This window comes from Salvia hispanica, chromosome 3 (assembly GCF_029641045.1).
Source record: "Salvia hispanica isolate PSC_SH4W2 chromosome 3, Shi_PSC_v1, whole genome shotgun sequence".
In the NCBI taxonomy this organism is placed as follows: Eukaryota; Viridiplantae; Streptophyta; class Magnoliopsida; order Lamiales; family Lamiaceae; genus Salvia; species Salvia hispanica.
The window spans coordinates 18,247,369-18,317,531 of NC_142694.1; the positions used below are offsets into that span (position 1 = coordinate 18,247,369).

General features: G+C 35.4%; 9 protein-coding genes and 6 non-coding genes across 15 annotated transcripts; 10 read left to right on the forward strand and 5 right to left on the reverse strand.

The window, feature by feature from the left end:
• Positions 1-6,177: 6,177 nt before the first annotated feature.
• On the forward strand, positions 6,178-8,280 carry LOC125209426 (uncharacterized). The gene is made up of 3 exons (XM_048109024.2): positions 6,178-6,719; positions 7,093-7,726; positions 7,846-8,280. Exons 1-3 carry the CDS (start codon positions 6,178-6,180, stop codon positions 8,107-8,109), a joined length of 1,440 nt encoding a protein of 479 aa, XP_047964981.1. The 3' UTR covers positions 8,110-8,280.
• A 1,548-nt stretch (positions 8,281-9,828) lies between these two features.
• Positions 9,829-9,974, forward strand: LOC125217265 (small nucleolar RNA snoR134). Its single transcript, XR_007175682.1, has one exon. It is a non-coding gene; the product is annotated as a small nucleolar RNA snoR134 (small nucleolar RNA).
• A 40-nt stretch (positions 9,975-10,014) lies between these two features.
• Positions 10,015-10,104, forward strand: LOC125217254 (small nucleolar RNA U36a). The gene has a single exon (XR_007175671.1). It is a non-coding gene; the product is annotated as a small nucleolar RNA U36a (small nucleolar RNA).
• A 32-nt stretch (positions 10,105-10,136) lies between these two features.
• On the forward strand, positions 10,137-10,227 carry LOC125217179 (small nucleolar RNA Z223). Its single transcript, XR_007175598.1, has one exon. It is a non-coding gene; the product is annotated as a small nucleolar RNA Z223 (small nucleolar RNA).
• Positions 10,228-10,631: 404 nt separating this feature from the next.
• LOC125217241 (small nucleolar RNA snoR97) lies at positions 10,632-10,740 on the forward strand. The gene has a single exon (XR_007175658.1). It is a non-coding gene; the product is annotated as a small nucleolar RNA snoR97 (small nucleolar RNA).
• Positions 10,741-11,059: 319 nt separating this feature from the next.
• Positions 11,060-15,263, reverse strand: LOC125209429 (uncharacterized). The gene is made up of 4 exons (XM_048109026.2): positions 14,316-15,263; positions 13,993-14,211; positions 11,817-13,814; positions 11,060-11,744 (listed from the first exon to the last, which is right to left on the reverse strand). The coding sequence occupies exons 1-4, from the start codon at positions 15,235-15,237 to the stop codon at positions 11,389-11,391; spliced, it is 3,495 nt and encodes a 1,164-aa protein (XP_047964983.2). The 5' UTR covers positions 15,238-15,263; the 3' UTR covers positions 11,060-11,388.
• Positions 15,264-19,592: 4,329 nt separating this feature from the next.
• LOC125209430 (protein S40-7-like) lies at positions 19,593-20,076 on the reverse strand. The gene has a single exon (XM_048109027.2). It carries the CDS (start codon positions 20,049-20,051, stop codon positions 19,593-19,595), a length of 459 nt encoding a protein of 152 aa, XP_047964984.1. The 5' UTR covers positions 20,052-20,076.
• A 4,335-nt stretch (positions 20,077-24,411) lies between these two features.
• LOC125213946 (calcium-dependent protein kinase 2-like) lies at positions 24,412-29,651 on the reverse strand. The gene is made up of 8 exons (XM_048114760.2): positions 28,741-29,651; positions 26,866-27,009; positions 26,631-26,783; positions 25,988-26,097; positions 25,411-25,578; positions 25,191-25,318; positions 24,926-25,025; positions 24,412-24,848 (listed from the first exon to the last, which is right to left on the reverse strand). Exons 1-8 carry the CDS (start codon positions 29,468-29,470, stop codon positions 24,774-24,776), a joined length of 1,608 nt encoding a protein of 535 aa, XP_047970717.1. The 5' UTR covers positions 29,471-29,651; the 3' UTR covers positions 24,412-24,773.
• Positions 29,652-33,207: 3,556 nt separating this feature from the next.
• TRNAD-GUC (transfer RNA aspartic acid (anticodon GUC)) lies at positions 33,208-33,279 on the forward strand. The gene has a single exon. It is a non-coding gene; the product is annotated as a tRNA-Asp (tRNA).
• Positions 33,280-39,553: 6,274 nt separating this feature from the next.
• On the forward strand, positions 39,554-40,473 carry LOC125212383 (protein S40-6-like). The gene has a single exon (XM_048112544.2). The coding sequence runs from the start codon at positions 39,751-39,753 to the stop codon at positions 40,363-40,365; it is 615 nt and encodes a 204-aa protein (XP_047968501.1). The 5' UTR covers positions 39,554-39,750; the 3' UTR covers positions 40,366-40,473.
• Positions 40,474-42,311: 1,838 nt separating this feature from the next.
• Positions 42,312-47,636, reverse strand: LOC125214237 (tobamovirus multiplication protein 1-like). Its single transcript, XM_048115174.2, has 11 exons — positions 47,263-47,636; positions 46,218-46,308; positions 46,085-46,137; positions 45,304-45,396; positions 45,075-45,146; positions 44,842-44,914; positions 44,672-44,717; positions 44,471-44,534; positions 43,317-43,370; positions 42,799-42,876; positions 42,312-42,717 (listed from the first exon to the last, which is right to left on the reverse strand). Exons 1-11 carry the CDS (start codon positions 47,419-47,421, stop codon positions 42,625-42,627), a joined length of 876 nt encoding a protein of 291 aa, XP_047971131.1. The 5' UTR covers positions 47,422-47,636; the 3' UTR covers positions 42,312-42,624.
• Positions 47,637-48,055: 419 nt separating this feature from the next.
• On the forward strand, positions 48,056-48,127 carry TRNAW-CCA (transfer RNA tryptophan (anticodon CCA)). The gene has a single exon. It is a non-coding gene; the product is annotated as a tRNA-Trp (tRNA).
• A 60-nt stretch (positions 48,128-48,187) lies between these two features.
• Positions 48,188-49,485, forward strand: PPR336 (pentatricopeptide repeat 336). Its single transcript, XM_048115171.2, has one exon. The coding sequence runs from the start codon at positions 48,289-48,291 to the stop codon at positions 49,483-49,485; it is 1,197 nt and encodes a 398-aa protein (XP_047971128.1). The 5' UTR covers positions 48,188-48,288.
• A 1,320-nt stretch (positions 49,486-50,805) lies between these two features.
• LOC125214236 (putative serine/threonine-protein kinase PBL23) lies at positions 50,806-52,630 on the forward strand. Its single transcript, XM_048115172.2, has 5 exons — positions 50,806-50,933; positions 51,127-51,305; positions 51,374-51,563; positions 51,647-52,020; positions 52,222-52,630. The coding sequence occupies exons 1-5, from the start codon at positions 50,819-50,821 to the stop codon at positions 52,447-52,449; spliced, it is 1,086 nt and encodes a 361-aa protein (XP_047971129.1). The 5' UTR covers positions 50,806-50,818; the 3' UTR covers positions 52,450-52,630.
• A 3,967-nt stretch (positions 52,631-56,597) lies between these two features.
• CYP77B1 (cytochrome P450, family 77, subfamily B, polypeptide 1) lies at positions 56,598-58,777 on the reverse strand. The gene is made up of 2 exons (XM_048112856.2): positions 57,573-58,777; positions 56,598-57,170 (listed from the first exon to the last, which is right to left on the reverse strand). The coding sequence occupies exons 1-2, from the start codon at positions 58,711-58,713 to the stop codon at positions 56,785-56,787; spliced, it is 1,527 nt and encodes a 508-aa protein (XP_047968813.1). The 5' UTR covers positions 58,714-58,777; the 3' UTR covers positions 56,598-56,784.
• Between the last annotated feature and the right edge of the window lie 11,386 nt (positions 58,778-70,163).

Genomic DNA, 70,163 nt, shown 5'->3' on the forward strand with positions numbered 1-70,163 from the left:
TTCCATTCTCGAAAAGCGCGTGTGAAGACGCCCATTGATTTAATATACTTAGTCCCAATTTTCCATTTTATTAATTTGGCCCAAAGACCAAATTAAGTCCAATCTACACGCCCAAACTTTAAATTAATTCATTTGGCCCAACATTAAATAAAACAAAACTAAATCCTCAATTTTTTTTCTACTTTACGTGAACTCCCATCTCTCAAAAGCTTTTTTCTCCAACACTCACGGTCAGCACCCGTCAAATTCTCTCTCACAAATCCGCCTCCTCCTCATTCTCAAATCAGCGGAGCTCTCGGAGCAATTACCGCCACCCCCTTCTCGCCGTCGTCGGTGAGCGCCGGCCACCTTCCTTCTCTTTTTCTCGGCAACTCAGAGCCGCCGAGTTCGCGATCACCAGCCACAGTCACCGCTGCTGCTATTGAGTTCAGCCCAGTGCTATTCGCCGCCGCCCTGGCAGTACAGCCACCACTGCTGTCCGGTAGATACAGCGCATCGCGCCGTCTCTGTCTGCTCGAGGTTACGCTACCACCGCTACCTTACTCCATCTCAAAATACGCTGCCTCGAGACTCCATCGCTGATCGGATCGTTGCCGCCCCGCTGCAGCCGCTGTTGAACGGACGTTGCTGCTCTGACGGGACAGCCTGCCACTACGTCTCCGATTTCTCTCCTCTCCGTCTCCTATTTGATTCCATTTAAATTGCAGGATATGGATTCCACTACTTTCTCTCAAATTCTCACTCCTCTTTGCTCTCGGTTTCAAACTGAAGAAAGTGGTACAGGATTGTGTGAACGTGGGGAAGATGTGAATATATAGATGTAAAATCTGCGTTGAGAGAAACTAATTAGTTGAAATTTTTGTGGTGATGGAGATATAGTGAAGACTGTGGAGTTGGGAGTGGAAAAAGTTTGAATAAGGTTAGGGCTGCAGATTAATGGGTGAATTTATTTTGGGCTTCTCAAAAACTCTAATATAAAAGAACAATTAAACTAGAAAAGAATAATTGTTTTGGCCCAAATAATATATATTCATTTTTTTCCACAAACAAACAAAGACGGAAAAAAATTTCAAGTGCTCAAACATTGTCCTTTCAAGAACATATGAAAATGTAGAAAAAGTCGGGGTGTTACACTCATACTTATGGAGTTGATTATGCTGAAACATTCTCCCCGGTGGCAAAGATGAGTACTATTCGAGTGCTCTTCTCAATAGTGGCAGTCAGGGAATGACCACTACATCAGTTCGACGTGACAAACGCGTTCTTACATGGGGAACTGAAGAAGCCCATTTACATGGAGCCACCACCTGGATTTGCTGGAGAATTCGAAGGAGGAAAGATCTGCAAACTAAAACGAACACTATATGGGCTAAAGCAGTCACCTAGAGCTTGGTTTGAAAGATTCTCTGTGGTAATGAAAGAAGTACGGGTATGAACAAAACAATTCTGATCATACATTATTCTTGAAGAAAAGAGAAGGAAAGATCACATGCCTCATCATCTATATAGATGACATGATTCTCACGGGGGATTATGAAGAGGAAATAAGCAAGCCGAGGAAGAATTTGTTTGCAGAGTTTGGAATGAAAGACTTGGGATTACTAAAGTACTTTTTGGGTATAGAAGTGCTAAGGTCAAAAAAGAAGATCTTCATCAGTTAGAGAGAATATGTACTTGACTCGTTAACCGATACAAGACTACTGGACTGTAAGCCAGCAGATATTCATATGGTTCACAATCATGGTATGCAGATAGTTGAAGGGGCGGAAGCCACTCACCGCACGAGATATCAGCGTTTAGTTGGGAAATTGATATACTTATCCCACACTAGACTCGATATAGCTTATGCAGTTGGAGTAGTTAGTCAGTTCATTCATGCACCTCAAGTAGCTCACTGGGAAGCAGCACTGAGGATTGTTCGATATCTGAAAGGGACGGTGGGCCATGGGATTCTATTCAAGAATCATGGACATTTAGAGATTCATGGATTCACAGATGCTGATTGGGCAGGGAACCCAAATGACAGAAAATCGAGTGCTAGATATTTTACATTTATGGGAGGAAATCTTGTCATATGGAGAAGCAAAAAAAACAGAAAGTGGTAGCCTTGTCAAGTGCAGAAGCTAAATTTCGAGGAAGTCATGTAAGTTGTTATGTGATAATAAGGCGGCAATCAGTATATCTGAAAATCCAGTTCAACATGATCGGACAAAACATGTCGAGGTGGATCGACATTTCATCAAAGACAATATAGAGGCCTTGACAGTAGAACTTCCCTTTGAAAGATCTGGAGATCAATTGGCTGGTATACTCACGAAAGTTGTCGATGCAAGAAGCTTCCATGAGTATTGGGCAAGTTAAGTATGGGTAATCCTATTACTTAACTTGAGGGGAGTGTTAGAAAGGAAAATTTGTAAGTAAGGAAAAATCAATTAGGGGTGAAGAGATTGTGTAGAATCACGTTAATTAGGGAATGAGTATTAGGGCAAATCTTGCCAATATTTATGTAATCCTTAGCCTATTTAACAGAGGCCAGCGGCGGAACTACATGGGGACAAGCCCCCGCGCCAGCGTGGGCTTGGCCGGCCCCAGACCTTGAATCCCCGTTACATAGCCTGGTAGCCGACCTCCGACCCAAGAGCGAGCGAATCCTGCCACTTGATTTTCTAAAATTGGAAATTTAATTAGGAAAGAGAACACAAGATTTGGGCAACGGAAGAGGAGAAGAGGAGAAGAGAAATAGTTGTAAATGTGTATTCAAATAGATAGAGGAATTATGGAAAGAAGAAAAGGGGATGGCGTGGAGAAGAAAGATGAACAGTGAAGTAGACAAGATCTGTTTTTTAATTCAATATATCTCTATAGATAGTAGTACTACACATTGAAACACGGTAAAACATTTGACGTGTCAAATGGTAGAAATTAGAAAAAATAGAGATAAATATCTATATTTACCCAATTTTTATAGTCCTCTAGTTGAGCTAATCGCAGGAGTATTTAATTTATTTTGTTCTCCCTAATCTATCTGTAGTCCAATTCAGAAAAATCTCTAATAAGTTTAATTTATTAATTTAACAATGTATCTCTAATTTGTTTAAATTATTCTTATAAAATACTTTCATCATAATTTAATTCCACCATTAATCATTAAAATCAAATCATCACAAAATCCAAATAATGAAAACTAGCTTAGTTCCAAACATTCTTAAATTTACTAAGTATTTGTTAAACTTATTAAAATAGATTTGTGATTGGTCAATTGAGTACATGAAATTGATAGCGAAAATAATTTTCTACAATTTCAAGAGATGACATATTTGTCTGTAAAAATCATTATCTAATGCTTTTTAAAATTGTAACGTTTGTTATATGTAATATTTTACTATTATTAGTATTCCATCCGCCCCGACTAAGATGATACATTTTTTTATCGGTACTAAATTTTAGGAGTTGTTGCTTAATGTGTTTAATTGGATAGAGAAAATGTGACCGTAGGTATTAATGTAGAGAGAAAGAGAATTGAATATTTAATTGAGGAGAGAAAAAATGGTCGAGTGTATTACTTGGAGAAAGAAAGATCCAAAAATAGAAATGTGTCATCTTATTTGAGACAAACTAAAAAGAAAAGTGTGTCATTTTAAGTGGGATGGATGGAGTAAATTTTAAAATTTTCAGCCCCGGCTTATTAAACTTCCTGGTTCCGCCACTGGGCGTGTATATTGTTATTCTAAAACAAGTTGAATGAACACAATACCAATCTTCAACACTTTCTCATCCCTCTCTAAATGTGTGTATGAGTATTCTGTTGTGTAACTGAATGACAACAGTAATGAGCTTATATACTTGCTCATAACTGCATGCATCCTGGGGGCAAATCATATGCACTTGGATCACCTAGACTCCTTTTCACTTAACCAACTTAACCGCCACCTGAGTAAGTCAGTGATGTCAAACAAGGGAACCACGAAGGGACAAAGCGGGGGCTTTGCCGCCACCAGACCCCAACCCCCCCTTATATGGCCCGGAGTGAGCCCTGCACTCCAAGTCTCCAACTCCAACCATGCAGCGACACCACTGTTCTCTAAAATTGAAATTTGAATTAAGAAGGAGAAGAAGACAAAGATGAAGCCTTATTAGTCTTGGACCTTTAGTTATTTTGTTGGGCTGCTTTTTATTTTGGACCATTTAACATTATTAACCACTGATGCACTTGATAGAAAAGTCTAACAGAAATAACTCCAATCATGGGTTGGACCAGTTGAGAGTGATGAAGATTATCTCACTCAAATTATTCCCACCATTCTCTCTCTACAAATATACAATATACGCGTGAATATGAGAGTGGGAACATCCAAATACACGGGCAGTTTATTCGTCAATCTCGGGCACTCTATTATATGGATTTCTTTGTTGGAATTGTACACATCACAAATTGAGCTTGTAAAATATCTCAAGGAGTAAAGCTAACGAATTGACTCTGGCAAATTGGCAATATACTACATTTTCTAATACAGTATTAGTGAATTGATAAAGTGGATCTCATCTTATGGAAATAAAAGTTACTTCCAATTTAACATATTTCCTGCACTTTCTTTCCATATTATATTTAATTGAAATAATTATGTTAACTTTTGTTAACAAAAAATATAATACGTCAAATTTTACATATTTCAAAAAACTGAATTTTTCTATTATTTTTAAATTTTAATGAAATAATTTAGATTTTAACATCATTAAACGAGATCGATCTTAAATAGTGGAGTACAAAATTGAATAACTAAAATTTAACTAAATTTCATGATTAAATTCCTATACTTTTTTTCTTCCTTTCTCTCTATTCATCACCTTTGCTCTCTCCACTATTTTTAATCTAAATAATTATGTCAACGTCATTCAACGGAAAAAAAATATGTACTAGAGTTACCTAATTATGTCAACATTATTTTACCAAATTAAATATTTTGCAATTATTTTGTTGGTAATAATATACAAATTTATTTTATTTTATATTGAGACAATAGCTATTCATGATGTTTGGTTATAGTTAAGTTATATTTTTATATACTATCGTTAGTGATATTAAAAACCAAATTATTTCAATAAAATAATAAAAGATAAAGAAAATTTTGACATTTTTCCTGATTTCTGAACTGTAAAGATTGACCCTTTTTATATAACTTTTGAAATAAATACAATTTGACCTATTACAATTTTTTGTTAACAAAAGTAAACATATACTAGTATATAGTTCGATTAAATAGTAGTAGAGAGAAATGGCAGAAAATAACTTTTGGAAATAATTTTTCTTTCCTATTTAAACATAATAGAGATTAGAGAGAGTGCACAAAATCACTTTGGAAATAACTTTTATTTTCATAAAATAAAATCCATTTGTCAATTTTTAATTAATGTATTAAGAAATGTAGTAGTTGTATGTAATGTATGAGGTTATCACTTCGCATTACGGAGGGTTTTGCTCAAATCAAGAGTCCATAGCCCTTGCATTTTACAGAACAATGAATTTGAGATCAACTCCATTAATTGTTTTCCTCATAAGAGAGCAAAGTTGAAAGATTACAAGAATTAGGGGTGAGTCCACCTATTATTGTCATCATCATGTTCATGCCATTCACTATTGTTATTGTGCATTTGCTCCTAATAAAAAGTAGTTTAGTACTACCTCCGTCCCATAATAGATGTCACACTATTCTTTTTTAGTTTCTTCAAAGATGTCACATTTTTTTTGAAAAATGTTGTATCTTAAATGAATATAAAAATTATATTTTCTCTCTCCATTTAACACAAAACAAAACCTACTAAAATCTCGTACCATCTCATAAATGTGACATCTTTTATTAAACGGACGGAGTACCGTGTAAAAGTAATGGCATAGTCAGCCTCTCATAGCCATGATATGTAATCCTTGACATGGTATATACATCATTCTATTTTGTGCAATTTCTATAGTTTCATCGGCTGTCCTTTTTTAATATGCTACGGTCAAAATCCAACTTATCCGCCTCTTGTATTTTGGATCCAAGAAAATCGTAACAAACTTTTTCTGTCCAATTTCCTTTCTTCTCACATTTCTCTTAGCCACTGCACAAATCCATTTCCACACGACGAAAAATTTGAAAATTTTCAATAAATCTACATTGAAGAAAAAAAATCATCAAAATGTCCAAGCCATCAACCAAGCCCCCCACATTCGTGACCGCCCCCGTGGAGCCACAAGACTACGCCAACAGCCCGGCCCACTACGCCGTGGCCACCCGAGACCACGCGGCCCTCGCCAAAATCGTCTCCACCCTTCCCAAGCTCGCCGATGCCAACACCATCAACACCGAGGCCGAATCCATAGCCGAGGAGCACCTCGCGGAGAAAATCTCGGCCGTCCTCGACCGCCGCGACAACCCCCTCAAGGAGTCGCCCCTCCACATCGCCGTCCGCCTCAACGACGTTGAATCCGCCCGCATCATGGCCGCCGCGGGGGCCAACATCTACCTCCAGAACTCGGTCGGGTGGCATGTCCTCCAGGAGGCCCTCCTCCGCCGCTGCAAGGAGATCGCGCCCATCCTCGTCTACCACGGCCACCTTAACAACTGGTCCAAGTGGCGCCGCCGCCTGCCGCGCCTTGTCGCCGCCCTGCGCCGCATGCGGGACTTCTACATGGAAATCTCCTTTCACTTCGAGAGCTCCATCATACCCTTCATCGACCGGTAAAGTTACCTCCGTCCCTTAAAAATACTAACAACTACTTTCATTTTGGTTCGTGCCTTAAAATTATCACACATCATTTTTATTGAAGAATATTGGTTTTTTTAAATCAAAAACTTAGGTCTTAAAATTTTGGTTTTTTATTGAAGAGTATTTTCTACCAACTTTAAAATTGGTCTTAAAAATCATCAATTGTTGAAATTGTACAATATTTTTCTCGATAGCTTTTGATCTTAAGTGGCTAGCCGTGAAGTACATGTGGCTTAGTTTGAATTATATAAAATACAGTGTCAACTCAACGTCCCAATTCTTAAATTCGATATTGAATAATATGAGCCTAATATGATAAAAGTATGCCTCGTAAATATGCACCAGGGTGGCGCCCTCAGACACGTACAAGATCTGGAAGCGCGCCGGGAACCTCCGCGCGGACACGACCCTGGCCGGGTTCGACGGCCTGAACTTCAAGCGGCGCAACCACAGTTTCCTCTTCATCAACGACGTGGACCGGCCGGACGTGCCCCAAGGGTCCCTCCTGGTGGTGAAGCACGACAAGAAGCAAGTCCACGTGGCGGAATACCAGAGGATGGGGACGCCGCTGACGGAGGCGCAGATCGCCAAGGACTGCAACCCCAAGAGCGTCACCCGGCCGGGCATGGACGTGTCGAAAGCCGAGCTCGTCAGCTGCAAGAACTGGAGGCGCCAGGACAGGACCGAGCACGTCGGGAAGTGGAAGTCAAGGGTCTACGAGATGCACAACGTCGTGCTCACCTTCCGCGAGTGCAAGCTGCCGGCGGTGGAAGCGCTGCCCTCGACCGAGCCGCAGAAGGCCGCCGAGGCCGCGTTTAAGAAGAATCTGAGACCCATGCTTTGGCTGACGGAGAAGTTCCCGTTGGAGACGGATGAGCTCCACCGCTTGTTGGATATTCTGTCAAAGAAGCTCACCGCCGTTAAACGGATGAGGGAGGTGCTCAAAACCACCTTCCCACCTAGAACTTTTCCGGTCAAGGTGAGTAGTTCCATACATCCACATGTAAAATATACTAATACAAATATTTTTAAATTGACGTAACGAGAGAACTGAAATCACTATATGTTTGTGGGTGTCAAATTTGACTGACCTAGCAGATATCGATACCTGTGGTTCCAACAGTAAGAGTGGTAATAACATTTACAAAATTTGTGGAGCTACTATCGGAGGAAGATGATTTCCACACTCCACCTTCAAGTCCAGGGCGTGAAGAAGAGAGCAGTGCCACGTTCTCATCGCCACCGTCGAAGACCGACATGGATCCGTTTGAGATTCCGAGTGGGTATACTTGGATCCGTCATGATTCTAATTCTAAAAAGGCTAGGAAAGTTGAGAGCTCTGCGTCAAAGAAGAAAAAATGATCGTCAAATGTATATAGTGTTTGGATCATTCTATTACTCCGTCCAATACATATGCATATCAATGGTTTTGAATCATTGAATGAAATAGCATATCACTGCTGGCTCTCAAATTAGAATTGTATAAAAAAGCTTTAGATTGATATGTAAAATGTAACAGATGATTTTTTAATAAGAAACAAAATTATAATTATATCAAATGTCGACACTAATTACTAAAGCTAAACAAATCCATTATGTGCAGAAGACCAAAGACTGGAATGGTGGTAACTGCTAGGGGTGCTTAAACGGTTCTCCGGTTCTCGGTTAACCTGAATCGGAACCGGAACCGACCGGTTAATTGAGGAACCGGAATCGGATTTTTCGGTTCCGGTACCGGTTTCAACTTTTTAAATAACACCGGTTCCGGTTCGGAACCGGAACCGACCGGTTCCTAACCTGGAACCAGATTATAATTCAATTTTATTTTTTTATAATTTAATATACTAAAAAATCTAATTTATTGAATTAATTTTGAATTAAAGTAAAATAGTTTGAAACACTGAGTGATTTTTAGATTTAAAATTTTAAATGTTTAATCTGTGATACTTTGAATCTACAATTATTTCCCTAATCCATTTTTTATGAACTAACTACAATGAATAGAACATCATAAGTTTGTTTTTAGTTTTCAAAAGAACTTATACAAATACAATATCATTTCATATGATATATTTATTACAAATTTATGTAACAATTCATTTAATATACTATTTTAACATATTTGTGAATAATTTATTAAGTGTTCCGGTATAAACCAAATAGTCACAACAATATCAATTAGTATTGGAAATTCCAATGAATACTATGTTTAACCAAAAAAGGGAAAATGAAATTCAATTTTAAAACTCATTTTTTTAAAAATATTTGCTAAAGTTTAGAACTCCTATTTTTGTATTAGTAAAAAATTGCTAACATAAACTAGTTCGACCCGACCTACTACACTTGGCATCACTCTTATCCATATATGAATATTATTGTATCGTTGGTTTGTATTTTGTGTATTTATTTTAATTTTTAGGTATTATTTGTTATAATTCTAGATGTTGGATTATTATTTTTTTAGTATTGAACTATTTAAAATTATAAATAAATTCGGATTAAAATTATATATCGGTTCCGGTTCGGAACCGGAATCGACCGGTTCTTAACCGGCCGGTTCCAAACCGGAACCGATCGGTTCCGGTTCTTGAATTTATGAAAATTTAAAACCAGTTAACCAGTCAACCGGTCCGGTTAGAATCGGAACCGGCCGAATAAGCAGGCCTAGTAACTTCAACACATTACCAATTTTGCAAATTAAAAAATAGTTCTTGCAAATTAAAAAAAGTTTCATTTTAGGAATTTTTAATGTAGATTGACTCTAAAATTGGATTACTTACTTCCATAAAAAATAGTCTCATAAGCATATAATAAAAATATAATCACATTTCACAAATAAAAATTTCTTCCATATTTATTCACTTTTTTTTTTTTTTTACTTTTTCTCTTACTTTCTCTTCTATATTATTTTAGAATTTTCTTTTTTCTATAAAACCTTTGCTGTGCTTCTCTTCAAAATCTACACAACACAGTGGAACTCCTGCGCCCTAATCTCAATTTGTGAAATCCCTCAAATTTTACTTTGTGTTTCTATTGATTTATGCGATTCAGATAAGAAACTGGGTTTCCATTGCCTAATTAATGCATGTAGCAACCCGGGCTCCTCTGAAATTTCTCATATGAAGAGAGAAGTCCCAAAGCTCGTGCCATAACGACGCCGTTTAGTGTTGCAGATTTGCCGATGTACCTTCTCACGGCCTATTTGTGTCAAAACAACGTCCACATTCATTCTCTGCGCTCGTAATTTCTGTCTTTGTTTTTCTTTTGTGGCAATGATTAAAAGATTATCCGCGCTTCTGAGATTTCCAATCGATGAAGTAGATTGATAATAATGGTTGAATTTCTTAATATGAGCCAATTTATTACTCTGCTTTTTTATTTATATTACAATGTGGTTGTGATGATTAATAATCAGCTTAACGCCAGTTCTGCTTCAGAAAATTCTTGATCGATAGAGCTGTATAATTATCTGAACCTTATTTGATTCTCCAATTTATTTATTTTCACATTAATCGATTTTTTGATACAGTGATGAAATTTCCAATTTTGAGGTGTAGTGATGTTGAGACCCTGTTTACAGGGAGAACCCCTTGATGTTGCTCCATCTTTTCATGAAAATTTGGAAATATCTGAGATTTAACAAAATTTCCCCAATTTATTTTGAAGAAATTATGCCTGTGATGGTTGTTGGATAGTATATGAAGTGTAGTGAATCCGAGTACTGCTTATGCAGTTGAACCTCTCGGTGGATCTATGTTGCTATTGATTATAATTAACATACTGAGGCTGTGAGGCATCTATGTTTTGCTAATGTAAATTCTATATTTCTGAGTTGAAAAGATTGGCTTTAATTTGTTTAGATACTTGAGTTTTACTATTCCCCTTCCTTCTTATGGGTTGAGGGTCTGAAAAACTCATACATCAAAGGTGTTGTCATCAGCTTCATCTCTCGAATTTGCAACAAGACTGGAGTTATATAACAGCACTAGGTTAATCTATAATCTTGCCATTTTCATTATGAAAGATATTAGATTTAGTTCTGTTTCTATTGTTCTTGGATTATGTTTTTGCTTCCAAATTAGACCGTTGGATTTGCAGGAGAGGTAAAATACCTTTTTGACTTTGGTTAAAACGTATTAGTGTGTTTATTTGCTGATTTGTATCTTGTTGTGATTGGATAGTGAATTTATGTTTTTGGAACTAGTAGTGATTGTATCGATTCTCAGCCACTCGTTGGAGAATGAAAGCCTAACTTGTGCCACCTTGCACTGCCGTTGAAGGCCTGCTCTGAGCCGAAGATTGCTGTAGTTTTCACAGGGTAATGCACCCCGACTCCCATCCCACACAAAATTACTGCTATTTCCACATAACTTTGTTTATTGATTGATTCCAATGGGAATTTGTGAATAATCTACATTCTGTGAAATTGCTGAAACTAGTTACACAAAATCAGCTAGATATATCTTAGCAATTACTATTTGGTTGATGATATCATGATAATGGTGAAAGAATGCAGTCATTGGCATGATTATGCTGAATTCTTCCTAACAGTAATGGAACAATATTAGTATCTTACTATCTTGTAAAAGCAGAGAGAGCTTTGAGGAGCTTACTTCGATCTCATTGGCACATTGAGACAGCTTACTTCGATCTCATTGGTGAAATCGAAATTCTGATTTTCTGCAATTGTGCATTTGCTTCTTTCATGTTGATTCTATCCATAGGAGAGTCGGCAGTGCATTTCAAAGCCAATTCAAGTATAGCTGATACACACTGCACATTGTTGTCAATCTGTTCTTCCTCCAAATTCATTACTAAGTTAGCATCTATCACTTCATCTGGCTTCTGTGGAATCGAGAGTTCGACCCATCTCTTTAAGCTTAAATTTCCACCAAACATATCATCACTAGGCCTTTTTCTAGTGAAAGTTTCCATCATCATAATACCGAAGCTATACACATCTCCCATTGTCGAAATTAGCCCTTCCGAGCCATATTCTGGAACAACAAAATCAAGATGTTAGTAGAAATTAAGTGAAACACATTCAATATCTGTAGAGTTAACTTTACCTGGAGCTATGTAACCTAAGGTTGCTAGGGTGTTGGTTATGACAAAGCTATTCTCATCTCCCAACAACTTTGCTATCCCAAAATCGCTTACATGAGCAACCATGTCGTCATCTAACAACACATTACTGGGCTTCAAGTCATTGTGGACAATGGCTGTTGTATAGCCATAGTGAAGATACTCAAAAGCAGATGCTACATCAATCATTATATTCAATCTTTCCATCACATTCAGGCAATAGTTCTGGGAATATAACCATTTCTCAAGATTTCCCTTCGGCATATATTCAAGAATTAATGCCTTGAACTCTTCATTGGAGCAACTGCTTATGACGCTTGCCAGGTTCCTGTGCCGAATGCTACTTAGTATTTCACATTCAATATCAAATCTTCTTGAAATTCCATCCAGTTGCATCTTAAACACCTTGACAGCAACAACCTTACCATTATTAAGAATTCCTTTGTAAACTGAACAATAACTTCCGGTGCCAATCAAGTTTCTCTCATTGAACTGTTCAGTTCCTCGCAGTAATTCGTAATAAGAAACTCTTTCTGGCACTCCTGACATCAACTCATCAGCTCTACTAGTTATCTCATCTTTCCTTCTATATCTAACAAAGATTAAGGCTAGAGAAACAACTGAAATGAAGCCCACAACACCTAAAATAATAAATAAAGCTAGTTCTACTCTCTTCCTTTTTGATCCAGGATTAGAAACTGCTGAGCAAATCCGGACATGGTACCTTGGAATTCCACACAATGCCTCATTACCTCTGAAAGAATCAATAGTGAAGTTTCTAAAAGAACCACCACTAGGAATTTCTTCGCTTAGAGTATTGAAAGAGACATTGAAGTAGCTGAGGTGTTGAAGTGCTTCCAGAGACTTTGGAATTGAACCTGAGAGGTTGTTGTAGGACAAATTAAGAGTTACCAAGCTAATCATGTTTCCCACAGACACAGGAATTGAACCTTGTAGCCTATTATTTGACAAAGATAGACTAACCAAACTCTGTAACTTCCCAATACTACTTGGAATAGACCCTGTCAAGTGATTCATTGATAGATCTATAGAGATTGCTGCTCCTAAGTTACTTATCTCTTTAGGTAAAAACCCTCTGAATGAGTTTGAGGACAAGTCAAGACTCATCAGATCTGTAAGGCCCCATAAGGTTGACGGTATGCTTGAATTCAACATGTTGGAGTCTAGAAAAATATGTCTCAAAGAAGACACATTTCCCAAACATTTAGGAATTGGACCTGAAAATTGGTTATGGCTAATGTTTACAGAATTCAAAGTGTGCAAGTCACATATAGCCTCTCCAATGGAGCCTCCCAACATGTTATCATTGAGCGATAATCCTTGAAGCTGGAGCAGATGTTTGATAGTAGGTGGAATATTACCAGATAACTCATTGTTAGCTAGTTCCAATACCACCAAACCACTCAAATTACCTATTTCGACAGGAATGTTGCCACTGAATTTGCAGCTGCCAGCATAGAATCCTTGGAGCGAGGAAGATAAATTCCCTACAGCAGCTGGAATGACACCGTACAGAGGATTATCAGTAATCAACAAACGAGTAAGTAGCATGCAATTTGCCAATGAAGTAATGAAGCCCGATAGTAAAGAAGCTGGTGCATGAAGGTTGTTGCTGAACAATTCAAGACTTTGGAGAAGTCTTAGGTTGCCGAGATCATTGGGTATATAACCACTGAATTTGTTTGTAGCAAGTGCGAGGATTGTGAGTTTAGAACAGTTAGAGATAGAGTTGGGTATCGATCCAGCGATGAGATTCATGCTAAGATGAAGTTGTTCGAGAATGGGAGAAGCATGACACAGATGGGTCGGAAGAACGCCTGATAGAGCATTGAAAGAAAGTGCAAGATTTCGAAGAGTTGAAATGTTAAAAATCTCATGTGGAATCGAACCACTCAAGTTGTTTAACTCTAATAGCAATTCCTCCAGTTGGTAAAGTTTGCCAAGTTCAGGGGGAATAAGACCTGCAAGAGTAACAAATTTAATGAATCTGTTACCAAATTAGCTTATCATGATACAGGTCAGCTTCGGTTCTTGACTCGAACTATAAAGTGAACAGGAGATATGTATAGACAAGTATATATAGATGATTAAATATGAAAATGTCTTGGCTTGTATAGCATGAAAATTACTCGGTCTGACCTGTCAAGTAGTTCTCATGGAGTTGTAGGCTTGTAAGCATTGTGAGATTTCCAACATCCCTTGATAAGTTTCCTATGAATTTGTTGCGCCATAGTAGTAATGTTTGCAGAGAAGACATATTCATGAAGACATTAAAATCAACTGAGCCCCCAATCTGATTGCTTTCAGCACCAAAAACAACTAGGCTCTCAAGATTGCCAATCTCATGTGGTAGTGTACCTGTAAAAGAATTATTGTATGATTTTGGGACATCAATCTAATCTTGATAGAACATCAATCATCTACAATTGCAGAGTTTATGTCGATAAGAACATGAACCTTACCGTTCAAATTGTTGCCACCGATATATAAATGCTGAAGAGACGTTAGAGAGCCGATTTCTGCAGGTATCTGCCCACTAAAAGAGTTGTAAGAGATGGACAAGCTCCTTAGTTGTGAGCATCTGGAAAAATTTGTTGGAATCGGACCGGTCAAATGGTTTTGAGAAAGAAGAATCCGGTCAAGATTGCGAAGATTATGGCACATATCTGTTGGAAGACTTCCACTCAGTTCGTTGCTCGTCAATGCTATAGACACAAGGGTCGATATGTTGAAGATGGCTAATGGTATAGCACCGGAGAGACGATTAAATTGTACCCTCAAAAACTGCAGACTTTGAAGTCTCCCCAACTCTTGTGGAATTTCACCATTAAGAAAATTGTAAGTCAAGTCAAGAAATTGTAGGTTTGTTAGATTCGAGAGGCATTTCGGAATGGATCCTGTGAAACTGTTGTTCCGTAAGTTCAAGTACTCTAGTTTTGGTAGTTGGCCAAACAATGCGGGGATGTCTCCGGTGAAGTTGTTGAGTAGGAGAGATATGAACTTCAAACGGTGAAGGAGAGAAAGCTCCGGAGGCAAAGCGCCAACGAAGAGGTTGCTGGTGAGGTCGAGGGAGACGAGGAAGGAGAGGTGGCCGAGCTGTGGTGGGATGGTGCCGGAGAGAGACATGTATGAGAGATTCAAGGCGGCTACTCTTTGGTGACGCAAGCTGCAAGCGACGCCAATCCAGCTGCATACGGAGCTCGAGTTGGTCCAGTTTCTTGCAAGAACACGAGAAGGGTCTGCGGTTATGCGTGTTTTTAAGGCAAGAAGGGCAGTTTGATCAGTGGCAAGGCTCATATGTGGTTTAGCTAGACATGATGAAGGCATTTCAAAGGTTACGATGAGGAATGAACATGCAAAGAACCAATAAAATATTCTGTTCATGGCTGCAAATTGATGTGGTTGATGAGCCTCTAATAAATGGGGATAAATTGATGGAGGGTGTGTGAATATATTGCGAAAAGAAAGAGGAAATAGGCAATAATTTAGATAGTCGGTCGTCCACTAGGAAGGATGCATCTATTCATAAGTCTTTCCTTCACAAAAGTCTGAAGAGAGAAGAGAAGTAGTGGTGGGTCTAGTTGCTAGGTGGGCTGGTTGTGTACAAGTTTGAAAGTTGGTTTCACACGGAAAAGGAGCAGAAAAGAAGAAGAAACTATTAATGCCATGGAATTAATCTATGAAGTTCCAAATCGTAAAACATTTTGTGATCATATTATAAGATTATTTTATTTTTCCTCATTTACACTTTAAATAATTTTTCGCAACATAGTTTTTCTCTGCTTTTTTAGCAGATAATTAATGGTTTAAACTAAGAACTAATTGAACTTGAGCTTAGACTTATTTATTAAAACTCTCTTTTAGTTATACTAAGGGTTAATAGTCATTTAAATTACTCCCTCCGTCCCACTTTAGGAGTCCCGGTTGAGTTCGGCACGAGTTTTAAGAAATACAAAGGAAAGTTGGTGAAAAAAGACAGTGGAATGTGGGTCCTACTTTTATATATTAGTTTTATAATAAAATGTGAGTGGAAAAAGGTGAGTGGAATGTGGGGCCTATTACCAATTATGGAATATTCCAACCGGGACTCATAAAGTGGGACACCCAAAAGTAGTAAACCGGGACTCCTAAAGTGGGACGGAGGGAGTATAAATTTTGGTCAAATTCAGTATGTTCAATGAACTTTCTAATTATAATATTAAATCATAAAGTCTCAAATTTTCTCAATTGTTCCATTCGTGCATAGAATATCGTCTTTTAATGATATTCAAAACAATATATTTAAAATAAGTACCCCCTCCGTCCCATAGTAGATGTCACATTTTCCTTTTTAGTTCATTCAACAAAAGATGTCACATTTTCTTTTTTAGAAAAAACTCTCTGTCACATTAATATAAATATACTATTTTCTCTCTCCTTCTAACACACAAAATAACACCTCATAAAATCTCGTGTCAATTCTCAAGTGTGACATTTACTTTGGGACGGAGGGAGTAGTATTTTTTTCTACTATATTCCTTTGTATCTCATTTATCTTCTTGTTTTATTGAATATCGTTTTCCACATCACTAAAAGATGTCGATTTTTGCATGGATGAGACAATTAAGAAAATTAATTTTGAATTCTTTATTCGGATTATATTAATTCTCAAAAAGGCTACACATACAAGAACTCCGAAGCATCTTTCTTGTATAATGAGCTATAAACCTCGCATATAATTCTTAGATAATTAAAACATGTGAAAAATGAGGTATCATGAGAAAAAGAATAATGGATCAGATGAAATCAATATACAACAAACATTGGAACAAACAGAGATATTGATTCATTTGAATTTGCATTCACTTTTTACTTAATTATATATATACAGCGGAAAGGATCAATGAGAATGGTAGTAAAAGTTAAAATTAACGAGTCCTTAATTTTGACCAATTCTATCTTTCACTCAATTTTTTTTTTTTATTGATCTCTTATTAAGTCAATCGATTTTCAATTCAATTTTATAATTAATTTGATAATCTTGAAATTTAATAAATTTTATATTTAACATTTTATATTTAACTGAATAATGGTAGATGCATACATAGTTGAAATAATTGGATGGTTTATTGCTTTTATATTTAATTAGAAATTTTAATTAACCTTAAATTTGTTTGAAAAAGTACAATATTTAAAAAATAAAAATTAAAAAAACTATTTTAAAGTTGAGTAGCAAATTACGTCTCAAAAAAGATGGAATATGAATTAAATAGAAGTTACAATTAAAGAGAAAGGGTAATATTGTCAATTGAATTAAGCATTAAATGTAGGGGTGACAAATCATGTCTGTTGTGTCCAGTGACGAGTGATGGATCCAAGATTTAATTCAAGCTGGTGCTGAAATTTAATAAAAATAATAAAAAGTACTTCATTCTTTCCATAGTAATAGAGTCATTTTGCCATTTTGTTACGCTCCATAGTAACTGAGTCATTTCTTTTTGGGTTATTGGCATCTAATATCACGAAACTTTCAAAAAGTTGGATTCTTCCCATGAACTTTAAAATAGGCAAATAATATCACGAACTTTACCTTGGGTATGTTTTTTCACACGAATGAAAAAATTCATGTTATTTTAATAGATTGAAGAACAATTTTTTAGGGTGTGCTTCAAGAAAAACTATCTTCAAATATTGAAAACTTGAAACTTTCGAAATTGTTGTCGAGAAATTACGAAAAAAAATCAGTATCATAGTATTATTTGTGAGAATTTTTTCATTCGTGGAAAAAACAAACACGTGGTAAAGTTCGTGATATTATTTGCCAATTTTAAAGTTCGTGGGAAAAACCCAACTATTTGAAAGTTTCGTGATATTAGATGTCAATATCCCTTTCTTTTTTTAGTAAGAGTCAACACATTTATCCACACCTACTTTATTCTCTCTTCGTCTCTCTACCTTTTTCATTTTCCACTTTATTCTCACTTTGCTTAACTCACCTAACACAATTTTCTTAATTTCCGTGCCGAAAAGAAACGCGTCCATGGCTATGGAACGGAGGGAGTACTAACATAATAATAATAGTACTAATAATGTAATAAAAAATATTTTATGTTACATGTAACGTCAGTACAGGTTTTACGAGACACTAGATAACTTTTTTTCCGATGAGTCGTTATGTTTGTACAATTTGAAGAATAGTCTCATTTTAAAAAAAAAATGAATTTTTCTTGCAACACTTGTAACATTAATTCTTTGGTGGTTCACTGTTGCATTTAGAATTTTAATACTAGTACTATTATTTGGAGCATTTGAAATTGAATATTCTTTTAAATTTTTGAGAAAATATCAAATACATAAAGGTAATCAATAATTATAAGATTTTTCTGTAAATAATTTGAAACTAATATGTGTTCTCAAATTGTTAATTTGCCAAGAAAGTAAGAAAATAATTTTATAATCAATTTTATTATTAAGTTATTATATTTTGATTAGATTTATGCATTATACGATTATGCCAATTAAATTTAGAAATCTGAAATTGATAATTTGGACTTTCAAGGGCTTCATTATACATATACCAAAAAACTAAAAATATATAAAAGCCCAATCACTCAAACAACTAATGGCCCAAAATGAAATAGCCATAATTGATTCTCCTTCCTCCAATCTTCAAATTTGACGGGGGAGTATAGTCTGCGCAGAGCTCAAGCTATCCGGGCAGGGGCGGAGACCGGCCGGAGGATGGCCAGAGCAGGAGTATTCCGGGTCTAGCGCCGGCCAAGCCCCCACTGGAGTGGGTGGCTTGGCCCTATGTAGATCTGTCGCTGGTTGTGTCGTTATCATGTCGACACGATAACGACACGACACGATAACAACAAATACGAACACGACCCGTTAAGGAAACTCCGAACACGAACACGATCCGCTACCCTCAGACACGAACACGACACGAACCCATTAACAACACGAACCACTTCGGGTCAACACGACAAGATAACAACACATATATGACACGACACAATAATAATAATATTATAATATATTAATATTATTTCTAATATTAAATTTTAAATTTTAATTTTAAAATTTTAAAATAAATAAAAAATAATAATATTATAAGTAATATATTAATATTATTTCTTAACGTGTAACACGAACACGACACGACACGACACAAACATGACACGAACACGACATGAAGTTTTCGTGTCGTTATCGTGTCGACACGATAAGGACACGAACCCAATAATCCTTGACATACCCATTAATTTCGTGCGGGTTCGTGTCGTGTTATTGTGTCGTGCCAAAAATTGTCAGCCGTAACTAAATGAGATAATTATTTTATTAATATCTATATACACCTATATTTACTGAAATGCTACACTTACCCAAAAGTTTATTGCCACCTTCTTTTAATTGTGGTTAACATAAAATTTTAGTTTTCTATCTTTATTCATTAAATTCTCGAATTAAATAGTGAATCCTTGATTGTACCTGACGAGACAGAGTAGACCTCCATGTAGACTACTAATTCGAGGTAGTGTATCTATACTTGAAAAACTAGCTGATTCACCTACTTCAACTCATAAATAAAATCTAAATCTTCCCTTCATTAAAATGCTTGGAACATGCCAAGAATACAAAATCTCTTCCGAAATGACAAAAATAACCTTGGACCAAATCCATTAAGATAGTTGGATTAGGAATGCATTTAAGCCCCTAAATACATATTATGATCACGATACATATGTTTTTGTAATCTATTCAATAAAACCAGTCTTGGTTAAAATAGCATTCCTGGTTTTGCTGAGGTCTCTTCCTTTGAGAGTCCTCCCAACTCCTTCACACATTGAATGTGAAGCAATAATCCTTGTTCTCTCAAGCCTTTTTGCCAACACTTCATGCGGTGGGCCCACCTCCCCCTCCTCGTCCTCCTCGTCCTCGTCCTCATCAACCCGAGTGTCAAAATCACTTCGCTTAGACCTTTTCTTAATCTTTGACAAGCCGGGAATGTCCACGGGGGCTGAGCGGTGGTGGCGAGACACCCTCGGAGCGCCGCCACCAACGTGCCATGCAAAAGAAGATGATGAGAGATTGCATTGGTTGAAGTTTCCCATTGTTTTTGAGCTTGAGTTTGAACCTTCTCTTGCATTGATCATTTCCCACACTTCCTCTTCTTGAAGATCCTCCTCTTCCACCGCCTTCTTCCCGCCTTCCATTTCTGCAGCTAAATTTAGGAACTTGTATGGAGATTTTTGTGGATGAGGATAAAAGAATACAACTAGAGCACACCTTTTTGTATTCCTCAAATCAACTCTTTTGAGACTCTGAGAAATAGGGTGTAAAAATTTTAAATACCATAAATTAAAAAATAATAGAAAAGAAAAAAAGTAGATTGAAAACGACAAAAATTAGGGGGGATGTAGTCATGTAGATAATGAGTTGGGCTATACTAATTCATTTGGCCCTAAAAATAGTAAAAATGGCAGAGACGAATCAAATGATTTAACGATGCAGTAAACAGCTGTGTGTACTAAAAACGCCTTATCTGAAAAAAAATAATTTATGGGGTTACAGTTCGGTACGGAAAATAATCCAAAACAACATCAACAATTTGATTTTTTTTTTAGGAGATAACGTTGTTAGTAATTTATTAGATTAGATAGGACAGCTAGCTACTCTTTTGGAACAAACAATGCAAATGTCAAATTTACCCGTTTTGGTAAAGCAGCACACATCATATCTACTTTTAGTGAGCATGGGGTTTACAGTCATTTTTCAGGTTATTAATTGTAATCGTTGTGTAACTTTAATATTGTTACAGTAGATTGAAACTATTTTCTTATTATCGAAATCAATGTTAGGGTTTGCATATAAATTTGTGGTCAAGTCAAATATAGAGTATGATCCAAATCACGTTATTAGATTTCAATGCAAATAAAAGTCACCTAAAAAGTGTACTTGATTGATGGATATAGGTACATAAATTATGATACTGATCAGTAGCACATGCAGCTAAATTACTGTGTATTAAAACTTTGTACAATGTACATTGTCCTATTCCGTATCAAATTATATCGTTCTTTCCAAAAAATATACTCCACCTTTCAGCTAAATTTACTGAGTTTTTTTTATTGTAAGTGAGTAATAATTGAAAATGATATGATACAGTAGTAATTTATTTTAGGAGAACGATAAATAATTGTATTTTAAGTAGTGGGTCATAGCGGTTTGATCCATTGTTATTTTTTCTTAAGTTGCTAATTCTGCTAACTCATTAATATAGTGTATTAAAAATATAAACACAATGATACTAAAATGTCAACATAAAATTAGTTAATATTTTAATACACTGTGTTGACATTAATATTAAAAATGTCAACACAATCACATTAAAATGTCAACACGATGATACTGAAATGTCAATTAATTGATATTTTAATACAATGTGTCGACATTAATATTAAAAATGTCAACACGATCACATTAAAATGTCAACACAAATTTGTGTCGACATTTTAATATGATCATATTGATATCTAGTTAGCAGTATATATATATTAAATAAGTTGATAAATTAGCTTGCTATGCATTGATTTGTTGTGAAATATCCCTTGCGTGATGCGGCAACACTAAATAATAAAGATGTAAGTATAAAATACTAACTATAATAAAAAATACTCAATTTACAACCATAAAAATTTAATTGTGATTCAGCATCTAATTTTATAGGTATCATGTAGACGAAAGGGTGGCCTTGTGTGCATGGTACCCAATTCCCGCGACCAAATTGAGTTGGTCTGGACTAGCCCGATCCACATTCTATCTCTAGTCGGAATAGTAAATACTAATATTATATATAAAAGAAAAAGGTGAATCATAATTAAATGGATGTACCGTGTGTGCGTTCAGACCCGTATAAATTTTCTCAAAAATAACATAGGTATATGAGTTACTCACAAATGTCCGCACCCACGTTTTAGTCCTCTTAAAAAAAGAGACACTTGAATACAAAAGTTTAAAACTTCAATTGTGTTATTATCTAAAATGACTAAAACCTTAATTAATTTTCTCTATTAATAAAAGCCTCAAGTCACAAGAGTGGACCAATAGTCCAAATATAACAGTTATAAAAAGCAAAATAGTAGTAGTAACAAATAAACCATCAAACTCTATAAAAGCTTCACGCATCACCATAAATCACTTCTATGACTCAATTATATTCACTAAATGTGACTTTTCCTTTAATACAAAAATATTCGCCTAATCTAAAATTTGGTCCACTTGAAACACCCGTTGACATGCAATGGGCAGAGAGTGCATAAATTTTGGGAGACACTTGCCTTCATATACAACAGTAATAAAAAATTAAAAACCAAGTTGGGAATGAGAGTGCAATTGAGGCCACATCGCAAGCATCATCACAATATACAGAAATTGTTGGAGAGTTGAGGCAGTTAGGATGATACTTTTATAGGTTTGAGTGGTTATTGAATGTGCATAATGTCAAGTTTTGTGAATTCAAATCCTTAATTTCCAATTAATTGCATTATCTGAATAATTTTGTATGGGCAACATGAAAAACGATCCGGGCAGCCCATCTAGTCAAGGCCCAGCCGAGTCAAAAGCTGACGTCAGCAAGTCGCAACTACCATTTTCCCGCCTAGTATTTAAAGCCCATGCCTCTCTCTCCCGCTCTTCTCAACCCAATCGCTCATTTCACTGCTTTCTCTCTCTAGGGTTTCTCTCTAAACCAACGCCATGAAAACGAGGACTGGAAGCTGCGCCACAACGTCATTTTACACGTACCTGAAGCCCGGCGCCCTTGCTTCATTGAGATACTCCAAAATCTCCGCTAGATCCAGAGAAAACGGAGCGCGAGCTCTTCGTGCTCTGTCTCAGCTCGATTTGAGCTCGCAATCCGCGATTCCGCCGCTGCATTCCTCGGATTTAGCTGGAGAGGGAGTTCCTTGTTTCAGTCCGCGGGTTGCGAGGTTTCCGCGATGCCTGCGTCGCAGGAAACACATTGCTGTGAAGCCGTATTTTTCTCAGGTTTAGTCCTGATTTTTCTCGATTTGTTTCTTTATTTACTTTGTTTTTTCGATTTGTCATTGTAGTTTCTGGAGTTTAGGTGTGTAATCTATACAAAAAGGAGATGAAGAAACACCTGAGATGAATAAAATGAGTGATTGTTGATTTGTAGCATAAATTTGCTGATCTAGCACTTGGTAGATACATTGATGATTGAAAGCTGATTTTGTTATTTTATTGAAGATCTGATTTTGGTTGCAAAATGAAACCTAACTTCTATTTTAACTTATCTTCATGAATGGAAGATGGATATATGAATTTGATTAAATTTCAAAACAGTCATGAATTCTACCTCTGAATATAAAGTTATCCCCTCCAGTGACCCACCCATTCAATCCCAAGTTTACAACTAATCTACATTCCAGACAATACATCATTCATAGAAAATTAATTTTCTGTAGTTAAGATTTTAATATCTATTCGTTAATCTCAGCTATTGGCTCATAATTTGAACAAGAGTGCTCTAGTCCATACACCTATTTATTATTAATGGAATTCAATTTCAATCGGCCCAACTATTATGAACTCCTCTGGTGGATATTATCAAAATGATGTAATGATAGTTGTAGCATTGTTGAGGTTTCAATTACCATTGTCCAAGATATCAAGATTAATTTGGGCGATGAAAACTTGCATCTTTCAGTAATTTAAAACAATGTACAATCAATATTATATGTTAAATATTATCTACAAAGATTGAGAAATATAATTTTTATCGTTTCTATCGTTTGATCATTTTAGTGTTATATCACCTCAATCCTTGTTAGTTTCCTAAGGTAGGAAATCTTAGGACCCTTATGTGTATACGTAGCAATATTGCTATGAAATGTCTTTTGCACAATGTTGCGAAATACTATTACTATTTTTCTTCAGCAAGGGCCCGAATGGGACTTGTTCCACAACTAGTCTAGTATGCATAAATCTAAATGCATGTACTCTAAAACTTGAATACTAAATATTTAATGAATACGCAATGACAATACAATAAATAATATCTAAAGTAGGAGTGGAGTTTGTCGTATACAAGCACCCGGTCGACTCGAAAACATATCTCTTTATTACTTTTATACAAATGAACTAAAATAAACAGTGAATTTGCTTGAATCAATCAATCATATCATTCAATAATCAACCCCTTTAAAATAGTCACCCCCTTAAAAGCTTTTGTTTATTTTGAATGTCCTCGTAATGCATATCACACCTTACTTACATCCTTTGGTAATTTGGTTTGCATAAGTTAATATTATAAAGTTCATTGTAGCATACATATATTTTAATGCTATAAAACTTTTAATGTAGTAGCGATGTAGCTATATAAAAGAATATGATTTCACCCTAATCTACAAACTTAACCAGAGAGTAATTGATTAATAAAATCACACTACCGAGTTTCAAGCACCCAAAATGTTGTTTTTGTTGTTCCAAAACATTTTTCACTTTCATACTGCAGTTCACCAAATACAGCATTTGTAAATCATAGATGCAAAGTTGAGGCACCAGAAGTCTCTTTTCAACAAAAAAACCAACGGCGCTGAAACAAGTTGGTCAACAAGTCTCCAACCAAACAATAAAAGATCACACCACGAAGATGAGAGCACAACACTATCCGAAGATTCAACTTAATCGAACACATAATTATTCACACGAACAACATACAAAGAGTGAACAACATAAATTATCGCTCATCTGGAAAAAACAAGTTTCATTTCGAACTAAAATGCCTCATAAATCTCACCACTCCCTGTCAGGGAAATGTTGTCCCGCAAACCTTATCAAACACTCTCATATCCTCAGCAGAAATATTTCTGAGTTCGAAAACGACTTGCACAACAAACATCCATTTCGTTCCTCTAGAAGAGCTTTACTGGTTGTGTCGTTCCACTTCTCATCATTGCACAGAATTCCTCGTAGTTAATTTTCCCATCCTGTACGTACCAACGTATGTAACATCGATATATATTTTGAAATCAAATGAAATGAACCAAACACATTGCTAACTTACATTGTCGGTATCCACCTCAGAAATGATTTCTTTGATGGTAGCTCCATCCCCCATACCATAGTCTTTCATAGCAGTTTCTAGTTCGTCCATTGTGATATAACTGAGATGCAATTTTAAGTAGAATGACGAGTTAGTTAATGATAATGCATGTAACTTGTAAGGTCTACATAGCCCAATTATTGAGATAAGAAATTCGAGAGGAGTTTCTGGAATAGAAAGTTCAGTCTTAAAGCATAGAAATAAAGAGAACGGAATCAGATCTTACCCACTGTTATCCTTATCAAAGAACTGAAATGCTTTGAACAGGTGCTCATCTCGTTCGAGCTTATGCCTGTGCATTGTAGCAGTGATAAATTCAATGTAGTCGATAGTCCCATTACCATCTACATCCGCCTGGCATTACCAGTATCAATTGTTAAATGTACCACACAAGTCGAACCTGATGTTAGATGAAATTGTCCCAAATGAGATGTGGTTATACTTACAGCTTCCATTAGTTGTTGCACTTCTGTTTCCGACAGTTTAGAACCAAGACGAGCCAAACCAGTTTTAAGTTCTTCATAGGTGATTGTGCCGCTATTATCTGTGTCCATATTCGCGAACATTGCTTTCAGACCTTTAATTTCTTCTTCTGATAAACTTTGTGCTATGACCTAGGAAGGTTTCAGATCCGGTAGACGATGGTAAGAGAATAGCCATAAAGAAAGTTTTACATGCAATTATATGCATGACCAGAAAATCTCATTAAAATATTCCACAGGTGGAAATATAATAAATACATTCCTCCCAAGAGAGTCGCAAATAAAAAGCCCTGTGATCAAATCTCATCACTAGACAATGGTTTGCGGCTAACCAACTAGGCTAAAATGGCAATAGCTTCATAGCTATTTTTCATTCAGAATCTTATTTATGGCCATTTAAACAAAATTAGTTGCTCAATACTTTTTTATTTTTAAAACCTTTTTTACGAGTGTACTAATAAGATTCTTGATAAAAACCACTAAACTGCTCATCCAACAATTGTATGATTCATACCAAATATAAAGACACGAAGGAAATTACCTTTAGCGCAAGTTTCTTCAGCTTATTCATGGCCCTAAATTGCTTCATCCTAGAGAGCACCGCACTATCTATTGGCTTGTCAGATGCTTGTCCCTTAATCCAAGGGTGCTCTTTAAACACAGACAAAAAAGACAATAGAGGTTCAGAATAAATTAAAAACGCATCACTACCAACTTGTAACAGAAAATACCAAAATTGTAGATTCTTTTTAACTATGCAAAACTCTGAAAAAAGAAAACTGACTAAAACTAGCACAAACGTGCAATAATAACATTAAAGTCATTTGAGTCTAATGTTACTATGTTACTATGTTAGTAAAGGTATTGGCCCAAGATAGACTCCAATTATTTTACACTTATACATGAGTTTTTTAATGAGGGCCTTTTCATATTTACTGCTGTTGATTCCAAAGCCATGTTCTAGCTGACTATACTATTAATGAGCGGCTGGTTTGTTTGAATTGCAATAAAATCAAAAAATGTGGGAAATCTAGCTTTTGATCGGCAAAGAAAGTAGCAATTAGTAAAACCAAAAATGAAAAGATACTGTGAGAGTTCATTTCAAAGATGATTAAAGTACATATAAGATATTCAGAAAATATACAAACATACATCAATAACTAGAAAGGGAAGGAGATGATTACCAAGTACTTGTGCAGAAGTTATTCTTCTATGGGGGTCTTTGTTCAGCATTTTTCGAACAAGATCTTTGGCACTGCTTGAAATTGAAGGCCAAGGTTGGCTGTCAAAATCAACTTCTTCATTTAGTATAGCATCAAAAATGCCTTTTTCAGTCTCTGCAGCAGATGATCATAACACTAAGAAATCTGGCAGATAGGACTTAGGAGTACTTCATGGAGAAAGTTAATTTAGCCTAACCTGCCCAAAATGGAGGTACACCACTAAGGAGAATGTACAAAATTACACCAGCGCTCCATACATCTATCTCCTTCCCATAACTTCGCCGCAGAACTTCTGGGGCAACATAGTACGCACTACCAACAATATCACGATACACCTTGCCTGAAATTTAGCCATCAAGTTGACAATTATTAGTTCTCAAAATATAAGATATCGACATGAGTAAATAAAACACAAGGAAGGAAATACTTAAATGTCAGGTAGATGGCTTCGATAAAAGGAATAAATCATATACGTGCACTCAAATGATGCTTACAAGAAATCCTTAAATAATTTCCAATAGATTTTGGCAACACTGATTATTTTTTAAGTCAGTTCGAATTGAATTTTTAAGTCATTGTTTCTTAAGTTGTCATTTGTCCTTCGTGTTAGCTTTCATGGTATCCAGAACCTGGTTATAAGGCAAAAGCAAAACTTTGGTCAAGATGGACATGACAAGAGTAATTCACAAGAGTAGGAAGTACATCAATTTAATGTAAAAATTGTGTTTTTAAACGCGATGGTGTCCTGGCTCAGAGCAGTTCACAAGTCGAATTGAAGTCAGTAGCACATGGAGTGTGACGTTATATTGTTTAAGTTGTTGCTAGAAGAACTAACTTAAAGATTCTTTTGAAAGTGTATCAGTGTTGTGATAACAAAGTGGCCATTTCACAATCCAGTGCATGACAACTGCCATTTTACAAAAGTAAAAAATGAAAATGGGACTATTTGTGTTGTCTACGTGTCAGTTGAACATGCTGATGGTATGTTAAACTAAAGGCCTGCACAAACCACTTTTTGGGGAATATGTAGAGAAGCTGAGCTCATACGATGTACAGTCAAGCTCGAGGGGGGTTGTAGGATTTCGATTTTAGTTAAAAGTCATTTTTAACAAATAGAGGATATTTATCATTTACGAATATGTTGGGTGCATTTGGTTATTTGTTTTTGGCTTTTTAAGGCTGAAAACTTATTCAGTATAGAGTAATTAATGCAGATCATCGATTCTTGACACGTCAGCTAAGCTTACAAAACCACTATTTTAATCCATGTGTCTTCAAGAGGACTTCTGAAAGAGTTATAAAAGCTTCACAGCTCACCATCAAATCATTTGCATTAGTTATATTACTGAACAAAAGTTGATTTTCCCATTAACTACCACGGACTGGACTCGTATTGATATGCTATGTGAGATTCTATAAGTTTTGTTTTGATCTAAAATTTTCAATAGCTAAAAGATCTACCTTAAGCTTCTATGATGATAGTGCTGTTAAGATGAAACAGCATGAAAGTTCCTACAACGTTACCACTCATCAGCAGGTGTGAACAATCTCTGTAACCATCTACACACAGACTCAAACCCAACTTAAACATTTAACAGGTCAACCGGAGTATCATTTCTATCAAGTCAACCTGGTCAGCTTCGAAACCATTTGCCATCTAAGGTGAAAGTGAAATAGGAAACTTTACTATTTCAAGAACTACTAATATCAATTAGACCATCACCTAAATGCCCCTTTCCATTAATGTCCTATCATCAACATTTCTCATACTACAAACAACAAACTATATGAGCATAACGACCATGTAAAACTCATCGAGCATACAAGGGTGGGGACTCATATCACTACAAAGACACCACTATCAAATACTTAGAATCTGTACCAGTATGGTTAACCGTTAACCCAAATTGAAAGACGAGTCCTTTTTGAACCTATGCATATACTCTTAAACATTCATTACTTAACCGATATGGAACATCAAAAACCCAAAGAAACATACTAAAAGCAAACATATTATCATCATTAAGGCAGTAATTGTTCAATTGCAAAACCAAAAACACTACAAACTAACCCTCCTCAATGAAGACAGAGAGTCCAAAATCAGTGGCCTTGAGCGTTGCCTTGTCATCCTTGCTCGAAAGCAAGAAATTCTCGGGCTTGAGATCCCTATGCATCACCCCCATAAAATGACAGTTCTGCACCACATTCACAATCTGCCTGCAGAGATCGGAGGCAGCCTTCTCTGAGTAGTGCCCCTGCGCGATAATGCTGTCGAAAAGCTCCCCCCCACGGCACACCTCCATGATGAGATGCACTGTCTGCCTATCCTCAAAAGCACCCTTGAACTCCACAATGTTGTGCTGCCCACTCAAATGCTGCATAATGTGCACCTCCCTCTTCATATCCTCCTTGTCACTCTTGCTCACCAATTTCCTCTTCAGAATCGACTTGCAGGCGTAGCTATGCCCCGTCGCTATCTCAGTGCACATGTAAGTCACCCCAAATTGGCCCCTCCCCAATTCCTTCCCAATCGAGTATTTCGACTTCACATCCTCGAATGGCTTACCGAGAATGTTGTTCGGCTCCAATCTCTGAGCTGCTACGGGCTCGGGCTGCGGCGCGGGTTTATGTGGAGCTGGAGGCGGCGGCGCGTGATGCGTCTGCGGCGGAGGATTGTGGTGCGCCGCCGGTTTTTGGTAATCGTGGTTGATTTGCTGGTACCCTGCGTTGGCTCCCGCAGTGGATCTGTAGCCATTGGTGTCGGGGCTCGAGTGGTTTTTCTTGCTGAAACAACCGCCCATTTTGGGGGGTTTTGCTTTTTGTTATTGATTGAGACAAGATTGCAACTTTATGAGTTGAATTTCAAGGGAAGTAGTGAGAATTGGTATCAATCGATTCGGAGGTGGGGAAGCAAATTTGAATGGGTTTGATTGGGGAAAGAGGGAATGCTGTTTGCAGATGAGAAAGTTCAGAGACTACTAGTTGACTTCTCGCTAGCTGTTGGCCAAGTGTTTAATACACGGTTTACTTTTTTTGTTTATTTCAATTACTTTTCAAATTTTAATTTCTTTTTCTTATAAAATGAGAGAAAACCAATGAGCTTTTGTTTTTTTTATCTAAATGGGATAGAGCAAATAAACTTGGGTACTTCTAATATTTGATTTCTTGAACAACGTCTATGTGATGTACGTCTTGATGATCTCTTGAATTGACTTTTTGAAAAACATTTTAATTATCTTCCAATATTTGTTATGATGCTCGGTTCAAATGAATTTGTGCAAAAATATTTTGTCTTAAATATTATTTGAGGTTTTGATTTTATTTTATTTGTTAAGAACAGTTGATGGTCTTTAAACTTATATTGAGATGCTTTGATTGGACAATATTATGAAGACAACCTTTTGTCATATCTCTAAACGTTGAATTTGATTTAATATCAAGAAAATATTATGATTTTCGAGCTTTGAACGCCAATATAGATGAAGATGTCTTATTTCTACATTGATCATTGGATTTGTTTGTATCTTATGTCTTAGTGATTATTTAAGATTGAATCACAATATAGAAGGTTTCCACTTTCCATCTTACTTTTGGTTTGAATGTCACTCTTTTATAATTTTTTTGAAAGATTTTGGAAAAAAAAAAAAAAAAAAGTGATTTGCATTTCAATCACTATATCATTGGCTTTTCACAATATTTACTTCTCGAAAGTATCATGGAAACATATCTCTCTTCCCTCGATCAATCAATCTTTTATTGATAAATTAAAAATTAAAATCAATTTTTATCTCAATATAGACATGTCTATATGATCATACGGTTTGATCATTTGCTAAGAACTTACATTTCTCTACAAAATAGAGATTTTAATGTATTGGAACTTTCGCATAATTAATTGAAGAAAAACCAAAATACGGAGTATATATATGATGCTCAAATGCTCAAATTCTTAGTAATTAGGATTTTCATTTAAACTTGCACCAAACAGTTATATTTTGAAGAAAATTAAGTCCATGTCAGTAAATACAAATAGGAATGCATTAGACGTATGAAATTAAACTTATCTAATTGAGCAATTGGACAATGAAATATTTATCTCATCTTATCGTGTCGTAATACCCAAATAATTTTAAATGGCGTCTACCTATATTCTAATTATGGCTCTTTATTTTCTCTTATTAGAGAATTAAGAGTAATACCATTCAATCTCTCTCTCTCTCTCTCTTGTATCTTGTTCCGAAAAAAAGCTATGAAATTTTTATATTTTGGGACTCTTTAATTTGATGCGTGAGGGGCACTACATGGATAATTGCTTCATGAATCTCATGGATCTCTCGTGTTTATACCCTAACATGTACTACTTGGCTGACAATTTGTTGTAGGAAATCAATTTTCGATTCTTGATATTTTGAACCAATTGCTACCAAATCATCCACTCCAATTTAAAACTTTTTTTAATGTGATTAATACTGGTTCTTCATTTATCCCATGATGACCCGAGCGAATAAAAGTTCAGTAGTTCGGACATATTGTCGCGTGATGTGTCAAGTCAATCATAATCGCATAAAAAGTGAAAAAAGAAAGAGAGATAATATTTTCGCAATAATGATTAGTTGACCACACCATGTGGTAATATGTTCGAACCACTAAATTTTTACTCAACTCGAACCCCCAATATCTTACTAATTGAGATGCACTTAACCGTCCGCTCTAATATAAAATATTATCTCAAAAAAGATACATGTATTTTAAGAGAAAGCTGAAAAGAAAAAAAAAAAAAAAAAAAAAAACTAAGCTAAGGCCATCTCCAACCATTTAGACCAAACTCAAACCCATTTTTGAGTATGGATCATACCAAAAAGTACTTTTACTCCAATCACTTACTCCAAACTCAAACCCAAAAGAATATTCCATATTTATATACTTTTTACACCTTTTCAATTGTACCTACATATTTATTTTAAATTACATATTAGTCCCGCAATATTTTTAATTATGTAAATTAAATAAATATAGAAAATTTTCTTATTAATATATTTATATATTAAATGTACTTTATATATTCAAGATGAACCAGATGACTATGCAACTAGAGCATATTCTTCGTACTTCGACAATATTGGAGGATCCGGTTCTGATTTACCAAATTATTAGATGACGTTTTTCATTTTATTATAATAATTTGTTGTTCGTGTTTTATTTTATTTTAATGCATTGTGTTTAACTTGCTTTCTTAATAAAGACTTGCTCTATAGTTGTGCGACATCCATCCATAACTCTTTAGTAAAAATGAATCTCAGCTAAACAACTTCTAAACTATTGACACATAATTGAAACTTTTAAACTATTAATACGATAAGCAATAATAACAAGATTTTTTAGCAATATTCATTCATATATTTGTAAATTTATTAGTTATTATTTGCTAAAAAAAACATAATTTATTATAATATGGTCAGCTTTCTGATTCCTTTTTAATTTTCTTATGGAAAAATATTTGCAAAATTAAATAGAGAGTGTGTGTGTGTGATCAGATTTTCTAGACACTAGTAAAACACACGCCAACATATCTCAACTCAACATCCATAGCTCTACTCAATATTTGCAAGGAGTGTCGGCTGATTCAAACTATCAAGTACTCCAATAAACAAATTATGGCCGGTTGATTCATGAACCTCCAAATAATATAAAGGACTATTATGCAATATTTAAGACTTTTTTGCAGTAGATACTCAATTTTGGTGTTCACTTCAAATTTGGTGTTGTTTGATTAAAAAACCCAAAAATGGGTATGGGTATGGAGTATGGTTGGAGCATATTTTTACACCAAAAATGGAATTTGGTGTATGGTTGGAGGTGGTCTAAAAGGACACTAAATAATCCAATTGTGGGGTATCCACGTCTGCAACACCTTAAAGTCTCAAACATAAATAATTAAACCTCATAACTTATGCTCACCAACTACACCAGAGAGCATAGATTAATTACTAGGATCTGAATTAGTGGTTGATTGTTGGAGTTAATTAATCCAATGTTAGCGTGGATAGATTTTTAATGAAAATTTTAGTAATATATAATTAATTTTTATTATATAAGGAGTAGTACATTTTAGTAAAATTAAGAAAAGATCATGATTCAGCTATGTATGGAATCACGGCAATACACAACAAATATAATTTTCGATGCATCATGATTCGAATTTAATGGCATGATGAGAGATCGGAAATATTTTTTTTGTGGGCTTAAAATGGATTACTTTCGGCCCAAAAAGCAGGATGCTTTTTCAATTTATTGGACCATTTCCATCGTTACAAACACACCCTAGTAGCCCAACACAAAACTTTAAATAAATCAACTTAAATATTTGCATTTAACTTGTGGAGAATTCTCCTTGGATCGGAAAAAACCCATACTTTTATGGGAAATCGATGCATTAATCAATTTTTTTATGCATAAGGGAAAAAAGAGAGAAAAATAACAAACAAATTTTGTTACTTAGTAGTATTATATTTAGCAATTCAATCTGAGGTAACATCAAGTCGTTGTAGTATAGTGGTAAGTATTCCCGCCTGTCACGCGGGTGACCCGGGTTCGATCCCCGGCAACGGCGTTTCTTTTTTATTTTTCTACATTTTTAATTCCAGACATGACAAAGGTTAGGGTGTAATTATTGCAAATCATCCAATAATGGTAGTTTCCACTTACTATAATATAATTATACATTGTAACAAAATCAATAATGATAACCAGTTGTAAGAATCTTGGCCTTTCAAAACATAAAAAAGGACTGTTTGACCATAAATCTACTAAACTTTTAAGCTCCTCCATCGAAATTGCTTGCTAACTAATTCACCTAATTATTCTTCACCGGCCTCTCTGTTGAAATAAAACAAATACAGTATGTTTTGTTTTCATGAATAAGAAATTCATCTACGACTATCTAGTGTCATGATATTTATAATATTATAATTATATAGAAAATGTTATTGTGAATATTATGTAAATGACATTAAAAGTTCTTGATTTAAATGACATTTAGTTGTTTTATTTTATTCTAGAAATTCACAAGTATTTAAAGTGCCTAGTAGTTAAAAAAACGACAGATTGATTAAATTATGTTGAAATTATACAAACAAGGGAACGAAATAATGAAGACATTCAGGAAATAAAACTTACATTAAAAAAGAATCTCAAGTCAAATTTGCTTTGTACAAAAGAAGATAAAGAACTTTGATACAAAACATAAAATTATATAAGTTCAAATTCCATTTGAGATATATATAGGTTAAAAAATAGCTGGCAAAAAGTTGAGCCAGAAAGTGGTGAGAAAGGAAGGGGAATTTAGAAATGTATTTAACAAAAATCAAGCATTGCTATAACAACAAACTTATTAGTGTGTTGTTCTGGCACTGATAGATTTAATAAAATCAAATACAAAATCGTACGATCTGCATGATAAAAATTGAACCATGATTCACAAGGTGGGACAAAAAGATGATGATTTTGGTTGTAAAATATTAAAATGATAAGCACCCAGTCTGTAACTCAATTTCAAAATTTGATTGGTATTTACAAAATAACTAAATTCGTAGACTACATTTACGGGTATTTATTTATCAATAAGCCGGCGGCGGATCGAATTAGAACGCCTGGATCTGTCGGCTCATTTTAATTTATTTTTAGATGCTCGGCACACCGCTCACACACACATACAATATATTAGTGTGTGTGGAATATTCTCAATCTCATGTAGTGAATTTTATTTCTCTGTGTAGCGTAATTATACGAGTATTAAATACTACTATTACTGTCTTCACTCTGGATCATTTAAAAATAACAACTATTTTCATTTTAATATATTTTTTAAACTAGAAATTTTTTTCTTTAATAAAATGAGACTCAAGTTTCCACTAATATTACTCTAATTATTTATTTTCTATTTTTTTTTTATTTTTATCAATTATAAGTTAAAACTCGTGTTATTTTAAAAGATTCTATATCTAAAAAATAATATAAGAGTATGGAGTAATAAATTAAAGAACATCAAATTTTTCATTCATAGCATGACAATGGGCTTGTATCTCACATCTGGTCTCAATCGTCATCAGAGCCATTCGATTGTCAAGTTTACTTGTGACTAAAGATAATGTCTAATATCAATTCTCGTTTGGTTATCTTTTTCTTAAAACCTCTGCAGACTTCAATTTTACAAAAACAAAATGCCGGAAGAGATGTAAACTTACACCATTCAATGCTTATAAACAAAGAAATGCAAATTGCAAATATTATTAACTAATTAAGAGTAAAAAATTGAAAATCTTGGTTAGAGTTGGATCACCAAACCAGTTGTGCAAAGACAGAAACCAGTTAGTACGTCTGCTAAAAATGAGATCACATGGGAATCAATCGATGCACAGCAGGTAAGATCCTGATTCTAATCCTGATTCTAAGTACAATTATTAAATTTCATGTAAATATAAAATAAAATAAAATAAAATAAAACAAAATAGGACATGGAAATATTACTATAAAATGGCTATTTGTTTTCAACAAGCGGCTGTTTAGGCTGTCATGTTTCTCGTGTGTGGGGCACGAATGGTAGGACCCATGCATGGAATTAGACATTAGATTCCACTTCTCTTTGATAGTTTCATATTTTAATTTATTACTCCCTCCGTCTCGACTAAGATGACACATATCTTAGTCTGCACGGAATTTTAGGAGTTGTTGATTAATGTGTTTAATTAGAGAGAGAAAATATAGATGAAAGTATTAAATAGAAAGAGAAAGATAGTAGAATATTTAAATAAGAAAGAGAAAAATTGGTTGAGTGTATAAATTGGAGAGAGAGAGTTTCCAAAAATAGAAATGTGTCATCTTATTTGGGACAAATTAAAAAGGAAAGTGTGTCATCTTAAATGGGACGGATGGAGTAGTATTAAGTACTTTATTAATATTTAAAAAAAATATGTATGATTCGTTATTTTTTGAAGTAATGAATTGACCATAAATTGACAAAATTCGGTGATTTTTCTAATAATTTGCATAATAGTAGTATATAAATATGTATGATTGCAAATTACATGAAATAAAAAAAATAATTTAAAATTAAGAAATATGGCTTCATGAAAAGCTTTAAGTGAAATGCGATTTTAGTACTATAAGACTAAGTTATGAGTGTAAGGTGTAAGTCTCTAAGAACTTTGATAGAGACTATTACTAAACTTATAAACTAAACTCAACTTGTGTGTTAAAAGCAACAATAACACAATAAAGTGAGACATATTTTTGATCTTATATCATGTAAAAAGCCATACTTATCGTTAAATACGTACTTAATATTGTGTCGCAAGTTTTGTTCACAATCTTATAAATATAAAACAGACAACAATTACAAAAGTTTTACAACTTCGGCAATTTCACACGTTTTATTTCTTAATAAAGTAATACCGATATGGTAATTAATTTGGTCCTTTTTATTTTATACATGAACTTTTTGTCCGTGTAATATTTTGTTCATAAAATTGGAAAAATGACACTAATATATTGACTGTATACTGTTTACATCTATGTAATTTTCACATGATTACAATTTATGCCAAATTGATAAAACAAATACTTGCAACCAACTGACAGCAGTATAGCCAAAAATAGAAACCAATAAAACCATCACATTTTAAACTCGTGCCAAAATTAAAACGATCAAAATTTTATAATGTGTATTTTACTGCAAATATATTCGATCAGAACAAGCAATACTTGACTCAGAAATCATTAGCATTAGTTGGCGCATTGTGCACATTTAAATTATGTTATTTATATATAAATAAAAAATATCTTTTTTGATGGGACAAAGGGATATGCGAAGTGAAAATGGTATTAATGATTCAAAAAATAGATGTAATTGGACAACCACGATGAGAGATTAGCTCAATTCATGAAACCTATGCATATGATTTGAGAAAGTCGCCAAAATAAGAGGAGTTTTTATCTATACTGTTTATAGGATTTATGTACTTCTATTAGTATTTTGTTAGTGGATGTGGGTTTTTTTCTACTCAAGGATGGTTTTATGTATTGGATTGAAAGGTGGATGTGGGTTTTTTTCTACTCAAGGATGGTTTTATGTATTGGATTGAAAGGTTAGTGGAAGATGGGGTATATGTTTATAATGAAATATGAGTGATAAAGTTGATGGAGTGTAGGGTTCATTATTAAAAGAGATTAAAAAAGATAAGAATTTTATTGGTGGACAGTGGCAAAATGAGAAGTTTTTTTTTTTGAAACGAGAGAGTATTAGTTGTAAGATTAATTACCAAAAATTCACTAATTTAAACCTAGTTTTATTTTGGACACGATTTACTATACATATTAGTAACGGACTTACCTTTGTAGCAATAAGAAAATGTAGGGTGTTTTTTTTTCCTATGATGACGTGACATTTAGAGGAAACAATTTTGTTGTCACCGATAATATTTGAGCCTTGGACAATAGGAGATTTCCATTTTTAACATTCGGAAGAATTAAATTTTCTAAGAATTGAGCCACATATATAATTTTTTTCGCCATTATTTAGTATTCTAGAATTGGCTCAATAATTGGTCCAAATATTATCCAAAATAAAGATTTTAACCTAATAGAATTATGAATTGATAAATTTATCCTTTTAAGTGGAAAGGTGAAAAGGTGGAAAGATGAGGCAAATGTGTAAAACTAAGTCCATTTTTTGGTGCACTTTTCAATGCACAAACAAATCTTACCTATTCCATCCGTTCCCAAAGGATATGCACTTTGGAGTGAACACGAGTTTTAATGTAAAATTGGTAAAGTAAGAGAGAGATAGAGAGAACAAATAATTAAAGTATTTTTAGTGGAGAATGAATCTCACCTTATTAGAGAGAAAAGACTCTTCAAAATTTAAAAATGCATATTCTTGTGGGACGAACTAAAAAGGAAATAGTGCATATTCTTGTGGGACGGGGGGAGTATTAGGCAAAATTTCAATTCTTCCTCAATTGGCATGAATAGGGTGGATCTCCCCCCAATTGTAAGGCCCCCAACAATTAATTAGTGGAAGGTGAACAAGCATTGCAGCAAAAAAGGCGATTATGTCGTCTTGGTTGTCCCCATACTCCGGTCCGACATCATATGAGGGGGTTAAATCAAGATAAGCAGTAACCCATTAAGGCGAAGGTGAACAACCTTTAGTCCCCCAATTGAGCTAAGAATTGCCCCATTCTTACATAGTGAACATGCCCCTTTTTTTATACAAATCAAAATGAATGTAGACGTTCATAAATCGTTTCAAAAACTAAAATCAAATGTATTTTGTTTTAGGAGTGTAGTGATGATGGGGCCTCTGGATTTGATAGGTAGCTGCTCCTTAGCTTGACATGATAAGCTCTTTCGATTATTTCATTTAAGAAGGGTTGTTTTCAAGGCCATCCAATTTTCAATCATGATAATTATATGATATGTTCATCTAGAACAATCTATTTTGTTTTGGCCAGCACTCACCATAATGTATAAGAGTGTGACATGCTTCCTATCTCCATTTGACAACCATTTCAAAAATTTTATAAAATGATGTGAATCTCTATATATGTTATATATCACCTCGTTGTCGATTTGAAATGATGTTCAAATTATTTGAATCTGAATTTGAAGCTTCAAAAGAAAGGCTCAAAACATGGATTAGAAGCTAGGAGTGTTTAAATAAGAGTGAACTAAGTGATATCAGGGATTGAAGTGGAAGTTTTTTTAGACTATTGCTTATTTTAAATAGAAAGAATTAATTCAGATAAAATATTACTAGTAATACTCAAAATTCAGTGCTATGTATACTTGGACCTTGGTACTTATAGCAAAAATTATTTTAAAATGTAGACCAAGTCAAAAGATTCATATCTTTTTCAACTCACCACATCTTAAACTCCACTAACTGTCTAGGCAACATCAATTTCAATTTGCTTTGATGGATATTAGTATAACAGTAGCTCCATTAGTTTTAAAAGGATTTGTAGTGGAATTCAAATCTATTACAGTACCTTTTTAATAGCATATTCCTCTCGAAAAGAGATTTATCAATTTTCTTGCTTATAATATTTCCATCCTTCTCCAATTAAGTCATTCTAGCAATGAAGGTCTATTTACTTCGAGCACTGTCCTTTTAAAATATTTATTTATGTTGAGGTGATGTGATATAACTAACCCTTGCATAATTATAGACAAAAACTTATGTGCCGACGGTTATAATGGTTAATACTTAAATTAATAATTAAACACTGATTAATTTTAATTGAAGGTTAAATTACTTAATTTTGATGACAACCGGTTAATTTTTTTCATATGATTATTAACTGTTTCTCATATATCCCAAGATTATTCGAACTTTTAAATTTATTAAATAGAGGAGAAACATCTTACCAATTAAATTATGTTTCATCGCTTAATAAAAAGAATAAATTGGTAAGACCTACATTCCTCCAACAAGTAAATCAATAGTTCAAATTATATAATGCGCTGAGTATGATTGTGCGAGAGCTGTATCACCAAAATTAGTAATAGTAGTATAATTTATGATTAAATAAATTTAAATGTAGATCAAAATTTGAACATTCATACACGTGTGACAGCCGTCGTGGACTCCAATCACTCCCAGTGGCAAGTTTATCTTTTCTTTTTCTCTTTTTGTTTAGAATAATTTATTCATAATTTAACAGTTATGATCTTCTACTCATTCTTAATTTCTTACCATGCATGATTTGTCCTTATTATAGTTATGGCATTGATTAAATTTGGACAAAATGAAATCCAAATTCAAATGAAATGCCGCTGGGCCCTTTCTCCTCATTCAATCAAACGTTATATATTCAATTGCAGCCTTCACCCTCAAGTCTCTGTATATAGAAGAAAATCACACATTCATATAGACATATAGTAATATATAACCTCACTGATTTGCTTTCTGAGTCGCCGGAAAAAAAGATTCCGACGAGCTCGGCAGCAATTCTATCGATTAGACAATCAATTTAGCAAAAAAAAGCATCAAGATTTGATTTTGATCTAGTTATTTCGACTAATGGCAAAGGGCAGAAAATTGACGAGCAGCCGCAGCGAGATGTTTCTCGGAAGCTTCTGCTACGATCAGGGCGGCGCAGCCACCAACGGTTCATCGGAATTAGAAGAAGACGAGGTTTGGTCAATGATCGACGACGCGATCAGCTCGGAAAATCACTCCTCCGGCGACGCGTGGAGCTCACGCGCCGGTGGTGGCCGCTACACGCGCCACCACGCGCCGCCTCGCACCGGCGGCCGACTGGTTGGCGGCTTGTCATTGGCCTTTGACGGAGTGAGCAACGGATCTTCGCCGAGCATTGTGCACCAAATCAGGGCGAGGGAGGGCATGGGGGAATCTCCACGTGGGTGCCACGTGGCGGCGTCGGCCCCGGTCAATGTGCCGGATTGGTCGAAGATATACCGGGTCGACTCGGTCGAGTCGCTGCATGACTCGGACGATGGGTTGATTGATGACTCGGAAGTTGTCCCGCCACATGAGTATCTTGCTCGTCAGTATGCGAGTAGCCGAAAAACGGCGGCCAACTCGGTGTTCGAGGGCGTGGGCCGAACGCTCAAGGGGCGGGATCTGAGCCGGGTTCGAGATGCAGTGTGGAGTCAAACTGGGTTCGATGGTTAATTAGTAAGGATTTATTATAGTTTGTGTGAGTTTTTAATATTCAATAGTACTTTTTTCTGATAAAATTGTTCTCATTACTCAACAAAAATTGTCGAGTATTACGTTTAATTATTCGTCTTATCATGTCTTATAAAGTTCATGCATCATCAAACGAATATTTTTATAAAATAACGACGTATTAGCTCTAAACTAAACCATGTTTGTATTGCTGTTCTAGATAAATAAATTTCCAGAGCTATAATTGACTTATTTGAAAGTCCAGTTCATAAGAAAAACAAAAGCAAAGGTTTGAGCAAATTTTCACAAAACTATAATGTATGTGAATGTATCAAATATACAAAAGGGTGTAAATTCATCATGAACACGTGTGTGACTGAATTACCAAAAATAGATGATAAAAGGATATTAACATGATGGACAAACGCAAAACTTTACTTCCTTTGTCCCCCCTACCTATGTGTCTCATCTTATTAAAAAGAAAAAAAAATATCTAAACTAGAAGATTCATCATTTTAAAAGATAAACTTAAATAGAAATAGTTCAGATTTTGAAAAGATGTAAGGAGTATTATATTAGGAATTGTGAGAATAAGAAAAAAAAGTTTTAAAAAAATCAATCCATACTCCTAGTAATATTTTTGCCTCATTCAAAATGTATCGGCTCATTCAAAATGTATCACTGTTATATACTCCCTCCAAAGATAGAAAAATGTAAAGAGAATAAAGTAACAGAGAGTAAAGTGGTGTGAAAAATGTGCTGACTTAGACTAAAAAAGGAAATGACTTTATTACTATGGAACATACCAAAACGACAAAATCTATTACTATAGAATGGAGGGAGTATTAATTATGTTAATTGCATTATCATAGAATAATAAAATGTATTAAAAAAAAGAGTACATCATAGTTAATACATTTAAAAATAATTATATATTTTAGTTTTTCATCTACTGTACCTTCTTATCTAAAAAAGCAACAATAAATTGGTTGTATAATGAAAATGATTTATCAAGTGAGACATCAAATTACAATCGAAAGTGGGTTGAGAGTGAGCAAGTGGAATGATTCCAACCATTCAAAGATAGAAATCATGAGCATATTGATGGGTGGACAATGGTTTCTTTTCTTTTATCAAGAAAGCCTCCATTTATTGCTCTCACGAGTCTTCTCAACCGCTTTTTTTTCATGGGACCTCCACTCTCTCCCTTAGATTAAGATATCATCACTTTTTTCTATGCCCCTAAGCTTCTTTTCTTCCCCTACTTCATTTGAAGAGAAAAACTCGGATTTCATGATGTCTCAGGTTATACACGTCTGTCTCATTGACTTTCACGAAATATTATCATCCCGGCAATGTATTATACTTGGCAAAAATAAATTTCTCAAATCAGAGATCTAATTCGTGTCACAGTAACCTTCAAGTACTTGAGGATTACATATCAAGGTTCAAGTATCTCAAAACTTAATGTAGAACTTTTCAATTATCTTTGCTTGGATTGCTTGGAAACTTGAATCAACTTGCACTCAAGACACGGAAAGATCTGGTCGGGTGCATCATGTGACAAATATCAAGCTCCCTATGCCATACTTCAATGTATATTCTTCTGAGCCACCACAAGCTCATATTTGTGAATCAGTGCATACTCAAATGCATGTTCGATTCCAACAAGTTTTAGTTGGTTCCATCTCCTCTCCACACCAGCAAATTTTATTTTGAGTTCGAAGTTGATCTTCTTCAAGCTTCTTGCTGCCCGAATCCATATTTCAAAAGATCAGATTATGCCATCTCCTTATAAGTTGGTGAAGTCCATCAACTTCCTTGTGACGAAGATGCTGCCCAATTTCTTCCATTCCTCTCTAACCATTCTGTTAAACCCGACCGGGAGACCTAAGAACCAGGGTTCTTGTATGGACGAAATTCCGGACTCTAATTGTGAGAGAGAGGAGTGATCTGAAACTGAATTCAAGTAAGTTTACCAATACAGAATAACACCAACAAGCCTTTATGTGATGCTCTGTGTTTTGCTTTTATTGGAGAACTACGAGAACAATACACTAGCATTCAACTTATTTCTATAATTTCCTACAAGACAACCGAGATCCTAAACTAGAGATAGAAAAAAAGCGCAAAATATAACCAATATATTTGACAGACATTCATCTTTTTCACGTCAAGGCGTTCATCTTCATCTTCAGTAGCACCAGATTCAGTCAGATGTCACCATCAACGACATGAATATTGTGAGTGTGACTCGGGCCTTCAGTGGATGGCATGGTACTGAGCAGATATTCTTTTAGGCGGTAGCTTGCGCAAAATGAACAAGACAAGAGCTGAAGGAAGGATCTCGACGAGCTGTTGGCGAATAAAGTACATTAGAACAACTTTGAATACATATAATGCCAGCATGAAGCCATCTTAGAGAAATTTTGGTACCATGTAATAGATCAGATTCAGAACTGGATGGTACATAACATCCAGTGATGCATCTGAATCGAAAGCCGACAGCAATACCTGCAGTGAAAGAGACAACATTCAAATAGAAAATCTAGTTAAGCAACTGTAAAGAGAAGTTATCACCACATAAACTAGCGGGTGAAATATTAGATCATCTGAGATTAGACATTTCGGCGCATTCATGTATACTAGAAAAAGAAAAATGTTTTGGCGGCAAGAACACATTTCATGAAAGTAATAAGACTAAGTAGACAATACCAAGGCCAGAGCAGAAGTAGGTATCACACCACTATAACCATGCAATATCAGACAATGGATGCATTTATACATGATGAGAATTATTTTACACGAAAAGTACAAAGACTAAGCAGATGAATATTAAGTGACTGTACAAATGTATTTTGTTTCATGGAGACACCCCTTAGTAGATACACAGACACACATAAGGCTTAGTTTTTCATGGAAAGGAAAACCGAAGTTCAATTTGATAAACTTACCACGAAGCACCTTATAAGAAAACAAGTGAAGCATATAGCTGTCACAGATCCAACCTGAAAATGAATTCAAGTTATTGCAAAGCCAAAGTTGAAATCAAGGATAAACGTGATTAGCTTGGACATGTTGATCAATCCTCAATGTTTTAGTTTCTAAAGAATAACAACTAATTATTCATGATCTCTGCTTCAATTTAAATGAGTAAAATTAATTAAGCTATTTAAGACTACAATGAGATGAAATTATAAAGACATTAAGTACAGTTCTATTTTAGAACCAAGCAAAATTTGTATGCAACAAAATCAGAAATGAGTAACTGCTTCACCATTGAAGGGTCACCAAAATATTTCAGATCCTAAATTTCAACCATATTCCATAGTCAAGATGAAGTGCAAGTGAATAGAACCTGTAAGTCTTATATATGGAAGGAATATAGACATAACACCCAAACTAGTTGAAAGCCCTTTACATCTTTGCCGAGCAAAGATAACACAGTATGAGTAATAATGAGAAGGCTGGGCTAATTTACTCAACGAAGATGATAAGATGAATTAAATCGGGTACATCATACTTCCCAATGATTATAACAGCATAAACTAAAACTGAGACTCATTCCCTTATTATGTAATAACATCTTAATGAAGATATTAGGAACACTTTTGAATGGTTCGTTTTCGAGATCAGTTCATAATTAAAAAAGAGAAGGTCTTCAAGCAGGAGGGTTACCACTTACCAATGACTGACCTTCTACATTTGGATTATTATCAAACTTAATAATCAGATGTTAAACCTAATACATCCTATTGAGTCATTGACAAGTGCACTTCATATTTACTCATTGGCAATTTGGCATTTAACGGTTCCTTGTGCCACCCATCTGAAAGGAGCATAATTGTTCAGATAAATCCACTTGCTGCAGATGAAAAAGTTCCCCCTTGATCCCTATATATATGACTACGTAACTTGAGTGTTATTCAGTTTTAAGATTGATTACTTCAAGAGGTAACTAACAATATTTGAGGGGAAAGATCATATGATCCAGAAGACAACCACCTTAAGTACCGTTGAATCCAATATTGCTAGATAGCGGAATATCCTACAATGGACTAACTAGATCAACTATAAATGTATTTAGGTACAGCAGAAAGGGACAAACCTCATGAAGTTTCTTTCTCCTCCCTTTGGATTCAATGGGGAAGCGTCTAAGCATGAAAAATAGCCTGGAAGAAGAAAAAAGAAAGAATGTAGTTTGCGCAAAAGTGAAAACAGGTATGGTTGTTAGACTTCAGGAAATTATCTGGAAGAAATTAATTCTGCTATATACAATAAGCAGCGAGTAAGAAGACTTTAAGTTCACCTTCCTCCATATATTACAAAGCCCAAAGCAGCTATGACTGATACCACTGCAAACATCAGAAGAAATTACCACTAGAATCCAAAGACAGTTTTAAGCAACCCAATAAATCAAAGGTTCAACCTTTGTTAATGTACCCTTCAACTGAACAAAAAACCTGGAGGGAGATTAACCTGCTATAAATATCTTTCCGATGAATTGTACAATGACGTTCTCATCTAATCCAAGGTACAGCCAGATACCGAACTGATGACGAAAGAAGGAAGATAGTTCAAGTTTTAGTCAGTTGATGGCTGGAAAGGCACTGTATGCAAAACACAGATGCTGCTGTTTTTTCTTGACAGTATTTACACCACGGACATATACAACCAGCAAATAAGATATAAGCCAGTGAATTTTGACTAACCTGTATTATGTAGATTGCACCATTGATAGAAATGTAGAAGATTCTCAATTTCTCTGTTGGCATGCTTCTAGCCTGACCAATTTACAGAGACAAAGGTTTCATTGATTCTTCACCTCACATAACACAATTCAGATCTCTCAAACATCTAAAGTAAAAAAAACAATTCTTACAAACTACAGCAGCCCAAAACAATTGAACGATATTTCAATTAACTTCACTGCTTGTGTACCTGATGATATATTTCGGCCCAGAAAAGGACAAGAAGTGTATATGTAGAAAAGAACAGCAGGTCAGGAAGATCTAGGAGTAGCAAAGTTAGGGCCTGATTCATAATGAACAAAGAGAGAAAAATAAGAAATAAAAACAAAAGAAAATTAAAAATGGTACTAATAAGGTAAATGTCTGCACGATAATGCTGTTTATTGAGCAAATGCAATTCAGTAGTAACTGTGCACAAGGCAAAGGTAGACTATGCCCACTGGAGGTATACACGTAATTGACCACCTTATACTTTCAACTAAGTGGAAACAGAGTGTCCATCAGCAACTTATCTAGTGCGGGACTAATAACCCTTTTTCAAATGCAGTTCAGGAGGAAATAAGACTCTGATTTTTTAATTAACAACATTCCCATATGATGCACTAATTAACTAAATAGAACTGCACATCACACCATGTGCAAGGAAAGACAGCAAACATAAATACAAAGCTAAACATACAGGCGGAACATATTCTTAGAAATATACTACAAGGTAACTGAAATATCATAAAATACATGTATTAAATAAATATCATTTTTTTCTGCTGGCATTTCCATTATTAAAAAGGTTCCTGAGGACTCATATTCTTAATATGAAGGTTCCTCCTACCTTTGAACCTATAAAAATGTAGCTGAAGACACTGTAAGTTATTGGCAAGGACATAAAATCAAAAATAAGATTCTGAGTTGGCAAAATAGATCCTTATCTAGAACTAAAGAATAAGATAAACAGATAGTGAAGTCAATTTTACCTTGGGATTCAGAAAAAATACTTGCTTATGAAATCCAAACACAACAGCACGCACTGCAATTGAGTAGCTTAACGATTAATGCAGCTAATGATAATCGATAGATAGAATGACTTGGAGATTATCTTCCCAATACCTCCATTTACAACAAAATTCATCAAGTGGAAAACCTTTTGAGTAGTCCATCCATATTCAGGCACCCTTAATTCGATTCTTATCAATTGAATCTGTAAATGTAAATGCACCCCCAGTAAGAGACATTTCATTTCATGCAACAAGTTATTCTCACAAAAGTAGAGTTTTCTGCAAAAAATATGTAAGAGTTTCAACTGTCAACTGTCAATTTTAACAGCATTCATTACAGTTTAAACACAAACTTACCACTATATCTCATAGTTTCTTGCGGAATCTAGAAACTACTGTATACCTCCTTTTAACATCGTAACTCAATCACTTCTACTTGTTTCCATTGTAGTTTCACATAGCACTTTTCACTAACCCTTTGTCTAAAGGGTATTGACTGACCGTATAACCTCTGACAGATAAACTCAGGTTGTGACTTTTGCAAGCAACATGATACAAATTCTAAGCTCCATTACAACATCTAGCCGTAATCACCGCTTTGTAGTGTATTTATATTGAAAGATTTGTACATTGTTGCTGAACAATGATCCGTTCTTATACAACGATTAAAGGTATGATGCAATAGTTGAAGATGGGCAGGCTTGGGAGGGTCTGGAGAACAGCGTGAAGATACAGGGGACAGAAAACTACTCCGACCAGTCTAAACCATTTTACGCTAATCAGCGGTCGCGGAGCATAATCCCTTTCCACCAAACTATTTAACATGAAAAAATGACTTTTAAAAATCTGGAACTCTAAATATGGAAAACACGGCCCCCTTCAACGAATTTCCTACCTACGCCCCTCAAAATTAGTCATACTATATAACATGTTAATGTGTATCATCAAAGCTGAACACTACTATATAATTATAACTACAAGCAACATTACTAAAGAATGAAACGAGCTGAGCTCAGTTGCTCCAAAAACACTAGAATTCATCTGCTACCGAAGCTTATGATAATGGAGAAACCGAATTCAAACAAAAATTCAAACAGCTGTCTACACGAACACAATATTGCAAAAAGGTTGCCGAAAAGTAAATGCAATCGACTCACAAGGGCGACGGACGAAAGGAGGGCATAAACAGCGCAAAGCGTGAAGAATATTCCGTCTTGCCATTGTACGGAGGCGTTGATGTGGTTCCACCAGGAGGCGGACAGTTCTCCGACTCCTCCGGCGTCGATCGCCGCAGAGCTGAGTAGCATCCGCGCCATCTCACCGCCGGAAGAAAATAGCGACAATCGATGGGTGGTAAAGAGCGTACAGTGTCACTGATTCAGAGTCACTTCTTCAATCAGAAAAGGCGATCAAATCGAATTGCGAGAGAGGAAGGGGAATGCATAGCTAAATACAGAGAAATGTGTATGAATTTTGATGAGAGAGAGAGAGAGAGAGAATGATCAATCTGTATAGTTGTACAGTATATCTACGTGGTCCTTATCCAGAGATTTCGCCATACAAATACAAAACTTTCTAAATAAAATTAGTGTCACATCTCATCATGGTCGGTTAAGAGCTAAGACGATATATTTATACAAATTTAGATGGATAATGTATGATGTAATTGTGAATAACTTGAGTAAATAGATTATTAAAACAAGTTGATTCGGTAGTATCTAAAAGTAGGCGTGCATATTTTTTAAAATACACTAAAATGGGGAATATCTAATCTCATTCATTAATCTGTGAAATTATGGGTTTAGGATTTATGATTTGTTCTTGAGATAAATCATTCATCAAAAGATGCACAAAAAAAACATTGCTGGTTTCAATATTAAGCCTGTATTTAATATTTTATTTTTGAACAAATTTGGTTATATAAAAAGAAGAGTGGTAAAATTGCACCAAGGATCCGTGGCGCAATGGTAGCGCGTCTGACTCCAGATCAGAAGGTTGCGTGTTCGATTCACGTCGGGTTCAAATCCCCCGATCCAAGATCCGTTTCTTTTTATTTCCCATTTTTCCAGTTTTCTCTTTCAAAATTGAAATATAACAGTCGTTCTTCCATTTTTCATCACTCTCTAAACCCTAAAGTAAAACCCTAACACTCTCTTTCGGCTTCAACCACACCAAAATCAACAATGGCGTTACGCAGCAAGCTCCGATCATCGCCGTTTCTCCACCACGCCCGTCGCTTCTCCGCCTCGATCCTGAGCCCGGACTCCAAAACCCCCCTCACCAGCAAAGAAAAATCGCGCGCCGCCCTCTCCCTCCTCCGCTTTGAGAGCAATCCAGAGCGCGTCCTCGACATCTGCCGCGCCGCCGCCCTCACCCCCGACACGCACCTCGACCGCGTCGCCTACTCCCTGGCCATCAACAAGCTCAAAAAATCACACTACTACGAAGGTATCCGCTCCTTCATCAACGATTCCCTAGCCCGCCCCGATCTCAAATCGGAGCGCTCCGTTTCTCATTTCATCGTTCTCTACGGCCAATCTGGCCTCGTCAAGGATGCAATCAAGCTGTTCGACGAAATCCCTCAGCACGGCGTCGAGCATAACGTGAAATCGCTGAACGCGCTGCTTATGTCGTGTATCATGGCCAGAGAATATGGCGAGATGAAGAGGATTTTCTCGGAATTTCCTGCTAAGTATTCGGTTGAGCCGGATTTGGACACGTTTAACACTGTTTTGAAAGGCTTCTGCGAGTCCGGCAGCTCGAATTCAGCTTACTCTGTTCTGGCGGAGATGGAGAGGAAGGGGATTCAGCCTAACGCCACCACATTCTCCGTTGTGGTTGCTGGTTTCTACAAGGAGGAGAAGCTGAGCGACCTGGAGAAGCTTACGGAAGTGATGCAGAAGTTTGGGGTTAAGCACGGGCTCGGCGTCTACAATGCTAAGATTCAGAGCTTGTGCAAGCTGAAAAAGTCGGATGAGGCGAAGGAATTGTTGGAGGAGCTCGTGGAAAAGAAGATTAAACCAAATTCTATGACATATGGCCATTTAATTTACGGATTTTGCAAAGAGGGGAAATTGGAGGAGGCCAAGGCTTTGTTCAAGGAGATGGTTGATCGGAAATTGAAGCCGGGGTCGGAGACTTACTTCTATTTGACACAGTATTTATGCCAAGGGAAGGATTTTGATGCGGCATTGGAAATTTTTAAGGAATGCATTGCTAAAGGGTGGGTTCCTCGCATTGCAACAACGGAGTTACTTGTGAATGGTTTGATCAGCATTGGGAAGGTCGAGGAGGCGAAGGAGATCATTGGGACGATGAAGGAGAAGTTCTCGAGGCATGCTGATAAGTGGACTGAGGTTGAGGAAGGGTTAGCTAAGTAGAGAGCAAGAAGCATGGTTGCAGATACGTTTTTCTGTTAACTCGTATCATTTGATCTCAGCAATAAGCTTAAGGAGATGATTTTTAGTTGTCTGAGATGATTGTTTTATGCAAGTTCTGCAACTACCTTTTCTATTGAATCTGACTTGATATTTGGCCGTTCTTTACTGTTTTGTTTAATAAATTTGATTGTGTTAGTTTATGGGCTTTAGATTTTTATAGGATGTTTCATTTTGCATCTATGTTTCTTGTTTGTTCAAATTATAAAAGATTGGAAACTGCTTTTACTTGGCTATGGTTATTTGCATTTTTCAGTCTTCAGTTGATGTGTGTAATTCTGTCTATGTTAACAATGGAACTTAGAATGTCATTGCAAATATATATAACACCAAAACACAAACTAAAATGTATAATCCAGCGTTGTGGGATGTTTGGAATCTAATGCTCTATGCCTCAAATATCTTGATTCGTTTTATTTTCCAATTCTGCAAAATTTTCTAAACTTCCCTAAATTTGCCCCTTCTCGATTTCCCAAATTTTCCTCAGCATATAATTTTGCCCCCTTCCATTTATATTCCCCTGATGACAGAATGTGGAGTATTAAATTAAAACGTGTATGGAACTTTTTGTACTAACAAGAAACAACGGGGAAACATTTTTTTAAGTGTAATTTCCCCATATATTCTGCGTTCATCTTTTAGACCCCAGAATCTTGACATAGCTCGTTATTTTCAATGTATTAGAGTACAAACCGACATTGCTTTCGTGCATGTTATTTTTTTTTAAAAATTATACAATGCCATCCTATGAGCTATGTCAAGATTCTTGGGATTGTAAAATGGATGTATAGTAATTTTTATACAAAGTCGAGAATTTGGTGTTCAATTTAACTATGTATTGTTCAGGATATTTTTGATAAAATGGCTATGGTTTAGGGTTTAAAATTATATTTATCACAATATATTACTATTTCTTGAAATTGGGTAGGGAGAATCCAACTTATCTCTCCCTCTACCTAATTTAACGTGGTATGTATTAAGTTCTAGCATGAGGTTATATTTTTCCCCTTTTAATATCCAATCAATCTTTTTCTCAACTGTCCCTATTTTTAAGGCATGCTACATGTCATTTGCTATAAATAGCTTTCCCTTTTTAAGCGTTGATATTTTGATCATCATATTTCATAAGCAAAAAAAGGTCAAAAATGAAGACCAATCTGCATTGTTAGTGATGATTGTTGAATCCTTCAAGAAGGGTTCATTTTAGATATTATCTGGAGCTGATTCTGAAAATAGATTCTGTTATATAACACGATAAGAAGTAGCTGATACGAGGATGAGGAGTGTTCTTAAAGCTTCGAAAAGTTCTCTCCAACAGATCAAGTCAACCAAATACAATGCCGTGGATGCGTTGTCATCTGCTGTTTCCAGAACCGTTACGCTAAATGCTGGTTAGGTTCATGTATCTATCATAGATGCAAATTCTCATACTTTTGTCATGATTTTTCATATAGAAAGAATTTATGCCGAATCAATGTTGATTTTGATGGAATCGTGGACCACCATCACAGCAAAAGTTTATGTTTTGTTTGTTATGAAAACCTCAATTTCTCGTCATTTGAAGCTTTTGATAAAACTGAACAGCTGCTAACAAGCTGAGGAAAACGGCGGAGGATCCGCCCAAGCATGGCATGGTAGCTCCTGGTAGGGTATTCACCTTCCAAGAACTGGCGGCCGCGACAGAGAACTTCAATCCTGATCTGCTAGTTGGCGAAGGAGGATTTGGAAGGGTTTACAAGGGCCGCCTCAAGAAAACTAATCAAGTAGGCCCCTTATCTTCTCTTTCAGCAAAATCCTCACATTAAATGATAGATGCTGCTTCATCTCCCAGGTAGTGGCTGTGAAGCAGCTTGATCGAAACAAGGATCAAGACAACACAGAATTCCTCGCGGAGGTCTTGGCACTGAGCCTCATTGAACACCCCAACCTCGTGAGCCTGATTGGATACTGCGCTGATGGCCGACAGAGGATTTTGGTCTACGAGTATATGCAAAATGGATCCTTAGTAGATCATCTTCTTGGTAGCTATCATATAACTCACCATCAATGATTTTTTTTTTGGTTTCCAAAATGGAGTATGTTTCGTGATGATTCTTGTATGCAGATTTACCTCCGGACAAGAAGGCATTGGATTGGTTCACTAGGATCAAGGTAGCTCGGGGCGCAGCTCGGGGGCTGGAGTACTTGCACGATACAGCATGCCCGCCTATCATATTCCGGGACTTCAAGGCATCTAACATACTATTAGATGGGGAATTCGACCCTAAACTGTCGGGTTTCGGTCCGGAGGAGCGAGAGGAAGTCTCGACAAGGGTGATGGGGACATATGGCTATTCTGCCCCAGAGTATGCCCAGACGGGCAAGCTCACGACCAAGTCAGACGTCTATAGTTTCGGGGTAGTGCTTCTCGAGATCATTTCGGGAAGAAGAGCTATTGATAGCAAAAAGCCACCCGAGGAGGAGAATCTAGTTGCTTGGGTTAGTCAAAAATTCTTTCCTATCAGTATATCTTCAGCGGCTTTTACTAATCTAAGTTATCACTATAAATTATAGGTTCTTACATGCTTCAATATTATCTATAGTACTAGATCATAACTCAATATTATTATACAATTATTATAAATTAAAAACTCAGAAAGGGACAAATTCATCTGATTTCGTTGAATGTGAAAATTTTAGGCGAAACCACTACTAAAGGACCGAAACAAGTTCTCGCTGCTAGTTGATCCGTTGCTGCAAGGGGAGTTCCCTGTGAAGGGGCTGCATCAAGCTCTTGCTGTGGTGGTGATGTGTCTGCAAGATGAAGCCGACACTCGACCCCTGATCGAAGATGTTGTCACAGCCCTCGAGTATTTGGCTGTAACGACAGATGAAGAAGTTGCCTATGTAAAAAATGTGGACATGTAAAATACATGCAACAAGTAATTTCGATTAAAAAGGCGAGGACAATCATTTTTGTGTGTGTGACTTGGTGTCGTGGTTGTATGTCGTTCTGTGCATAATACTATAGCTACATTTAGTGAGTCGTGTGCTGATTCTATACGGTATAACGTGCTGATTTATGTGTAAATATTCTACTTGATACTTACTACAAGTACTGAAATATGTGTGCATATTCTAATTTGATATTACATCTCGTGTTAAAAGTGGGGAAATAAGAACAAAGTGGTGTGGTCAAGTGGTATGAGATTTGTTTATTTTTTGAAAAATAGTCAGGGGATCGATACCTGTTTTCGTTGTGCTAGCTATGTGGTATCAAGCTGAGTCACTAGATCCATCGATGAATAACCTTGATAAATACCAAAAATAAGGTGGTGAAATAATGTTGATGATAACTAAATTAGTGAAGCTTCACAAATACATTCAGTAAACTATCTTTAATTCATGCATAATTTGATTTTTTTTTCATTCTTACGTTAACTCAAAACAACATTCCTTCAGTAAAAAAAATTAGCGGTCAAGGCATGCCAAATAACAGTTTGACATGATATGTCCCTCTAATAATCTTTGACTTGTGCATTATAGGGGCCCCACTAAATACATTCATTTTTCTTTATAAATTTTTTTCGTTTAATTTGATTTAAAATTTTAGCATTTATTGGTTCAGTTTGAATATATAAAATCCAAAAAATAAAAAAATCAAGTTTATTTTTAACAGCATATATAATTTCGATTCAAAATTAATATAATTTGTTTTTTAGTTTCTTCCTTGCTACTCCCTCCGTCCCACATTTATAGTAACATTTAGTTATGGCACGGATTTTAAGGAATTGATGGAGTGTGTAATTAATGAAATGAGAGATGAAGTGTGTAATAAATGAAGTGAGATGGTGGGGTGAGATGATGGGGTGTGTAATAAATGAAGTGAGATGATGAAGTGTGTAATAAATGAAGTGAGTTGGTTGAAGGTGGGTCCCTCTTTGACTTTTTGATTTTTTATTTTTGTTTTGATTTATTTTAATATAGATAATGACATTTGGGTGTAATTTTAGTGAATAATGGGGTAAAATTTTATGTGCAAATATAGTAAATTCTAAATGTTACTCCAAATGTGGGACGGACTTTTATGGCAAAATGTTACTACAAATCTGGGACGGAGGGAGTATTTTTTAATTGTTTTTTGTTTATACTAATACACACTAATGTCAGTTGATTTCATGAGTCAATCGCATTATTCGTATTTCAATATGGATTACACTCTAGTATTTCAAATAATAAACATCCGGAAATCCTCCATGACATATAAATGTAAATTCACAAAACTTTGAAATATGGTAACCTAATATAAACACTTTATTAAAACTCATATATTAACATGTCCATATAAAATGGAGAATGAATATTGATTCAACTTTGAAAAAATTGTCTTTGCAATGCACCACAGGTCCACAAACTCCACTTGAGGTGACATACGCTTTTATAGCATTGCAGGTTATTTGCTTAATTTACACGTTGTATATATGATCTTTCACTATTATCAAATGATGCACGACAAATGATATAAATATTCTTAATAGCAACTGTCACAATCTTTCAATTGAATTGGGCACATACTCTTGACTCTTAAGAATTGGTCAAGAATTCTAATATGTACAAATCTAGGATGTTACTTTTGTTGTATTTTGTTCAAGTGATAATAATGTAAATTAATTGATGTGGTAACTTCAAAATTAAATTAATATGGATCAATTTTGAATTAAATTGAGTTAGTATTAGAGCACTTAGCAATACGGCAATAGCACCGATAAATCCATCACATGCGATTGACAAATTTATTGGAGCTATTGCACGTCATTGGACAATAAGACCGCCGACGACCTCACCCTTGGGATAGGGTGCGCCGATCGACGTTATTGCAAGGCATTCCGCCAATTATCGGCAGTTTTTTATTTTATTTTTTCAGCTATTTTTCTCTTTAAATTCCCTCTTCGCTACATTCACCACCCTTTCACTCAATCTCTTCCCATCTTATTTATGTTTCTCTAGAAAGCAAAAAATGAATCCCGATGATTTCCCAAACCCAACGGAACTCCGAGTTCCCTGGTTGTTCCGCCCCGGGTGGTCCCCTAATGTTGTCTGGTCGCAGACCCATGACTCCAGCTCTCTAAGTCGCCTTGTACAAATTTTTTCAAAGCCAGTGTATTTATCCCAACTATGGTGACGAAGTGTATCGGGCATATCCAAGATGAGGGTACTCGGGGAACGCACGGCTCTACCATTGACCCAAAGGGGACGAAGGTCAGTGCCGACGGTAGTTACACGAGCAGGTGTCAGAGCGATGCGGTGGACTTGAACTCTCCTATGGAGGAGAGTTTTGGAACAGACTCATTTGTGAATAATATGGGTTTTAATGAGAAATTGGTAAGTAAGAAATAAGGAGAAAAAATAGGTAAAGTAAAGAGAGATTGAGAGAAAAAGTGGGTACAATATGAGAGAGAAACTTTCCAAATTTAGAAATGAGGCTATTTTTTTGTGGACATCCTAAAATGGTAAAATGAGACTATTTTTTGTGGACGGAGAGAGTATTTTTTTATATATATTATCCAATTATTGAACATAAAATTCATATCCGTAATCAAAATTCCTTATGAATATGTCATTGCATCGGAATAATATATAAATTTGTACTTGACGATAAACGCGTTACCATGTTACAACCATTACATAAATTTTGCATGACTATAAACGCGTTAGCATGTAATAAAAACCATTCATTATTTGTGTTTTCCCCAAACTTACATTTAGCTTCTTGAATCTTGATTGCATATAGCCACTTCCATTTTACATTAAAATTTTTACATAATTAGCCATTCAATTTTATATTTTCTTCTTGACATCCAACATTTGTGAATCATCAAATGCATGACACGTACACTAAGTTCGTACGCGGTCCACAACAAATACTTAAATATGAACATATTGCACAAAACATGAATGCTTAGAGTTATGATATGAACAAATTTCCTTTAGTAATTAAAACCGAATAAATGATATAATTGCTTTATAGAAAAAGTAAATATGAATATGATAGAATATAATAATAAGAATCCTGCAGTTGGGGATGTTAGGTATGGGAAGATTAAATTGCATTGGGTAAATTGAATAGCATTGGGTCTATTCTATTTATGGTTAGTGGGGATTCAACTTTTACACAGACCCCCCTATTTATCAAACACCTCCTCTATATTGTTCCTTTCAATTTCAACGCTCGTACCATTTGGCTTCAGACTTATAATTGTCTGAGAAATAAACCAACGAGCTCAATAACTGGTTCGAAAAAACAAAATCGCAGACCAATTATCACCACCCAACGCACCATCATATTGATTGTGAAAAACTCACTTTTTAATACATTAAAAAATGCCCAATTAATCACATATATATAGTACTTAACATTATCCGTGTACTTTCCATATTCAACAATTAACAAATAACGTATCTCAATGCTATAGTCACACAAGTGTCACATTATTGAGCTATGACAAGTGTAACATGAGAGTGATTTATGTGATCTGTGATACATCACAAAATTTCCAATATAGAGACTTGACTTATTTGCAAATAATATAATTAATATAATACCACAAACTAGTTTGTAAATATTTTTTAATTTCATAAAAAATATTTAAAATACTTACTAAACAACTCAAAACATATTCTCAACATACAAACTAATTTCCGCTGCAACCCCATGTACATTTTATGTATTTGTACATGTATAATTTGTGAAGCTTTGGGCCATGCATGTGTAGTGGAATACTCACTCCGGCCCCATTATGTGTCTCCGTTTTCTATTTTGGTACGATCATATTAATTGTCCCACTAAATTTTTACTTTTTTTGGGTACTAGACCACACATTCCACTAACTCATTTTCACCTACATTTTATAAAATTAATATATAAAAGTAAGATCAACGGTCCACTAACTTTTTCATCTCACTTTCTATTACATTTACTAAAACCCGGGTACAATCAAAGTGGGACACATATTGAGGGACAAAGGGAGTATGTAAAAATGTCTCTAAAATTAATAACTTTAACATTAATGTAGACATATAGAACGGAAATATTATAATATAATTTAAGTTAATATAGAGGAGATTCAAAACATTTTCCTACACAAAAATCATACACCCCACGGTAGCTACCAAACACTGATAGAGCAAAAAAACAAAAAAGAAGAAATAAAAAGCAAGTAGCAATCAAAGAGATGGAGATCCGGTTGACGTGGCATCACGAATTCAAATCTTTGTCCGGGCCAGAATTATTGCTTTGAGCGGATCCTTCATGACCACAGTAAATGCGAAAGTCTCCGCCGGGTCAGGCGGGTTATCCGGAATGGGGATCCACTTGAAGGCATGGACCATCCTCGCCAGCAGCAGGTTTACATGGAGCGTCCCCAGGCTCCACGCCGGGCAGATCCTCCTACCCGCCCCGAATGGCAGCATCTTCACCCCCCGCATCCCCGTTATGTCCACCTCCACTCCCTCCCCCGTTAGAAACCTCTCCGGCCGGAATTCACTTGGGTTCTCCCACATCTCCGGGTCCTCCGTCAGCCACGCCGTGTAGATCTCCACGTTCACGTCTGCCGGGATCGTGTACCCGCCCAGCTCCATTTCCTTCGTCACTGGCGTCACAAATGTCACATTTTTTTAATAATGCAACGATATTAATTTACTCAACACACCATGTAACAATACGTCTAAATCACTAAATTTTTAAAGATCCTGATAAATATAAGTACAACTATTTTGGATGTAATTAATGAAATCTAATTAATATTGGTAAAATACTAAAACACAAAAATATTTGAGAAACACAAGTCTTTATTTATTGTCACATCACCTAAATAGATTTATTTGGTGCAACAACAATTCCAAATTGAGGGACATACTGCCTACACCCCATCCTCATGCATTAATTATGATTCCACTGCAACTTGCACCCCATAAACCGATTTAGTTATCAAACACACAACCCTTGTGTCTTCTTAAATATTAATAATAAAAAAAAGACAAAAATATTTCACCTGCATGAGAAAGCAGAAAATGGCTAGGCGGATGACGCCGAAACGTTTCCTTCACAATGGCACCAAGATAAGGCATTTTCTCAACATCAGCTTCATTCACAACTCCATTTTTCCCAACGCAGCCCACAATCTCCTTATAAAGCCTCTCCTGTATTTCCTGATTCTGAACCAGATGGAGTAGGGCCCACTCCAGGGTCGTGGCGCTGGTGTCGGTGCCGGCGTTAATCGCCTCCGAGCACAGCGTCACCATCTCCTCCTCCCCGAGCCTCCCCCGCCCGGGCACCTCTAACCCGAACAGCGAGTCGATATACGCGGCCCCCTTGGGGCTCGCCATCTCCGCCGCATTCTCGCCGCTCTCCACGAAAGCCCTCCGGTCCCGGATGAGCGGGACCAGGCACTCCAGCTGCTGACGCCGCAGCTCCCGCGCGGCCCTCACCTGGCGCCGGAACAGCGGCGTCAGCAGCGGGAGGAAGTCCGGGAGCTTCGGCGTCGTCATCATCATGACGTCCTTGAGCACGGCCTCGATGAGGCGGATGCGGACGTCTGAGACTTTGACGCCGAAGCAGAGGCAGATGAGGATGCTGCACATGGTCAGCCGGCAGTGCCTCATCACCTCCACGTGGCCGGCCCGGGCGGACTCCTCCTCGAGCCGCTTCATGTGGGCCTCCACGGCCCAGTTGCGGATCCAGCTGCACTGCTTCACCCGGGCCGGGTTGATGAGCTCCGTCACAAAGTTGCGGCGGAGGGAGCGCCAGAGGGGGCCGTACTCGGCCGAGTTGATGGCGCATTTGCCCATGCTGAAGATGAGGCGGATGGGGGAGTCGGGAGGGCGGCTCGCGAAGAGCTCGCCCTTTTTGACGAGGGCCTCGTGGATGAGGTCGGAGTTTGTCACGATGACTAGGGTTCTCTGGCCCATCTTCATGGTGAAGATCGGGCCGTATTTGGCGCGTAAGTCGCGCACCATGAAGATGAAAGGGCGGCGGTGGAGGACGACTTGGAATAGGTTTCCCACCAGGGGCCACCCTGGTGGCCCTGGTGGTAAATTTTTTGGTTTTCCGCTTGTGGTGGCGGACCAGTACCGCCACCACAGGCGGAGGAATAGGGCGGAGAAGCAGAGTAGGAGGATGTCTATCAAGTCCATTGGTATTTTTTTTATTTTTTAGTTTTGGTGGTGTTGTATGAGGAGTGAAGTGTGGGGGTTAAGGGGAGTTGGGGTTATAAAGAAGAGAAGAGAGGAGGTGGGTGAATGTATTTTACTTTAGTGTCTATTCTACCGGCTATAGGTGGTATTAAATAACCTGACCTGAAATATTTATTACACGTTAAGTACGGCAAGATATTGATACTGTATTAAGGATTTTCCTATGGTAGGATTCAACTAGCAATGGGATCTTTTATTTATTATTTTTTGGTATGTTACTGACTTACTGTGTTGCTCCGGAGTATAACATTGATAAAACTTCAGTCACCTTTAGGTCCTTTGCCAATTTACCATACTATTCTTACTAATTATACTATAGGAGTATTATTTTACAAATCAATTAATATCTAATATTCATATTTTCCCTTTTTAAAAAGAGAGAGAAAAACTATTTAACTCATAAATCCTGAACTACAAATCCCACACATCGACTCACGATTTCATGATTTAAATTTTTCAATAATTTAACTTTTACTACATGATTTCAAGATCGGAAACTCATATTATCATGAGATATAACTTGTGTATGGTGGCATATTTCGACATAAACGGCACACCTTAGGGAAGAAAGAGAGTGAGAAAGAGTTGAGCTATTGGTGGGGAGAGATAGAAAGATGCAGGATCCCAACATCAAAATTCGAGCACACATACTCGAAAAATTCTTAGCGAATATTATCACAACTTCACGAGTTGAAAGACAGATATTTGAGCACATCGTCGTTGCTCATTATTGTGTGAGCAACAGGGAAGGGAACAATTTAGCAAGTATCATTGTGCTCGCTAAGGTCATTTAGCAAATTCTATTTCTTGGTGTTTGTGAGCCCTTTGTAATATAAAACATATTGATTTTCAGCTTGAAAAGAATTTTATTTATGAGGAATATTGATTTAATTAAAGTAAAACATATTATGATCAAAATATGATAAAAATGAAGTTTTGTATATGTTGGTCTTCTAAAAAATCTGTTATTAACACTAAAATAGGATAAAAATTTAAGTTACGCAATTTCAATTCTAAAAATAATGAATTACCATAACTGCTTTTTTATGTTTAAAAAGTTAAATTAACCTTTTTTATTTTAAATTAAATATTTTTTCATGTGTCACTTATTATAACTGTTGGATTACAATATCCTACAATTTTGATTTTGCAAGTTTCCCATATTTAATTCCTGGGTCCATCAATACTTTGGGAAAAAATTTCTACTATACATCTGGGAAATCAATATGTTTTTTCAAAAATAACATTGTATTTTACTTATACGTTCCTTAATAAGATATTCGGAAACTTGTCGGCAAATTTGAATATCTGATATTTGTTCTTATGAAAACACGACCAATTAAACTTTTTAGCTAGGTCTTAATTAGAATACAATACTTAGTTATGCCATATACTCCATTAATTTTCATTTTCGTGTTTGGTTCTGAAAGTTGATGAAATAGGAAAAGGATTATGTGTTTTGAGTCTTTAAGAAAGACCAATGTCGATAGCAAGTCATTTCCAAAACAAAATGTTTTCGTTTAGGGCATCCAAAACAGAGGTCTACTGCAGAGCCTATCTCCAGAGCCCAGAACTTATCTCCATTTTCTTCTTCAATAGCAGACTCATCTAGAGTCTATCTCCCTGTAAAGAGAGCTCATCCCAAAATTTATCTCATTTCCACATCATCACTATTTTTATATAGTACTATCTCAATTTTAATTGTTGGTGTAAATTAAAGACAACGTAATTTACGGAAAATAACAAATTATATTAAAAATAAAATAAAACATCTTACATTAAAAAAAAGGTAAAGATAGATAAAAAATTGAGATTGGAGAGGGATGAATGTGAATTGGGGAATAAGGTATATATAATGTGTAGATGAGATGAATTAAATAATAATAAAAAAAAGATATCGCCCTTGCATTGGCCCGAAGACCTTGCAATGGATGCCGATAGACGAGGGGATGAGGGCCGATAACTCTATCGGCTAGGGTGAGCGATGCAGCGGCCTTAGGGCGGAGGGTGATCGCTCAGCCCTTGCGATCAGCCCATTGTTAGTTTCTACATGACCTTGGCTCTATTCCCTCTAGAGGCAAAACTTATTTTTTAAGTAATTGAATCTTTTTCTCTTTCTCTATCATATTTTACACTCTTTCCATTTAATTAGGCCATTCACAGTAGCGCCTTTAAAAACCCACCCTTTAAATCCGCATATCCCCATTTTACCCTTGCCATGTCAGCATTTTATATTCCAACCCATCACCTGCAATATTGCGGTATAAATGGAAAGACGCAAGTTGCTTTCGCGTCGTATGGAGAGACAGGTGTGTTATATGTGTCTCGTACTCTCATTAAAGATGCTAAACCAAGTCGCGTCTTACCTAAATTAAGAAGTAAAATTTTATTCCCATTCACGGGATTAATTTCATGAACTCTACTCATTCAAGATTTTGCATGTATTAAAAATTTGAGGGAACTTCTTTTTTGGTACACGAACTTTGCCAAAGTATCATTTTAGGTCCGTGAACTTTGAAAATATCATTTGAGGTCCATCAACTATGGGATAATATCATTTGAAGTACTCTTTTACTATTTCCAAGTTTTTCTGGACGAAAATACCCTCAATACCTTAAATGGTATATATTTTTAATAAACTTATCATATACTCATATTTTTTATAAATATCTTTACAATATATTTTTAACGATTTTTCTAAATATAATTTGACCTTCAATATTATCACTTAATTTTGTGACATGCAAGAAATAATCCTTATTCAATTTTTTTATTATTAAAGAAGTTCTATATTCAATTTTAAAATATATAAGTGATACATATTGAAGGTCAAATTATATTTAGAAAATTCATCAAAAATATATAGTAAAGATATTTATAAAAAATATGAGTATATCATAAGTTTATTAAAAATATATACCCTTAAAAATATTGAGGGTATTTTCATCCAAAAAAACTTGGAAATAGTAAAAAAGTAATTCAAATGATATTACTCCATAGTTGATGGAAATGATATTTTTAATATTCATGGACCTAAAATAATACTTTGGCAAAATTCATGGACTAAAAATGATGTTCCCTCTAAAAATTTTGGCACTTATGTATATCAACGTACAGTAAGTCAATAATTAGTACATCAGTACATGCATCTTAGTGAGACGAGCACTTTTTTTTCCCACAACTAAGAACACTCATTTTCTTACGGTAATTGTGCTTAAAGTACATAAATTTTTCATAAAATTCAAATTTCGCAAATGAATCCAAATATGTGAACTCTCGATTTTTTTGGATATTTGATGATGTCATTTTATCCAATAATATTGAGTTAAAAATTACTCCAATAATACTAAGTTAGTTTGCGTCATCATTCCGTCCACTGACCAAGTTTGATTGTATTGTGCATGAGATTTAGGAATTGGGAGTAACAAAAAGTGGAAAGAGAATGTCAGTTGAATAAGTAGAGTTTTATAGTGAAATAAAATTAATGAATGTGAGATCAATTATAAAAAATAGTATTCTCTCCGTCCCATTAAAGATGATTCACTTTGTTTTTTGATTTGTCCCAACCAAGATGACTCATTACTTAAAATGGAAATTCCTTTATCTCTACTTTATCCCCGCTCTCTTACTTTACTCTCTCCATTTAACACACAAAATAAAGTTACATAAAATCCCGTGCCGTCCAAGAAAGGGGTCATCTTCCTTGGAACGGAGGGAGTCTATAAAAACAAATAAGACATTTATTAGTGGAAGGACGAAAATGACAAAATGAAACAATTATCGGTGGATATTGGGAATATTAGTTTACCATTTTAACTAGACATGAGCACATAATAACAATTACACATAGTGACATAACTATGGGAAATATTAAAATTACGTGAAAATGTATACTCCTATACAGTATCAGTTTCTATTACGTATAACTTGCTCTTTTTTCGTTGAATCATTAATGATTTTCTTGAGAAAACGATGACCAATAGACATAGATTTATTAATAGAAAGATTTGCGGTACTGACCCCGAAAATGAGATCTGATTCGTGCAGCACAGCACATGTCCATCAACATAATTGGCAGAGTAATTTTTTTTATTATTATGTATTTTAAGTCCAAAAACTTTCTTTGGATCTTGATATGAATATGGAGCAACTCCACATTTATGATTTATGTGTATTCTGAATATGAGTAATTGTGTATGAAATTCGTGCTAGAAATCCTGCCAGAGCATTAAAACGCTATCACTGTTGTGGTTGGTTGGATGGCCTGCAAAGCAACTACTCCACTTAAATACCAAAATATCAGTAAATAATTAAATCATTAATTTAATTAAATTCCAAAATATAAATAAACATTGAAAGCATTAATTGAATAATATTTGAGGTAAATTGCCATTTTGGAATAGTACAGATGGATTATAGATAGTAGCCATATATATTTGAGGTAGTACTGATACAAATTAAAATGGAGTACAGTATTTTTAATTTGGAGTGATGGTGAATATTTTTACTCTTTATTAAAATATATTTTGTAGTTAAATACTGCAATATGACTTTGTTGATTTGAGAAGTCTCAAGTCTATTTTTTCAAATTGTATTTTATTTCAACAAAACCAAATTGCTACTTTTTTCATGATAAATTAACTCAGAAAAGTGTTGTGTAAAATATCTAAACGAAATCAATTGACCTAAAATCGTCTTACATTGGATCGTTTGGTGCTATAATGATTTCAACATACTTTTGTACTTACTTATTTTTAAAGCCTTTCAATTGCTGTTATCCTCCAATAAATAATTTATGGTGGTATTTGTGAATCTGTCTGTGGTTTTCTGCTTCATGGAAACAATGTTTTATAATTAAGGAAGGTGCATTTATTCCTACTGTCACTCACATCAACCGCTTGAGCTCTCATTCAATTTGAAAAGCAAATATTTCATTGATGAATTATGAATAATGAATATATGAATACATACAAATTGGAATGAATGGAGGATTATTGTTTTTAAAATACCATAAACCGAAAATTGGGGTGTGATTTTAGGTTAAGAAAGAAAAATACCTCACAAATCAACGCAACATAAATAGGTAGGAATTTTATAAAGTAGTTTTGATAAGTTACACATGCTAGTTTTGATTCTTACAGAATTTTAACTTTGCCTTCAAATTTTGCCGATTAAGATTGCAAATTTTCCGTCAGCATAAATTAACTGCCGATGCATGGTTTACAATATTAATTTATTTATATTGTGTTTTTATATTTTATATTGTATGTGACCATGCGTGCAAGACGTACATATTGAAACCTTCATTCTTGTCTCACATTGACTTAGTAGAGATTTTGTGTCTTCTATATATTTTTTGGACAACGACAGGGAAGGAGGAAGGAAATAATCTTTGAAGGGGTAAAAATATATGTGGGGATATTTATAGTATTTGAGGAGGGGATTTAGTGAAGAAATTAATAGTAATTTTTTTTCTATAATAGATTTTATACATAAATATGAAAATTTTGAGGGAGGGCATTTGCCACACCAGCTTACACATTAGATCCGTACCTGGGTAACGACCACATATAAGGCCTTCCCAAGATGAGTGACCTATTTCTAAATGATACTCCTCCCTCCATCCACCATTTAAACAACCATTTTGACTCGGCATGAAATTTAATAAATTGTTTGACTCTGTGAAAAAAAATAAAGGGAGAAAGTGAGTGGAATGCGGGACCCATTTAAAATAATAGTTTTATATTGGATTGTGAGTGTAAAAAGTTGATGGGATGTGAGATATGCATACTAAAAGTGGAATCAAGTAAATGGTTCTATAAACCATGGACAAACCAAAATGGCAAAAATATTCTTTAAATCGTGGACGGATGGAGTATTAGAGCATTTTAAGTCGATGATAAACTCTTTGTTTCTTGTGTGTAAGTCCGATGTGCATTCCAACCCACACGTATAGAGTGTGTTAAAATCTCCAATTCTTATCCCAAATCAATTTGATACTGATTGATACGCTCGGATTTTGCATGGTTTTAAGACCATTATTTGGTCCGTTTTTAATGTCAAAGTTGCATTACATGTCCATTATTTACATGTTTTTATCTATTTTGGTAGTTTGACATGTTTTGTGAGAAATGTGTATATTTGAACCTAAAAATGGAGTCAAAACGCGAAAGTTAGAAATTTGGAGTTTCAAGTAGCGTCCGGCGACCGCCGCAACACTTCCGGTGACCACCGGCGCTCAGCGGTGACAAAGACACGTCCGGCGACTGCCACAAGGAGTCAGAAGCTTCTGATGTCCGGCGACCGCCAGCCAAGGTGCGGCGGCCCGCCACTGAAACGCGGCGCACGACAGTTGTATTCAAACTGAAATTTTCGGCGATCCTGAAGTTCTATCAGGGCGTTCTACACACCATTCTCTTCGTCTTGAAAAGAGCTTCAAGTTGGTACCAAGATCACCTCAATCGGAGTTCTGTGGAGAGAGTTATGACCGTTGTACCAAAGTCGCGCAAAGCTGTCAAATGCAGTCTAGGCGGAAATTCAAAGAAGGAAAGAACCAAATCTTTTCCTTCTACTAAAGGGAACGAAAATTCCATCTTTCCAATTGCTTGGAGGAGACTTTTTACCAAATTTAAATCCTTCTTAATCATATATATACCCCATAACCTAAATCATATAATTCACCCTTCCATAGCCCCAGGGGAGTCTCCAAGACTCCTCCTCCAACCCTAATCCTAGAGCTTCTTTTTGCAAAATAAATTCCCAGAGATTAAAAGCTTGAGTACGTCATTGTGCAAGGAGTTGAAGAAGGATTTCAAGAACATCAAGAACGACAAGGATTCAACCTACGGGTTTTATTTGCTTTAGTTTTATGTTCAATTTGTCTTCCCTTCAATCTATGTGTTTAACTTATTCCATTATGTGTAACTAAACTCATACTCCCTCCGTCTCATAGTAATAGAGGCATTTCATTCTGCACACTCGTTTTGATAAAATAATTATAAATAGTTAAAGTGGAGAAAAAGTAAAGTAAGAGAGAGAATATTATAGATAAGACTCTTCTCTACATTATTTTTTCTCTTACTTTACTTTTTATCCACTTTAACTATTTATAATTATTTTTTCAAAAGGAGTGCGCGAAATGAAATGACTCTATTACTATAGAACGGAGGGAGTAGGATTCTAGGGATGTGTTAGTAACGACTATGGTTATACAATTCCAGTTTTCTATTTAATATACGTTTTGTTTTTACTTTGTTTCTTCCTTAAGTAATCTTGATGCTGCATGATTGAGTGACACAATTATGTATGATTTAATACAACTTCCTTCATAACTGTGAGAGAGTTCTAGCGAGTTAGGTCCACTTAGTAGACACTACAGTTAGCTTATCTTAAAACGACACTGTTAATTGAGAGTGAGGACTTTTTAAGGGTCTCAGGAGCTTTTTGGAGTTACGTGTTAGGATTGACAACCCTAATATTGTAATCAACGTTTGTATCGCATGAGCATAAACTAGATGAATTGTTCTATCAAAGTAATAACTGTGTTAGGATATTGTAGTTTGGAATTTGTATAACCATAACAGTGAAGCACATCCCTGAAATTCCCCTTATCTCTATATTTTATCTCCGTGATTTATTTGCAATTAGTTGTTGTTTGCTTTCTATTGTTTTCTGTTTTCAAAAATTCTCAAAACTTTCGGTTATCCAGATAGTAATTGAGTTTTAGTAGAGGATAGACACTTTGTGTTTGTTTTCCCCGTGTTCGATATCCGGTATTGACCTTTAGCTATACTATATATACTCTGTATACTTGTAGATTTATTTAGTGCTAAAAAATAGTGCATCACTGATCTTGCTTTTTTAGTACTATATATGAATGGATAATCCTTCTTCATTATAAGACCTCTTTAAATGATATCGCTCCAATGGCCGTCAGCTTATAAAGAATATTAAAGCATACAGAGCTAGCAGATATCGAAAAGTTCCACGTACATGGACTGTGGTTCCCAGCGCACCAAAAAAATACTTCATTGTAATGATCGAGAGAGTTGTGCAGACTATGAGTTACTTTTGGACAGGGTAATCTCGAGACTATGTTCGAAGAGTACAAAGACATCATATTACAGTACTGGCCAGATCTACACAAACAAGGTTATTTTGTTGTTGCCAAACTGTTTATTGAATCTGAATGGTGGAAGCACATATTTCCTCTTAACGTGAGGGCACCATGCTATCTCTATTACGGGCTATTGTTGCGCCACGCTTTCCCCCTGAGTAAGTGTTATTATAAATTTTTTAATTTTTTTAAATTGAAATTTATATTATTTTTTTACTAGTTCAATTTTTATTTAATTTAGATCTCCATTTGCCTGTTGAGTTCTAATAGATAAAGCTCTAATAGATAAAGCTGACGTGTTGTGGCATGCAACTTGTTTATTATCAAACTTGAATGTATTCGATAGTAATTTTCGATTCAATGCCAAGTATGGACGAAATGTACAACCCGAAGTAAATGTGAGGTATATGCCAAATTATAATGTCCATATCATACGTGAAATACGGCCCCGATTCGTAAATAGTCCCAATTTTGAAGTGGCACGGACTATGGATAACAAAATCATTTCAGGGACCATGAAAGGGAAAAGCACTGGTCGACAATTTCTCCTACCATCCATACAACATGTATATTAAATACTAGTTTATTAAATACAGTACTACTTTATTAAATAATTAATTTTATTAATATAGATGGGGAACATGGATATTATAAAGATTAAAGCTGAAACTGAAGGCGAAGCGAAGAGAGAGAGTAGTTAAGACGTATAAAGTTATAAAATCATTTATACATTTTTCGGTATAAAGTTATACGAAACGGTTGGTATAACGGTAAGGTGTACCGAAGTAGGGAAAGCAAAATTTACCGAAATATTGATTAGTACTAACATTAATATATACTACATGTTTTACTTCCCCCGTCCACGAAAAATAAGGCACTTTGTGAATGGAGTTTTAATGTAGAATTTATAAAGTAAGGGAGAAAGAAAAAAAAGTAAGAGAGAAGAGAAAAAAATAAGAGAGAAGTAGTGTTAGTGGAATGTGGGATCCATATTATTATTAAGAGAGAAAGGGAAAAAAATTAGAGAGAAGTTGTTAAAAAGATCTTTTTCGACCAATCCCATAGAAACAACGATTTATTCCTTTCTCTCTTTACGTTCTGTTCCAACATGTCTTCCCCCAGTTCTCTCCATTTTTTGAGTAGATTATTTTTGGATTTGAATTTGAAATAAATAATTGAAGTAAAATAACTTTTTAGCGTGAATCATACTTAAAAGTTAATTTAAGTTTGGTGTAATAATGAGGAAGCACGTTTTATTAAAGTTGAAATAATATTAGTATTATATTATAAATATATATTATTAACCAAGTATTTTACTATAATACTTTAAGGAAGGTGCATTATTCCCACAGTCACTCACATCAACCGCTTTGAACTCCCATTCAATTCGGAACCAAATATTTCATTGATGAATTATCATATATGAATACATAAACAACAGTGGTCCTATATGTTATCCAAATTGGAATGAATGGATGATTATTGTTTTAAAAATCTCATAAACCGAAAATTGGGGTGTGGTTTTAGGTTAAGAAAGAAAAATTACCCCACAAATCAACGCAACATAAATAGGTAGGAATTTCTTATAAGGTAGTTTTGACAAGTTACTTATGTTAGTTTGATTTTTACACAAGTTTAAACTTTGCCTTTATATTTGCCGATTGAGATTGCAAATTTTCTGCGGCATAAATTAACGGCCGATGCGTGGTTTACAATATTAATGTATTTATATTGTGTTTTTGTATTTTATTTTTTATGTGAAATAATTATCTTTTATTTATCTCCCACCTTATCAATACCTTCTTGACGGAGACAGATGTTTGATAGTAAAATCAACCAACAATTTGGAGAAATTAATAATTACAATAAAAAATTGGCATAAACCAAAAATTCCACTATAAATATGAAGAGGAGTATAAAATAATTTTTCTAGACTAGCAAGACAAATAGCCCAATAACAAATTCTCTATATGTTCAATTTACTCAAAATCAAAGTAGAGAATATCGAAATAAGAGAACGATTAATGCCATGAATTTCTATAAAGAAACCCTCGAAAATATTGTATGCACAACATAGACTGCCAAATGTCAATTGAAGCTTGTAATCTAAATTTAAAAGTATCATTGGTCTATTCGGGCTCTTGTTGGGCATTTGTGGAGGAAACGAACCATGGAAGAACTCGTCAGACCAGACCTAAGTAGACATTGGATCTCTTTATTTCAAGTGTAGAAGTCCGATGTGCATTTTAGCCCATACGTGCAAGACGTATTGAAACCTTCATTCTTGTCTCACAGTAGAGATCTTGTCTCTTCTATATATTCTTGGATAGCGACCACATATAAGGCCTTCATGGGTGAGTGACCTATTTCTAAATGATATTAGAGCATGCTAAGTCGATGATGAACTCTTTGTTTCTTATGTGTATGTTTGATGTTCATTCCAGCTCACACGTGTATGAGCTTGTTAAAATCCCTAATTTGTATCCCAAATCAACTTGATAGTGATCTTGCTTTTTTTTTTCTTCTAAATATGAATGGATAATCCTTCTTCATTATAAGAACTCTTTAAATTGTAAGTACGACCATTTCGAGCTAGAAATATGATAGGAAAATTGAATAGGACGGCAATGAAATAGTTTCTGATGAGTTTTGAAATTGTATTAGAGGTTGGTGTATAAATGTTTTTTTTTGTGTATAAATGTTTAGTTATATTTGTTGTGATTTAATTGATATGGACTATTTAGGTTGAGCTATAATTGACTACTCTATAAATTTATAATATGATAAATCAAGTTATTTTGAAATTCTTTGCAACCTTTTTGGGCCATAAGAAATTTTCAAAGGCGTAATATAATATTATAAACCATCAACATTACGGTGCACTTTTTGGAAATAGAGTTAAATGCTTAAATTTGAGATAAAAGCGTATCGATTAATAATTTTTGTTTCACTTACTAAAGTCCAATTTTTGTAGGCTTAAAATTGGTATTTTAATAGGGTGGGCCGGACCTCAAAAGTTCCAACCAAGAGGCCGGCCGGATTTTGGGGCTAAAACGCCGGCCCAATTTTTGAATCTTATTTATGTGTAATGTAATGTGTATATGGTGTAATAGCTACTATCTTGGTCTTATATGACAAAGAGATGCATTGTCTAACCTTAACATGATATCGATATCAGAATTTAAGAGTGTAAACTCAAGAACAATAATCGATTTTTTGAAAATATTTGACAAAACAATTCGAATACATAAGGCGGCCTTATGGGTAAACTAAA

Excerpts from the sequence above, each read along its gene's own strand:
- LOC125209426 (XM_048109024.2), top strand. The coding sequence starts at position 6,178 with ATGTCCAAGCCATCAACCAAGCCCCCCACATTCGTGACCGCCCCCGTG. Across the intron at positions 6,720-7,092 it reads ATCATACCCTTCATCGACCG|GGTGGCGCCCTCAGACACGT; the intron begins GTAAAGTTACCT and ends AATATGCACCAG. Across the intron at positions 7,727-7,845 it reads CTAGAACTTTTCCGGTCAAG|ATATCGATACCTGTGGTTCC; the intron begins GTGAGTAGTTCC and ends CTGACCTAGCAG.
- LOC125209429 (XM_048109026.2), bottom strand. The coding sequence starts at position 15,237 with ATGAACAGAATATTTTATTGGTTCTTTGCATGTTCATTCCTCATCGTA. Across the intron at positions 14,212-14,315 it reads CGGTGGCAACAATTTGAACG|GTACACTACCACATGAGATT; the intron begins GTAAGGTTCATG and ends ATTCTTTTACAG. Across the intron at positions 11,745-11,816 it reads CTTAGGTTACATAGCTCCAG|AATATGGCTCGGAAGGGCTA; the intron begins GTAAAGTTAACT and ends TTGTTGTTCCAG.
- LOC125209430 (XM_048109027.2), bottom strand. The coding sequence starts at position 20,051 with ATGGAAGGCGGGAAGAAGGCGGTGGAAGAGGAGGATCTTCAAGAAGAG.
- LOC125213946 (XM_048114760.2), bottom strand. The coding sequence starts at position 29,470 with ATGGGCGGTTGTTTCAGCAAGAAAAACCACTCGAGCCCCGACACCAAT. Across the intron at positions 26,098-26,630 it reads AACTTCTGCACAAGTACTTG|AGCACCCTTGGATTAAGGGA; the intron begins GTAATCATCTCC and ends CTGTGTTTAAAG. Across the intron at positions 25,319-25,410 it reads TGCAACAACTAATGGAAGCT|GCGGATGTAGATGGTAATGG; the intron begins GTAAGTATAACC and ends TGGTAATGCCAG.
- LOC125212383 (XM_048112544.2), top strand. The coding sequence starts at position 39,751 with ATGGCAAAGGGCAGAAAATTGACGAGCAGCCGCAGCGAGATGTTTCTC.
- LOC125214237 (XM_048115174.2), bottom strand. The coding sequence starts at position 47,421 with ATGGCGCGGATGCTACTCAGCTCTGCGGCGATCGACGCCGGAGGAGTC. Across the intron at positions 46,138-46,217 it reads GAATTTTGTTGTAAATGGAG|TGCGTGCTGTTGTGTTTGGA; the intron begins GTATTGGGAAGA and ends ACTCAATTGCAG. Across the intron at positions 45,147-45,303 it reads GGGCCGAAATATATCATCAG|GCTAGAAGCATGCCAACAGA; the intron begins GTACACAAGCAG and ends TAAATTGGTCAG.
- PPR336 (XM_048115171.2), top strand. The coding sequence starts at position 48,289 with ATGGCGTTACGCAGCAAGCTCCGATCATCGCCGTTTCTCCACCACGCC.
- LOC125214236 (XM_048115172.2), top strand. The coding sequence starts at position 50,819 with ATGAGGAGTGTTCTTAAAGCTTCGAAAAGTTCTCTCCAACAGATCAAG. Across the intron at positions 50,934-51,126 it reads AACCGTTACGCTAAATGCTG|CTGCTAACAAGCTGAGGAAA; the intron begins GTTAGGTTCATG and ends AAAACTGAACAG. Across the intron at positions 51,564-51,646 it reads CTTAGTAGATCATCTTCTTG|ATTTACCTCCGGACAAGAAG; the intron begins GTAGCTATCATA and ends TCTTGTATGCAG.
- CYP77B1 (XM_048112856.2), bottom strand. The coding sequence starts at position 58,713 with ATGGACTTGATAGACATCCTCCTACTCTGCTTCTCCGCCCTATTCCTC. Across the intron at positions 57,171-57,572 it reads TTTTCTGCTTTCTCATGCAG|TGACGAAGGAAATGGAGCTG; the intron begins GTGAAATATTTT and ends TTGTGACGCCAG.